This window comes from Coregonus lavaretus (genome assembly GCF_964263955.1).
Source record: "Coregonus lavaretus genome assembly, chromosome: 29".
NCBI classification, from domain to species: Eukaryota; Metazoa; Chordata; class Actinopteri; order Salmoniformes; family Salmonidae; genus Coregonus; species Coregonus lavaretus.
In genome coordinates this window covers 29,996,826-30,068,914 of record NC_140016.1, presented here as the reverse complement: position 1 = coordinate 30,068,914, position 72,089 = coordinate 29,996,826, and the positions used below count along the sequence as shown (strand labels likewise).

At 42.9% G+C, this 72,089-nt stretch overlaps 3 protein-coding genes across 3 annotated transcripts in view; 2 read left to right on the top strand and 1 right to left on the bottom strand.

Annotated features, from left to right (window-relative positions):
* Nucleotides 1-8,998, top strand: part of LOC311104750 (leucine-rich repeat, immunoglobulin-like domain and transmembrane domain-containing protein 3) — a gene marked incomplete at both ends in the record, with an annotated part of 16,095 nt that extends 7,097 nt beyond the window's left edge. The window contains 2 exons of the mRNA XM_084146647.1: nt 7,447-7,752; nt 7,950-8,998. Of these exons, the coding sequence (XP_084002773.1) occupies nt 7,447-7,752; nt 7,950-8,998 (1,355 nt within the window). The remainder of the gene's footprint in view (nt 1-7,446; nt 7,753-7,949) is intronic.
* A 9,955-nt stretch (nt 8,999-18,953) lies between these two features.
* Nucleotides 18,954-47,889, top strand: egf (epidermal growth factor; the record flags this gene model as incomplete). Its single annotated transcript, XM_084147051.1, has 24 exons — nt 18,954-19,080; nt 21,910-22,109; nt 22,644-22,825; nt 23,678-23,905; nt 24,395-24,597; nt 24,704-24,817; nt 25,017-25,139; nt 40,153-40,275; nt 40,491-40,616; nt 40,959-41,095; nt 41,361-41,509; nt 41,753-41,857; nt 41,963-42,186; nt 42,296-42,463; nt 42,569-42,709; nt 42,805-42,966; nt 43,111-43,227; nt 43,542-43,667; nt 43,765-43,887; nt 44,069-44,258; nt 44,729-44,893; nt 47,165-47,267; nt 47,447-47,543; nt 47,708-47,889. 24 exons carry the CDS (start codon nt 18,954-18,956, stop codon nt 47,887-47,889), a joined length of 3,615 nt encoding a protein of 1,204 aa, XP_084003177.1.
* A 15,452-nt stretch (nt 47,890-63,341) lies between these two features.
* Nucleotides 63,342-72,089, bottom strand: part of LOC311104794 (very long chain fatty acid elongase 6-like) — a 17,674-nt gene continuing 8,926 nt past the window's right edge. Inside the window, exons 2-4 of the mRNA XM_084146712.1 lie at nt 67,789-67,920; nt 66,805-66,956; nt 63,342-65,165 (exon numbers count right to left, since the gene is read on the bottom strand). Coding sequence (XP_084002838.1) covers nt 64,702-65,165; nt 66,805-66,956; nt 67,789-67,920 — 748 coding nt within the window. The 3' untranslated portion in view covers nt 63,342-64,701. The remainder of the gene's footprint in view (nt 65,166-66,804; nt 66,957-67,788; nt 67,921-72,089) is intronic.

The window sequence follows — 72,089 nt, the reverse complement described above, 5'->3', positions numbered from 1 at the left end:
ACATACAAGACCACTGATAATCTCCCTCGATCTGGGGCTCCACGCAAGATCTCACCCCGTGGGGTCAAAATGATCACAAGAACGGTGAGCAAAAATCCCAGAACCACACGGGGGGACCTAGTGAATGACCTGCAGAGAGCTGGGACCAAAGTAACAAAGCCTACCATCAGTAACACACTACGCCGCCAGGGACTCAAATCCTGCAGTGCCAGACGTGTCCCCCTGCTTAAGCCAGTACATGTCCAGGCCCGTCTGAAGTTTGCTAGAGTGCATTTGGATGATCCAGAAGAGGATTGGGAGAATGTCATATGGTCAGATGAAACCAAAATAGAACTTTTTGGTAAAAACTCAACTCGTCGTGTTTGGAGGACAAAGAATGCTGAGTTGCATCCAAAGAACACCATACCTACAGTGAAGCATGGGGGTGGAAATATCATGCTTTGGGGCTGTTTTTCTGCAAAGGGACCAGGACGACTGATCCATGTAAAGGAAAGAATGAATGGGGCCATGTATCGTGAGATTTTGAGTGAAAACCTCCTTCCATCAGCAAGGGCATTGAAGATGAAACGTGGCTGGGTCTTTCAGCATGACAATGATCCCAAACACACAGCCCGGGCAACGAAGGAGTGGCTTCGTAAGAAGCATTTCAAGGTCCTGGAGTGGCCTAGCCAGTCTCCAGATCTCAACCCCATAGAAAATCTTTGGAGGGAGTTGTAAGTCCGTGTTGCCCAGCTACAGCCCCAAAACATCACTGCTCTAGAGGAGATCTGCATGGATGAATGGGCCAAAATACCAGCAACAGTGTGTGAAAACCTTGTGAAGACTTACAGAAAACGTTTGACCTGTGTCATTGCCAACAAAGGGTATATAACAAAGTATTGAGAAACTTTTGTTATTGACCAAATACTTATTTTCCACCATCATTTGCAAATAAATTCATTAAAAATCCTACAATGTGATTTTCTGGATTTTTTTTCTTCTCATTTTGTCTGTCATAGTTGACGTGTACCTATGATGAAAATTACAGGTGTTTGGAATCATTGTCATGCTGAAAGACCCAGCCACGTTTCATCTTCAATGCCCTTGCTGATGGAAGGAGGTTTTCACTCAAAATCTCATGATACATGGCCCCATTCATTCTTTCCTTTACATGGATCAGTCGTCCTGGTCCCTTTGCAGAAAAACAGCCCCAAAGCATGATATTTCCACCCCCATGCTTCACTGTAGGTATGGTGTTCTTTGGATGCAACTCAGCATTCTTTGTCCTCCAAACACGACGAGTTGAGTTTTTACCAAAAAGTTATATTTTGGTTTCATCTGACCATATGACATTCTCCCAATCCTCTTCTGGATCATCCAAATGCACTCTAGCAAACTTCAGACGGGCCTGGACATGCACTGGCTTAAGCAGGGGGACACGTCTGGCACTGCAGGATTTAAGTCCCTGGCGGCGTAGTGTGTTACTGATGGTAGGCTTTGTTACTTTGGTCCCAGCTCTCTGCAGGTCATTCACTAGGTCCCCCCGTGTGGTTCTGGGATTTTTGCTCACCGTTCTTGTGATCATTTTGACCCCACGGGGTGAGATCTTGCGTGGAGCCCCAGATCGAGGGAGATTATCAGTGGTCTTGTATGTCTTCCATTTCCTAATAATTGCTCCCACAGTTGATTTCTTCAAACCAAGCTGCTTACCTATTGCAGATTCAGTCTTCCCAGCCTGGTGCAGGTCTACAATTTTGTTTCTGGTGTCCTTTGACAGCTCTTTGGTCTTGGCCATAGTTGAGTTTGGAGTGTGACTGTTTGAGGTTGTGGACAGGTGTCTTTTATACTGATAACAAGTTCAAACAGGTGCCATTAATACAGGTAACGAGTGGAGGACAGAGGAGCCTCTTAAAGAAGAAGTTACAGGTCTGTGAGAGCCAGAAATCTTGCTTGTTTGTAGATGACCAAATACTTATTTTCCACCATAATTTGCAAATAAATTCATTAAAAATCCTACAGTGTGATTTTCTGGATTTTTTTTTCTCAATTTGTCTGTCATAGTTGACGTGTACCTATGATGAAAATTACAGGCTTCTCTCATCTTTTTAAGTGGGAGAACTTGCACAATTGGTGGCTGACTAAATACTTTTTTCCCCACTGTATGTAAATAAGCTATTGTTTTAGATATATTTTTAGTTTGCGCTTTGTCATTAAGGGGTATTGTGTGTAGATTGATGAGGAACAACATTTATTTAATCCATTTTAGAATAAGGCAAAATTTAGAAAAAGTCAAGGGGTCTGAAATAAATCATGTTAATTAATTGTGAAATTCTGAAAAATATTAATAACAATCCACCCATGAGGCCACGAGAGGGAGATTTGATAATTTGACTGCAGGAAAAGCTACGGGGTCTCTGCAACACACATGCACTTCCACATGCATGTGTGTGTGTGTGTGTGTGTGTGTGTGTGTGTGTGAATGTGCGTGTGTGTGTGAACGTGCGTGTGAGAGGGAGAGAGAGAGAGAAAGAGAGAGAGTGTCACACCCTGATCGGTTTCACCTGTCTTGTGCTTGTCTCCAACCCCCACCAGGTGTCTCCAATTTGTCCACATTATCCCTTGTGTATTTATACCAGTGTTATCTGTTTGTCTGTTGCCAGTTCGTCTTGTCTCGTCAAGCTTACCAGCGTTTTGCCGTTACCAGCGTTTTCTCTAGTCCCTGTTTTCCTGTTTTTCTCGGTTTTTACCATTCTGTCTGCCCTGAACCTTAGCCTGCCTGCCATTCTGTACCTTGTGACACAGTTATTGATTACCGACCTCTGCCTGCCCCGACCCTGTGCCTGCCTGCCGTTGCTGTGCCTTTCGGACTCTGCTCTGGATTACTGACCTCTGCCTGCCCTTGACCTGTCGTTTGCCTGCCCCCTGTTTTTCTAAATAAACTTTTGCTATTTCGAACTGTCTGCATCTGGGTCTTATCCTGAGCCTTGATAGTACAAACTGGCCATGATGGACCCAGCGGACTCGGACCAGCTCCGCAACGCCGTCTCCTCCCAAGGAGCCACCATTGGGAGGCACGAGGGGTTGCTTCGTGGTCTTATGGAGGGTTTCCAGACCTTGGCCGAATGCCATGACCGCACATTGAATACATTGCTGGAGAAATTCCATTGGTTATCTGTTAGGCAACCTACTACAACGGTAACCTCCCAGCCCCTCAGTAACCCAGCTGTCAACAGCGCGTCTCTCCCGGCCACCCCGGCTTCCCGAGAACCCTGCTTACCTCCACCGGAACGCTTCGCTGGAGAGTCGGGACCCTGTCATGCGTTTCTCGCTCAGTGTTCCCTCATCTTTGAGCTGCAGCCCTCCTCCTTCCCCTCGGACTGCTGGACGATAGCATACATCATTACGCTGATGTCCGGGAGGGCTCTCGCCTGGGCTACGGCAGTGTGGGAACAACAGTCTGCCGTGTGCTTCAGTCTGGAGGAGTTTGTGGATGAGGTGAAGAACGTTTTCGATTCTCCATTGTCTGGGAAAGAGGCTGCCTGGAAGTTGTTTTGGCAAGACTCCTGCAGTGTGGCAGACTATGCAGTGGATTTCCGCACATTGGCGGCTGAGAGTGCATGGAACCCGGAATCGCTGTTCGACACGTTCCTGCACGGATTATCGGAAGAAGTTAAGGATGAGCTAGCAGCCCGGGAACTACCTACGGATCTCGACTCACTTATCACCTTGACTATCCAGATCGATGGGCGGCTGTGGGAACGTAGGAAGGAGAGGAGGTCCGATTCCACGGGAACCTGAGGGGACTTAATAAGCAGGAATTGGATAGCCTTTCTGTGGTTCCCTGACACTTGTAGATTGATGGGAGTGGTATTGTGGGTGACCCTGCACTTGTTGGCTGCTTTTCCTTCACTCTACGGTCCGACTCATCCCAAACCATCTCAATTGGGTTGAGGTCGGGGGATTGTGGAGACCAGGTCATCTGATGCAGCACTCCATCACTCTCCTTCTTGGTAAAATAGCCCTTACGCAGCCTGGAGGTTTGTTGGGTCATTCTCCTATTGAAAAACAAATGAAAGTCCCACTAAGCCCAAAACAGATGGGATGGCATATCACTGCAGAATACTGTGGTAGATATGCTGGTTAAGTGTGCCTTGAAATCTAAATAAACCACAGACAGTGTCACCAGCAAAGCATCCCCACACCATAACACCTCCTCCTCCATGCTTTATGGTGGGAAATACACATGCGGAGATCATCCGTTCACCAACACCGGGTCTCACAAAGCCACGGCGGTTGTAACCAAAAATCTCAAATTTGGAGACCAGGCCAAAGCACACATTTCCACCAGTCTAATGTCCATTGCTTGTGTTTCTTGGCCCAAGGAAGTCTCTCTTCTTATTGGTGTCCTTTAGTAGTGGTTTCTTTGCAGTAATTCGACCATGAAGGCCTGATTCACATAGTCTTCTCTGAACAGTTGATGTTGAGATGTGTCTGTCACTTGAACTCTGTGAATCACTTATTTGGGCTGCAATTCTGAGGCTTGTAACTCTAATGAACTTATCCTCTGCAGCAGAGGTAACTCTGGGTCTTCCATTCCTGTGGCAGTCCTCAAGAAGCCAGTTTCATCATAGCGCTTGATGGTTTTTGCGACTGCACTTGAAGAAACTTTGAAAGTTCTTGAAATGTTCCGTATTGACTGACCTTCATGTCTTAAAGTAATGATGGACTGTAGTTTCTCTTTGCTTATTTGATCTGTTCTTGCCATAATATGGACTTGGTCTTTTACCAAATAGGGCTATCTTCTGTATACCCTCACTACCTTGTCACAACAAAACTGATTGGCTCAAACGCATTAAGAAGGATAGAAATTCCACAAATTAACTTTTAACAAGGCACACCTGTTAATTAAAATGCATTCCTGGTGACTATCTCATGAAGCTGGATGAGATAATGCCAAGAGTGTGCAAAGCTGTCATCAAGGCAAATGGTGGCTATTTGAAGAATCTCAAATATAAAATATATTTTGATTTGTTTAACACTTTTTTGGTTACTACATGATTCCATATGTGTTATGTCATAGTTTTGATGTCTTCACTATTATTCTACAATGTAAAAACTTGTAGAAATAAAGAAAAACACCAGAATGAGTAGGTGTGTTCAAACTTTTTATTGGTTGTGTATGTCTAATAGTCCTTTGTCTCCTGTTTCCAGGCCCACCCCTCTCCCCCGTCTCATCTACGGCCAACCGGCGTACACGGTGGGGCGCCTCCTGAACGTTCGACCTCGGGGCAGGGGATTCCAGTACCTGGTTGACTGGGAGGGTAATGGCCCGGAGGAGAGGTGCTGGGTCCCTGCTAGGGGCATCCTGGACCCAGGCCTCATCGCTGAGTTCCACCGCCGGCACCCCGGTCAACCAGGTATGCGCCCAGGTAGGACGCCAGTTGGTGTCCCTAGAGGGGGTGGGGGTACTGCAACACCCTGATCGGTTTCACCTGTCTTGTGCTTTTCTCCACCCCCCCACCAGGTGACTCCCATTTGTCCCCATTATCCCCTGTGAATTTATACCAGTGTTTTCTGTTTGTCTGTTGCCAGTTCGTCTTGTCTCGTCAAGCTTACCAGTGTTTTTCCCATACTCCTGTTTTCCAATGTTTTTTGGACTCTGCTCTGGTTACTGACCTCTGCTTGCCCTTGACCTGTCATTTCCTGCCCCCTGTTTTTCTAAATAAACTTTTGCTATTTCGAACTGTCTGCATCTGGGTCTTATCCTGAGCCTTGATAGAGAGAGTGTTTGTGCATGTGTGTTCATGTGTGTTTGAGTATGTGTATCTACACTGTAAAAAAATATTCTGGGGTGAATTGAAATTGTCAAAAAATGTCATTTCAAATATTAGTTAATTTAATTTTACACAAAAATGTAAAGGTAGACTCAATGATATGACGTAGATGCAGATAGTAAACAGCAGAGTGGGTACATTTCTGCCACAACTAAGAGCGCTGAAGCATGAGGCTCATCTTCTCCGCTGTTTTGGTGCCCTGGCTACTACACTGTACACAATGTGAGGCAAACCTGTGCACATGCACAGATGCTGTGTGTGACTGTGTGAGAGCAAAGTGTTGCATCTCGCTCTTCTCAACATCTCCAGTGCTGCTCGTGGCAATGTCATTTTGCTGAGTCTACTTTTAAGAACAAATCAAAGTTCATATGTTGCTAAAATGTTAAGTTTCTTTATGAGGGTAACCAAAGAGAGAGAACATTGAGTGATTTAATTTACTCCATTTTAATAATATTTCTCGAAACTTAATAATTTTAAGTTCTTGCAACAATGTGCCACGGGGCTCCGCTTTTAGAGGATTGTGGGTAATTCAAAATGTTTAGACTTTCTGATTATTTTACATAATGTTTTATGTATGTTTGAAGAAAGAAAATTATATTTATATTTTAGAATTAAGCAGCTTGTTGTGTCATGAGGTGTAACTGATCATGATGAATGGATAACAAAACTGTCAGGCAAATTGACGTTCAATGATGAGACCACCCATTCCCACCATCACCACTCTTCATGACAGAGGCAAATGCAACACTGCAGTTTTACCTCCAATTACTGCTGGTGGATTGAGCACTGTGCTCAACAATGCCTGACAAAGTGGGTTAAAATGGCAAATGATAGAATACATGAAACAATTTTAAACATTGTGTTTGTGAAACACTAACATTTTGGGTTCACTACTCAATAATATTTTGTGTAATTGTGTTGCCTTGAAGGGACAGTGCAGTCAAAAACGTGATTTTCCAGTAGTTTTTAATGATATTTCCACACTATAAGGTCGAAATAACCCTGAAATTGTGAAAATGATGATAATGCCCTAGAATTTCAGCATGTTCTGGTGGAATTGAGTTTTTTGGTCCACAGCATGACATCACAATCTGATCTGATTTCTGACCAATGACCAGTCATCTTTTATTTGTATCTGTATCCTCCTACTTTGAAGGGGTAAGCGAACTGGTAAATCTGATCATTAGGGTAATGCAGAAGGATGACTCAGTTGTGACGCTACTGTATGCATACCTAGAATGAGAACACTAAGTTACACATTCTAGCTGTACAGAAAATAAATGATGTATAGTTTTGTTTCTATAATTTGGGTGGGAATTTTTATGAACATGGAAATCATAGCATATTATGCAGTCAATGTTTTTGTTGAACTTAGATATGTACAAGATGTACAGAGAATAGAACATATCAGAGGTATACTTCAACTAAAATACAAAATGTGTATAATTTGTGTATGAGCTAGGAGAGACTGCAATTTACATTCATAGCCACATTAGCATTAGCACTAATCACAGCATTGTTAGCATGTTCTTAATCTCGCATCCACTGCCATGTTCCTAACCTTTTCACAAACATAAATGTAAGTTGAATTTAACATTACAATCACAAATATTTCAATTTTTGTCCCCTGCAGGTCTTCAGGACAACCCGTGGGTCTGCGACTGCAGGATCTCCAAGCTGATTGAGCTCTCCAAAATGTCTGACATGTCAGTGGTACTAATGGACCAGTTCCTGTCCTGCAGCGGGCCTGAGAATCTGGCTGGCGTTATGTTCCAAAGGGCGGAGCTGGACCAATGTCTCAAGCCATCCATCATGATGTCAGCCACCAAGATCACAGCCTCGTTGGGCAGCAACGTGCTCCTGCGCTGTGATGCCACGGGTTACCCCACGCCTACCCTCATCTGGACTACTTCAGATGGCTCACCTGTCAACAACACAGGTATCAACAGTGAAACAATTTATTATAAGAAAATGCATACAGTGTGTTATTCAACATGTTTATCAAAAATAGTTTTAGAGAAATTTTTTTTTTGTTAAGATTTACTTATGTTCTACAGTTGATCTTTGTGATTCATTAAAATAAAGTCTACATCTTGGCAATGATTAAGTCTTTGCATTTTCATGATCTACCTATAGTTGTCCAGGAGTCTCCGGGAGAGGGTGTCCAATGGTCCATCATCAGCCTGAATGGGATCTCGTACAAAGACAACGGGGAGTACAGCTGCAAGGCTAAGAACTTTGCTGGCAATGCAGAGGCTGCCATCACCCTGTCTGTGGCAGGTTATGACGCTGCAACCATGCCCCCAGAGAGGCCCAACGTAGAAGCTGGAGGGAATAACCCATCCACAACGTCCTCTGCACCGGCAACTGGCTTCCCCAACTCCCCTAGTGCCCCGTCTACCACCACCGCCCCACCCACGACCACGCATCCAGCCGTCTTGCCACCCGTCCTCACCAAGAAGAAACCCACGCCCAGCAGCGTGCAGCAGATAGCCCCACCCAAACCATCCAAGATCCAGAACGACAGCGACAGGAAGCTAGCGGCGGATCAGAGCAAAAATAAAGATGCTTCCAAGTCTGTCCAAAATCTCGAGATCGTGGAAGAAACACCGAATAGCGCGGTTCTACTCTGGACGACCGACGGTTTGCAGAGCAATGCACCTCTCACCATTGTTTACTCCACTTATGATGAGGACGACGACTCCAAAAGGACAGTGGATACCGATGCCGGGAGTGGCAAAGTCCTACTCGAAGGCTTGACTTCTGGAATGAGGTACCAGGTTTGTCTGGTTGCCAAGGGAAGTGCCGCGGGGAAAGACCCCTGTATCAACTTCTTCACCCTGGACCTTGTTGAGGACGATGCTGCGAACAAGCTGCTGATGATCATCAGCGGCTTTGCCTGCGCCGTGGCTTTACCTGTCATCGGTTTGCTGGTCTACAAGATCCTCTTACTCCACTGCAAGAGCAGAGTGCCAGGTTCGGACGACGAGCTATCTAAAGACACGTATGTCAAGTTTGAGACGATATCGATGAAGCAGAGGACCTTGAACGCTAATCCCACTGAATTGTGGACCTACAGGCAGACCAAAGAGTCCCAAGAGAAGATGCTCCTCTGCTCCAGGTCCAGCATTGACTCACAAATGACATACAAGAGTGACAGTTCCAGATCAGAATTTTTGTGCTAGCATTAGATTAAGACTCTACATGACTCGAAAGTTATGACAAACTCTGGAGATCTTTTTGAGGAAAACTACAAGGTTTTGCGTGTTCAAAGCTTTATGTCAATGATTGCCAGATGAATCACTGATTGTTACAGCCTTAATTTCTTTGTAAGAAAAACAAAAAACTTTGAGATACAGTGAGCTCAAAAAGTTTTGGGACAGTGACAACTGTTTTGTTGTTTTGGCTCTGTACTACAGCACTTTGGATTTGAAATGATACATTCACTATGAGGTTAAAGTGCAGACTGTCGTGAAAGGTTTAGAAATTACAGCACTTTTTGTACATAGTCCCCCCATTTTAGGAGACCAAAAGTATTGGGACAAATTCACATTTATGTGTATTAAAGTAGTCAAAAGTGTATTATATGGTCCCACATTCCTAGCACACAATGATTACATCAAGCTTGTGACTCTACAAAATTGTTGGATGCATTTGCTGGTTGTTTTGCAGATTATTTTGTGCCCAATAGATATGAATGGTAAATAATGTATTGTGTCATTTTGGAATCACTTTTATTGTAAATAAGAATAGAATATGTTTCTAAATACTTCTACGTTAATGTGGATGCTACCATGATTACGGATAGTCCTGAAACAATTGTGAATAATGATGAGTGAGAAAGTTACAGACACACAAGTATCATAGCCACAAGATATGCTAACCTCTGACCATTACAATAACAGGAGAGGTTAGCATATTTATGCCTCTGTAACTTTCTCACTCATCATTATTCACTATTCATTAAGGATGATCCGTAATCATGGTAGCATACACATTAATGTAGAAGTGTTTAGAAACATATTCTATTCTTAGTTACAATAAAAGTGACTCCAAAATGACACAATACCTTATTTACCATTAATTTCTGTTGGGAACAAAATAATCTGAAAACACAACCAAATATAAAACAGCAAATGCATCCAACAAATGTGTAGACTCAAAGGCTTGATGTAGTCATTGCGTGCTATGAATATGGGACCAAATACTTAACTTTTTACTATTTTAATAGTGCCACCGATAATGGCGCCTGAGGGGATGGCTGCTGTTTTACTGGCTCCAAACCAACTGTGCTATTTTGTGTTTTTTTCACATTGTTTGTAACTTATTTTGTATATAATGTTGCTGCTACCATCTCTTATGACCAAAAATAGCTTCTGGATATCAGAACAGCAATTACTCACCTCGAACTGGACAAATATTTTTTATTTAATGAGTACGACGCAAACGATATGCTGCTTCTCGGAGACCAGGCCCAAATCCCTGTCATTCGCGTGAAGAAAAGACGGAAATAAAGGGGGCGGATTTTCGGGATGCCTTGTGAGAATTAGTCGGCGAGTGGGTAACCCGCCTCTACCATCCGTTCTATTGGCCAACGTGCAATCACTGGAGAATAAACTGGATGAGACTATCCTAACAACGAGACATTAAAAACTGTAAGATCTTATGTTTCACTCAGTTGTGGCTGAACGACAACATAGATAATATACAGTTGCCTGGGTTTTCCGTGCACCGGCAGGACAGAACAGCTACGTCTGGTAAGACGAGGGGAGGGGGTGTGTATCTATTTGTCCTGAGGTAGAGTCTCGAGGTATTGCTCGCCTGAGGTAGAGTACCTCATGATACGCTGTAGACCACACTATCTACCAAGATAATTTTCATCTATATTTTTCATAGCCGTCTATTTACCACCACAATCCGATGCTGGCACAAAGACCGCACTCAACGCGCTGTATAAGGCCATAAGCAAACAAGAAAATGCTCCTCCAGAAGTGGCGCTCCTAGTGGCCGGGGACTTTAATGCAGGCAAACTGAAATCTGTTTTACCTCATTTCTACCAGCATGTCACATGTGGAACCAGAGGGGGGAAAAAAATCTGTAGAGCACCTTTACTCAACACACAGAGAGGCATACAAAGCTCTCCCTCACCCTCCATTTGGCAAATCTGACCATGATTCTATCCTCCTGATTCCTGCTTACAAGCAACAACTAAAGCAGGAAGTACCAGTGACTCGCTCAATACGGATGTGGTCAGATGACGTGGATGCTACGCTACAGGACTGTTTTGCTAGCACAGACTGGAATGTGTTCCGGGATTCATCCAATGGCATTGAGGAGTATACCACCTCAGTCACCGGTTTCATCATTAAGTGCATCGACAACGACGTCCCCACAGTGACCATACGTACATATCCCAACCAGAAGCCATGGATTACAGGCAACATCCGTACCGAGCTAAAGGCTAGAGCTGCCGCTTTCAAGGGTTTGGGTTAGGGTTGTGGCAGGGCTTGCAAACTATTACGGACTACAAAGGGAAACCCAGCCGCGAGCTGCCCAGTGACACGAGCCTACCAGACGAGCTAAATGCCTTTTATGCTCGCTTCGAGGCAAGCAACACTGAAGCATGCATGAGAGCACTAGCTGTTCCGGTCGACAGTGTGGTCACGCTCTCCGTAGCCGATGTGAGCAAGACTTTTAAACAGGTCAACATTCACAAGGCCACATCACCAACAAACTATCATGAAAAGATTTGGCATGGGTCCCCATATCCTCAAAAAGTTATACAGCTGCACCATAGAGAACATCCTGACCGGTTGAATCACCGCCTAGTATGGCAACTGCTCGGCATCCGATCGTAAGGTGCTACAGAGGGTAGTGCATATGGCCCAGTACATCACTGGGGCCAAGTTTCCTGCCATCCAGGACCTATGTATCTGGTCAGAGGAAGGCCCAAAAATTGTCAAAGACTCCAGTCACCCAAGTCATAGACTATTCTCTCTGCTACTGCAAGGCAAGCGTTACCGGAGCCCCAAGTCTACGTCCAAAAGGCTCCTTAACAGTTTCTACCCCCAAGCCATAAGACAGCAGAACAATTAATCAAATGGACACCCGGACTATTTACATTGACCCGCCCAATGCTTTACACTGCTGTTACCCGCTGTTTATTATAATAATAATATGCCATTTAGCAGACGCTTTTATCCAAAGCGACTTACAGTCATAGTACCAGGAGAGGTCCTGTTCAGTAGTACCAGGAGAGGTTATCTATGCATAGTCACTTTATGTCACGCCCTGGCTCTGGGGACACTTGTATGTTGAGCCAGGGTGTGAGTTTCCTTTGGGTATTCTAGTTTTTGTATATCTATGTTGGCCAGGGTGGCTCCCAATCAGAGACGGCTGTAGCTCGTTGTCTCTGATTGGGAGTCATACTTAGGTAGCCGTTAGGCATTCATTGGGTGTGGTTTCTTGTTCCGTGTTGGTTCGTGTATGTAACCAGGGACGTCACGTTTTCGTTTTGTTGTTTTGTTCGTGTGTTCATTCAAATTAAATTAAATGTTCGCATTCCACGCTGCGCCTTGGTCCTCCTCTCTCACCGACGATCGTGACAGAAGAAACCACCAAGACTGGACCAAGCAGCGTGTCCAGGAGCCATCGCCAGGGAGATCTCTAGCAGATCTCCTTCGCCTCCTCGACTGGGTCAAGCCGGGTGAGGAAGAGAAGGGCTTGACATGGAAGCAGAAGGGCGAAAGGCTGGCGAGGGACATGGAGACCTGGTCCACAGGTAGGAGAGACGCCCAGAAATTTTTTAGGGGGGGGCTAACGCCGTGGACGACGGGCCAGCAGGAGACCGCGGCAGAGCGGCCCAGCGGGTTGGCAGAGGAGGCCGCCAGGTTACGGGGGCCACTGGTCGAAGAGGGGAGGGAAGGTGTAGAGGCACGGCGAGAGGTACTGGGGTGTGTTACCAGTCCGGTCCGGCCCATTCCAGATCCCTGTGTAGGACCAGTGGTGTGTGTCCCCAGTACGGTCCGGCCTGTTCCTGCTCCCCGTACCAGGCCAATGGTGTGCGTCGTCAGCCCGGCTCGGCCCGTTCCTGCTCCCCGCACCAAGTCAGTGGTGCACTTCGTCAGCCCGGCTCGGCCCGTTCCTGCTCCCCGCACCAAGTCAGTGGTGCGCTTCGTCAGCCCGGCTCGGCCTGTTCCTGCTCCCCGCACCAAGTCAGTGATGCGCTTCGTCAGCCCGGCTCGGCCCGTTCCTGCTCCCCGCACCAAGTCAGTGGTGCGCTTCGTCAGCCCGGCTCGGCTCGTTCCTGCTCCCTGCACCAAGTCAGTGGTGCGCTTCGTCAGCCCGGTCCGGGCCGCTCCTGCTCCCCGCACCAAGTCAGTGGTGCGCTTCGTCAGCCCGGCTCGGCCCGTTCCTGCTCCCCGCACCAAGTCAGTGGTGCGCTTCGTCAGCCCGGTCCGGCCCGCTCCTGCTCCCCGCACCAAGTCAGGGGTGCGTTTCGTCAGCCCGGCTCGGCCCGTTCCTGCTCCCCACACCAAGCCAGTGGTGTCCGGCACAGCCCGTGCCTGTTCCACTGGTGCCTGGTTCAGCACCGGTCAGCTGCTTCACGCCGGACCAGGGGTACTTTAGGGGTTTGGAGAGGGAGTGGGGATCAGGCCCGGAGCCGGATCCGCCGCTAAGGTGGAGTGCCCACCCGGTCCCTCCCCTGTGGTGTTTGGTTGGCGCCGCCGGAGTCCGCGCCTTTAGGGGGGGGTACTGTCACGCCCTGGCTCTGGGGACACTTGTATGTTGAGCCAGGGTGTGAGTTTCCTTTGGGTATTCTAGTTTTTGTATATCTATGTTGGCCAGGGTGGCTCCCAATCAGAGACGGCTGTAGCTCGTTGTCTCTGATTGGGAGTCATACTTAGGTAGCCGTTAGGCATTCATTGGGTGTGGTTTCTTGTTCCGTTTTGGTTCGTGTATGTAACCAGGGACGTCACGTTTTCGTTTTGTTGTTTTGTTCGTGTGTTCATTCAAATTAAATTAAATGTTCGCATTCCACGCTGCGCCTTGGTCCTCCTCTCTCACCGACGATCGTGACACTTTACCCATACCTACATGTACAAATTACCTCGACTAACTGTACCCCCGCACATTGACTCAGTACCGGTACCCCCTGTATATGTATGAAAATGTATGCACTCACTAACTGTAAGTCGCTCTGGATAAGAAAGTTTGCTAAATGACTAAAATGTAAAATGTAATGTAAATGTATATAGCCTATTTATTGTTATTTTATTGTGTTACTTTTTATTACTTTTTTTTCTTCAGTTTATTTAGTAAATATTTTCTGAACTCTATTTCTTGAACTGCATTATCGGTTAAGGGTGCGTGTGACAAATCAAATTTGATTTGATTTGATATAAGTTAATTTGTCCCAATACTTTTGGTCCCCTAAAATGGGGGGACTACAGTGAGGGAAAAAAGTATTTGATCCCCTGCTGACTTTGTACGTTTGCCCAATGACAAAGAAATGATCAGTCTATAATTTTAATGGTACGTTTATTTGAACAGTGAGAGACAGAATAACAACAAAAAAATCCAGAAAAACGCATGTAAAAATAATTATAAATTGATTTGCATTTTAATGAGGGAAATAAGTATTTGACCCCCTCTCAATCAGAGAGATTACTGGCTCCCAGGTGTCTTTTATACAGGTAACGAGCTGAGATTAGGAGCACACTCTTAAAGGGAGTGCTCCTAATCTCAGCTTGTTACCTGTATAAAAGACACCTGTCCACAGAAGCAATCAATCAATCAGATTCCAAACTCTCCACCATGGCCAAGACCAAAGAGCTCTCCGAGGATGTCAGGGACAAGATTGTAGACCTACACAAGGCTGGAATGGGCTACAAGACCATCGCCAAGCAGCTTGGTGAGAAGGTGACAACAGTTGGTGCGATTATTCGCAAATGGAAGAAACACAAAATAACTGTCAATCTCCCTCGGCCTGGGGCTCCATGCAAGATCTCACCTCGTGGAGTTGCAATGATCATGAGAACGGTGAGGAATCAGCCCAGAACTACACGGGAGGATCTTGTCAATGATCTCAAGGCAGCTGGGACCATAGTCACTGAGAAAACAATTGGTAACACACTACGCCGTGAAGGACTGAAATCCTGCAGCGCCCGCAAGGTCCCCCTGCTCAAGAAAGTACATTAACATGCCCGTATGAAGTTTGCCAATGAACATCTGAATTATTCAGAGGAGAACTGGGTGAAAGTGTTGTGGTCAGATGAGACCAAAATCGAGCTCTTTGGCATCAACTCAACTCGCCGTGTTTGGAGGATGTGGAATGCTGCCTATGACCCCAAGAACACCATCCCCACTGTCAAACATGGAGGTGGAAACATTATGCTTTGGAGGTGTTTTTCTGCTAAGGGGACAGGACAACTTCAACACATCAAAGGGACGATGGACGGGGCCATGTACCATCAAATCTTGGGTGAGAACCTCCTTCCCTCAGCCAGGGCATTGAAAATGGGTTGTGGATGGATATTCCATCATGACAATGACCCAAAACACATGGCCAAGGCAACATAGGAGTGCCTCAAGAAAAGGCACATGAAGGTCCTGGAGTGGCCTAGCCAGTCTCCAGACCTTAATCCCATAGAAAATCTGTGGTGGGAGCTGAAGGTACGAGTTGCCAAATGTCAGCCTCGAAACCTTAATGACTTGGAGAAGATCTGCAAAGAGGAGTGGGACAAAATCCCTCCTGAGATGTGTGCAAACCTGGTGGCCAACTACAAGAAACGTCTGACCTCTGTGATTGCCAACAAGGGTTTTGGCGCCAAGTACTAAGTCATGTTTTGCAGAGGGGTCAAATACTTATTTCCCTCATTAAAATGCAAATCAATTCATAACATTTTTGACATGCGTTTTTTTCTGGATTTTTTTGTTGTTATTCTGTCTCTCACTGTTCAAATAAACCTACCATTAAAATTATAGACTGATAATTTCTTTGTCAATGGGCAAACGTACAAAATCAGCAGGGGATCAAATACTTTTCTCCCTCACTGTATGTACAAAATGTGCTGTTATTCCTAAACGGTTGACCCGTTATGGATGACAATACCCTCAAATTAAAGCTGACAGTCTGCACTTTAACCTCATAGTCATTGTATCATTTCAAATCCAAAGTGATGGAGTACAGAGCCAAAACAACAAAATGTGTCACTGTCACAATTATTTTGGAGCTCACTGTAGGTTTGTCACAATACCAGTACCGCGATATTCAGAAGTATCGTGGCAAGTTAACAAACCATGTTTCAATTTCTTGAGGAAAACAGCCCTAATATTGGAAACAAACAGCATTATATTGTCATAGTATCATCGTAGTCCACTGGGCACAGATGTCAATTCAACGTCTATTCTAGGTTGGTTAAAATTACGTGAAAACAATGTTGATTCAACCAGTGTGTGCCCAGTGGGATCATGATACTGGTATCGTAACAACTCGATTTTGAGATTGCTGTCTTTGCAGCTCAGCACTTCAATTAAACTCAGTTGAATGCAATTTTCCATAATACTGTAATCAAATAATATGTCTCAGTGTTCATTATGGCCTACTTCTTTGTCACTATACACCACACTGTACCAGGTTTAAACAGATAAGACATTCATTGATCTCAATATGGTATCAATAGACATACCGGCAATCCTATTCCATGTAAGTCCAACAACACATTGATTTATACTGCTAGCAATGATGACAAGAATGATTCACTCAAAGTCAAACCTTCAAGCTAATCGTTGCCTTACTTTACTAAAAAGTTTTCTCGAACCCTAGTATATTCAAATATTTGACCTGCCCAACAAACAATGCCACAGCTACTGTGTAACATATTGCATATATTTGTACATAAAATTGTATTGTTTTCTTATTTTTAATAAAACAAATCTTTATGTATTCAATGTCTTCATATTTCATATAAGCATGTGGGTATATATGGCAGTGTCGGTCAGTGTGATGCACCACTTACAGTGCTGTCATAGGCTCTCTGTACAACAACTCCACTATTGTCTATTAGGTGTGATATTTCCCAATGTGATAATCTTTTTTTTTTTTGTCCATGATTAATGGGATTCTGTGCCCTTTCCTCACTTGAGCAACAGGTGCATAGATTTCTCAATGTTACAACCCTTCCTCTGTCCTCTCTGTCGATCCCACAATGAGCTCCACTTCCACTGTCTCACAGATGTTAGATATTGAGTATGTGGATGTCTGTACATACACCAACCATGTGTGTGACTTTGTATATGAGCATGTAAATGTCAAAATATATCCGCTATCACCCATGTGTGTTCCTTTCCTATCCTACTGGCTGGCGAGCACAGTGAGAAAGCGGGACCATAATCAATGAGTCACGGCCTTCTGGGTGCCTGAACAGGCGTGGCCGTAAATCCCGATAACATGGGTGGAGCCGGAAAGCCATTCCCATGGATACCCTGGCCTATGCCACCAGCTGCATGCGTCTGGGTGCTGCCCATCATGCCAGCTGTTCTGTCAACATGACAACGGCCAAGGTGTTTGACAAACAGATGGGATGGTGTGGTGATAGGATTGGTTAGTGGGCCAGCAACCTGCTAGTCCTGAGCACACCCCTTTGCCTCTTTGGTAACACTTTATTGTGTTCTTACTATTGTGTAGTTATTCTTCGGTGTAACATACAATCATTATAGTAGCTAACACAGTAATAAGACCACTATTTCTTATGTTACCATGTCCCTCATACATACAACAAAAGTGTTAAGAGTGGCACAGTATTCCAAGGTGCATTCCATGACATTACCAAATACATCATAGTGTTCAGATGACAATGAGAGTCCACTATGTACAGAATTTGATCTAGAGTGATATACGTCTTTCAAATGTTGTCAACAGGGGTGAAATCACGGGACACAAGCCATTGAGAAGGCACGTTTCCAACTCAACTATAGCTGGAGACACTGAGCTCTTTCCAGCCTCGTTAGCCCTCCTACAGCTACGTCCACGGCCACTTGTGACACTGCTAACAATATGCTAGTCATCCTGAGTATGAATAGGGTCTGACGATTGCTCTCCTGAGTAAACAGAAAACAAGCAGGCCACTGACAAGTCTCTTCCACTCCTCCGAGTTCCCCTGCTTACTCATCCAACCTGATTCACTCAGGGAGACGGAGACGGTCATACAGGAGAGACAGATACACACAAGCAGGGTACACGTTCTAATCTGAATACACACAATAGCTGTACAATCTGTACAACAGTGTACAATTGAGCACAGAGAGTCTTCCTGACATGACTGTCCCTGGTGAAGAAATGGGGGAAGGGGATAACAGTTGTGTGTGTGTGGTGCATGTCAATAAGTGTGTTTGACAGTTCATGTCTGTTACCCTTTGTGTGTGTAGATGTGTGTGGAAGGTTAAGGGTGTCAGAGGTCACCTTAATTCTCTTCTGAAAAGAATCCACAAAAGAGGCTGATATCTACGCTAATGACACACACGCACACGCACACACACACACACACACACGCGCGCACACGCACACACACGCGCACACAAACGCGCGCACACACACACACACACACACACACACACACACACACAAAGAGGAAGGGGGTGGGGTGAGGACTAGGAGCTGCTGTTGTTTTCTAGGACTTTGCTGCAGCCCCTGTCTCATTACTTGAATATTCGGCATTCTGCTTCAGACACCGACTCCTGTTCGAGGAAAATCCGGGCCCGGGATGTGTAAAATTTACCACGGGGGTGTCCGGAATTTCATACTTTGCTTCCAAAACAGCTAAGCAACCTGGGAGCCAGAGTGAGGAGCCCAAAAGATCCCACACAGCCTGGTTTGGGGCAGAGGATCCACTGGCTAACTCACTGACCCTCCTTTTTGTGTCCAGTCTCCCACCTCGTTTTCCACCTCTTTTGGGGATGTGAAACTGGCTTCTCCTTTCTCTCTTCACGCCGGGGCCTTGGAGAAGGATGCCCAACGGCCATCAGCGACCGTCGCAGAGTTTTGGTGGAATTCTCGCGCGCCCGGTCTGACCAAGACAAGGAATGCCTGGCTGGTGTGAGTAAAGTGCGGCTCCCCGGATTGAGACGGAGCGCAGGATTATGTTGGTTGTGACGGTCGCGACAGTGCTGGTCTATTTCGCAGTGCAAAACGACGGAGCCTCGGCGCCCCCTGGGAAGGCATGTTGGCTCGGAAACCCGTCAGGTGTGGGTAATGGGAGCTGTGTGGGTGAGTTGGGTTCACATCTGTACTTTAGTGTGCACTGGTTAATACAGTAACATTTTTGTTCACTCTAGAACAGGGACAAACTGGTTATATGGACTAAGGAGCATAGTGTTATGTTTATTTACTTTATATTTTTATATTTTGTGAAAAATCTAAGATTAGCAAATTGGACCTGAATAAATGTAACTTGATCCTAAAGTCTTACACTTTGACACATGTAAACGATAACCATTACCAGTGCATAAAAGATATTGAGCTCCATTATCAAGCATTGACTTTCTGTCTAATATTCACACATTACAAGATACATTGTATTGGTAGTACTCTCCTTTAAATTAGCCTTACATTATTATCAGTCAGTCTCCACACCACTATTCCGTTTTTGGCTGTGGCAAGTTGGTAAATAGTGACCCTTACACAAGGGTTACCTTCATCCCTGAGGGAAAACAGTGAGTGGGAGGGTAACAGACGGACTCCTCATGCGTCACAGCGAGCTGGCTGGGCAGAGTGTGTGATCAGGGCAGGGCAGGTCTTAGCTGGCCGAAAACAGTACTGGTCTCTGGTCAGTTGGCCGAGCGCCTGCCTTTAGTGGTGTCAGTGGAGGCTTAAGTCAGGGTTATCCCCTCACACCCGGAGAGGTTATCCCCTATGACCGGGTCATGCCATTCGCATCGTCATCATGACAAGTGTAGTGGACATGAAGGTCTTAGTTCTAGACCGACTACATTACAACATTGCAGTCGCCTGCAAGATCTTTTATAGGTGTTCAAGATATATGCTTATCACATCATAAAACATATCAATCTGATGCCCGACTGTGCAGTCGATGATGTGGCACACAACCATTGGTCAGTCTGAAACTCCATCTTTAGCTCTCATGGCACAAACTGGCTTACAGGTTACGCAGTGGAGACTTGTGGAATACATTCTCCATGGTCGAGAGGTTATCCCCTAGACTGGATCACTTCCATGGCAGGTGTACTAGATTATAGGGGGAAATTCCAGTTTGGTGTCAACATATGTCACTTAACCAAATATCTCCCATTTACATCAATGCATGATTTACACAAAATTACCATCATTGTTTAAGGGGATTTATTTTGCTCAGACACGAAGATGGCCACCCAAGGATGGCCCTGCATGGTCTACATTGTGTATCCTAGCAACTTAGCAATGACCTGTTTTTAAAGTTCACCAACGGGCATCATTGACCTCATGATCCACCACACAGACGATTCATTGTTTGTCTGCCCCTGGCCAATGGAGATTCATTGTTGTCTTCATTCCTCAACACCAGTGACTGGTGTCCATGGATGCACATGATAATGATGCTTCACCCATGTGTTGACATGGGCATGTTAGACTAGATTAGCATGTTGTTTTGGGTCAAGGTCAAGGGAAGAGCTATCGAACACAACACAGCTAGCATGAATGTTTTTAACCTTTTCACCGTGTCGCAAGACAATGTTTGTCTCAGCTGATCTGTTTCCACTTAACAATAAGATATTGGATTCAATCAGTTAACAGCTTCTCTTCCAAACAGCATGAAATAATTATATTTGAGTGAAATATAACATTATTTGGTATGTTACACGCTAATATTATTTTCTACTTCCAATGACTGGAATGTCCAAGACAGTCTTCACTGACATAGGAGGATGTTCACCATGTGAAAGGAGAGTGTGAAAGCACATGTTGCTAAGAGACAACTGTTTTATTGGGAAGCAGCCAGAGCTGCCTTGAACTCCGCCCCATTAAAAGCCATCAATATGATTTTAGACAGCAACATTGATTCAACACATTCAACAAAGGTATCAGCACAGAACAGCACACATTGAAAAGGGACTGCCAGTAAAGTTGCAAATTCTATAGCAATCGTGACTTGTGCAGCCCTGGACATCTTTCCGTCAGGAAACTATGTGACAGTAAGGAGCAAATGGACAGCTATGGATTACAAACTGCCACTATGCACTGTGTACTCACCTTGAATTTCTCTAGAAAATGTAAGGGTATAACCTGAGGTGTAGTGAAATTGTTTTAGATGTCATCATTTCTCAATCAATGTTTGTACTGACAGATGTAGCCTATTGAATATTATTATAGAATATGCATAAAATGCATCCTCCAATTGCAATGTCTGCCTATGCCAAACATATTGTCTCCAGAAACGTTTTTTATACCCTCAAACACCAAGTTAGACACACCTAATTTCAAAATAGGCCAGAATAGATCATTCTTCACGTTTTACCGGTGAAATGTCCAAACTGCGTCTGCATAACACTCATTTGATCTCAAGCAGTTTAATGGGAATATGCATTTAGATCTTCTTCAACTACTGTATCAATGCATATATTCTGCCTAGTAACACGGGCTGTTGAGTTTTGGCCGTATGAGACAAGAAATGCGACTATTCAGCTTCGGCTCCTAAAATCTCACTAGAAATGAGGATGTATTTGAGGTGTAACAGTAATATTATAGGCTTACTATGCTATGGTATTATATTATAGTCATTCATCATTATGTAATCTTGCAGGACATTGATTCAGCTTCAGAAAATTTTTCCAGAAATATTTTTAGCAGCTCCGTGTATTCTCAAATTGAAAGCACTCTGGCTGCACTACATTCCTGAGTTTAGCTCAGTTGGTCCCCTCTACTACATGATTTCAAGTCTTAGGTTACTTCCGGTCCATGATGGGGTCCGGTACGTGTCACTTCTGGAATCCCTAACATCACAGTCCTCCAGGTTTATATTTGTGTTGTCTGATGGGATAATGACCATTATCATACACTATCTACCATCTATGATTGAAAATCTATGTTCCTTTTGGAAAGCTCCAGAGCCCTATCTGATCTTCGGCCATGGTAAGGCTATATACCGGATGGACCTTGATGGAGGGAACCGAAAAAGGGTTGTGACCGGTGTTGGAAAGTCTATTCTACTGGACTTCCACTACACAGAGGGGAGAGTTTACTGGGTCGATAAAAAGACAGGGGTCATCTACAAAGCAGCAATGGATGGAACACAGAGACAGGTGCATCCACATACTACTAGTTCACCTTAAAAAATGAAACAGATTGTCCATATAAGGACAGCCTCAGAGTCACAAGAGTCACAGAGTCACCAACCTCTTCAAAGAGTATATTGATTAACGACACAACACCCCGCCTCCCCCTCCTTCCCCGCTGCAAAAAAAAAAAAAAAGTTTAACACTTGGACTTTTCTTACTATCACTGCATTTGCTGATAGCTACTTATTGAGGAAGATTTATGTGCTTACTATGACGGTGATTTGCAGTTGTCTCTCTTAGCTACCTTAAGATGAATGCACTGTAAGTCGCTCTGGATAAGAGCGTCAGCTAAATGACTAAAATGTTAAATGTAATGTCAAATGCTGTCCTAATTTGGACACTGTGACTCTGAAGCTTTCCTAATATGGCCACCGTATCCCATGGACACAGTATTACCTCCTATTTGTCAGTGGTCAATATGCTAATCTCAATTGTATGCGAGGTTGAGTCACTGACATGAATGGTTATAGATCCACAACTGTACTGCATCCTTTTCAGAAGCTGTACTCGTCTGAGAAAGGGATCTCAGGGCTTGCGGTCGACTGGGTTCACAATTTTGTCATCTGGACCAGCGGAGAAATGGGAACTATCAAAAGAGTGGATACAGATGGGAAAAACGAGAGGACTCTTCTAAGACATTTATCTCAGCCAATCTCCATAGCAGTCGCCCCAAATGACAGGTTACACCATATATTATCTCAACATGTATCTCTGTTTGTTTTCAAGTAACTATGAGTAAGATTAGCGCACTGATGACAAACATTCCAATGCAGTTCCTTAGAGTTACCCACCATCTTGTTTGTGGGTTACTATAATGCTGGGCCTTTAAAGGGTCCTTGCCTCTTTTAACACTGCTGGCACATAGGTGTAATCTGGCAGATTGCCTCTCACTTACCTCCACTCTCTGGTCAGAGAAAAAGGGAGCCATTTTGACCCTCAGAGACGATTGCTTCATGCCAGACAAGTATAAGTGAAGTACACCGAAACACAGATACATATACATGAACATGAAATGTTCTCCTGTTCACTAATGTGTTCCACACTGAATGTTCCTAATATTAAGTTGCTCCCCCTTTTGCCCTCAGAACAGCCTCAATTCGTTGGGGCATACCATACCCCGTTCAAAGGCACATAAATATTTTCACCCTCTGAATGGCACACATACACAATCCATGTCTCAAATGTCTCAAAGCTTTGAAATCCTTCTTAAACCTGTCTCCTGCCCTTCATCTACACTGACTGAAGTGGATTTAACAAGTGACATCAATAAGGGATCATAGCTTCCACCTGGATTCACCTGGTCAGTCTATGTCATGGAAAGAGCAGGCGTTCCTAATGTTTTGTACACTCAGTGTTGTGTACATTCAATCTAACCTTGTATTTATATGGATGGATACATTTGGTGTAATCACCAATACCCAGACATTTCATGTGTACTTGGTTAGGCATGTCTGGGCATGTCCTCTTACCTGATTTAAACTCTTCAATGTGGGCCACTTCCTTATCCCTAAAACCACTATGCCTTTCCTCAGATTTATATTCTGGCTGTCCGACGGGATCACACCCAGTATTCAGAGGTCGGATGTAGCAGGAGAGATGATCACTACAGTGCTGAAGATTCCGGAGAGACTGGGAGTGCTGACGGTCGACCGGACGGACAAGAGACTGTTCTGGGTCCAGTTCAGTCTGGAGGGAGAAAGTGCCATTGGGTCGTGTGACTACAACGGGAATGTTATCAATGTCATTGACCAGCCACTACGGTAAGCAGAATATGTCATTATAGTTATTATGCCACTAATTTGTCAGCACAGGTGACATATACATTTGAAGTCGCACGTTTACATACACTTAAGTTGGAGTCATTAAAACTTGTTTTTCAACAACTCCACAAATGTGTTGTTAACAAACTATAGTTTTGGCAAGTCGGTTAGGACATCTACTTTGCGCATGACACAAATCATTTTTCCAACAATTGTTTACAGACAGATTATTTCACTTATAATTCACTGTATCACAAGAAGATTGTGAAAAACTGAGTTTAAATGTATTTGACTAAGGTGTATGTAAACTTCCGACTTCAACTGTAACTACAGTGGTTAAATGTCACTATTTTGACATATTCTAAGGAGACCATGTTGCAATAGGGCAGCTATCTGTATCTGGAACTAGAGCAGTATACTGTATAATTAGATATATCACTTGTAGATCTGTTTATATTATTGCTAACTTCTGAACATTCTTCCCACCAGGTCTCAGTCTTTGGGAATGTCTGTGTTCCTGGAGCACGTCTACTACACTGATATGACATCACGGACCATATGGCAAGTCAATAAGTACTCAGGGGGTGAGGCAGAGAATATCAACCTAAAGCGAATGACACACCCCCCTACTGCTGTCAAGGTGGTACATCCCCTCAACCAGCCAATTGAAGACTCCATGCCTGTCTTTCCAGGTTAGAGTTCAATGTATTTTAGCTGTTTCTTCAATAAGTTTGGCCCTACTCTATTCCAAAACCTTGAACTCTGTTCTAAACTTATTCTATAACCTTTTTAATGCAGCGTGTGATGGTCGTACAGGAGTGTGTGTGAATGTGTGCTCCAACCCAGCTGAGCAGGGGATCTGCCAGTGCACTAAAGGCTTTGCCCTTAGCAAACATGGGAACTACTGTGAAGGTATGGTATCCATTAATTTAGCACCAATGCTTTTTATGTTATGCTTTGCTATGCTATGATATGCTATGCCATGTGATGTTATGTTATGAAATTGCAGTATTAGCAATTTATTGTATTAATTATTGAGTGTGGAATGGATGATTACCTACAAGGATTACTAAGAAATAATTAGACTAAACATACAATAATTCCATCCTAGATGTTAATGAGTGTGGCCTGTGGGACCACGGCTGTTCCCTGGGCTGTGAGAACATTCCAGGCTCCTACTTCTGCACCTGCCCCAAGGGTTACGCTCTGCTTACTGATAGGAAAACCTGCCAAGGTAAGACAGAGCTTCTGCAAGAAAGCAAATCTCCTTTAATGTCTTTGCTGGTCCTAGACCAATGGTGGTATTGTCTTGTTGATTTGGAAAGTATGGTTATTTACTTCCTAATGTATCTCTTGACAATAATAACATAAGAGAACAGCGCTTTGTTGTACATATTGTGTGTTTGGACTTTGTGATTGTGTGCAATGCCAGTTAATATTGTGTTCAGTATTGAACACTAGTTACAACAACAAAAAAATATGTTTCATTTATTTTTGGATCCCCATTAGCCGACGCCAATGGCGACAGCTAGTCTTAATGGGGTCTGACAAAATATAACGAAAAATACATTACAGACAAAACACTTTACAATTGACATACATTTAAAAACATTAACGTATAGTGTGTGTGTGTGTGTGTGTGTGTGTGCATATATCAGTTACTGTGATGGGTGATTTGAAGGAGTCAGGCGCAAAAGGGTAAATCACAGAATACAGAGTTTATTCCGGATAGCGTCAAACAGTCCAGTGCGCAAAACAGACGCAATGGAACAAAACAGGCACACAGGGAAAATATACCCCGGCAATACAAAACACACGGAGCTCAACCGAGCTACTCTCTCCTCACATTAAACAATCACCCACAAGGACAAGGGGGCAGAGGGAACACTTATACACATACTAATGAAGGGATATGAACCAGGTGTGTGTAATAGACAAGACAAAACAAATTGAATGATGAGATGTGATGCCGCAGTGGCTAGAAGGCCGGTGACGACGAACGCCGAAGCCTGCCCGAACAAGGAGAGGAGGCAGCTTCGGAGGAAGTCATGACAGTTACACATACATGTCAGTAAATACACACAACAAGTAGGTCGTTGTGCCGTGAGGTGTTGCTTTATTAGTTTTTTTAAACCAGATTTGCTGTTCAATTGCGCTATATAAGATGGAAAGGAGTTCCATGCACTCATGGCTCTGTATAATACTGTACATTTCCTTGAATTTGTTCTGGACCTGGGGACTGTGAAAAGACCCGAGTGTGTAAGTTGACTATACAAACAATTAGACATTTCCAACACATTAATGTGTCTTATAAAAACAACAAGTGAGGCAGTCAGTCTTTCCTCAACTCTTAGCTAAGAGAGACTGGAATGCATAGTATTAATATTAGTCCTCTGATTACATTGAAGAGCAAGACGTGCCGCTCTGTTCAGGATCAGCTGCAGCTTAACTAGGTGTTTCTTTGCAGCACTTGACCATATGACTGGACAATAATCAAGATAAGATACAACAAGAGCCTGCAGGACTTGCTTTGTGGAATGTGGTGTCAAAAAAGCAGAGCATCTCTTTACTACGGACAGACCTCTCCCCATCTTTACAACCATTGAATCTATATGTTTTGACCATGACAGTTTACAATCTAAGGTAACACCAAGTAATTGAGTCTCCTCAACTTGTTCAACAGCCACACCATTCATTACCAGCATCAGCTGAGGTCTAGAATTTAGGGAATTATTTGTACCAAATACAATGCTCTTAGTTTTAAAGATGTTCAGGACCAGTTTATTACTGGCCTCCCATTTCAAAACAGACTGCAACTCTTTGTTAAGGGTTTCAGTGATTTCATTAGCTGTGGTTGCTGATGCTTATATGGTTGAATCATCAGCATACATGGACACAAATGCTTTGTTTAATGCCAGTGCAGGGTAGAGGGCCTAGAGAGCTGCCCTGCGGTACACCACACTTTACATTAGAGAAGCCTCCATTAAAGAAAACCCTCTGGTTTATATTAGATAGATAGCTCTGAATCAACGATATGGCAGATGTTGAAAAGCCATAACACATGTTTTCTCAACAACAGGTTATGGTCAATAATATCAAAGGATGCACTGAAATATAACAGTACAGCTCCCACAATCTTATTATTATCAATTTCTTTCAACCAATCATCAGTAATTTGTGTCAGTGCAGTACATGTTCAGTGCCCTTCTCTATAAGCATGCTGAAAGTCTGTTGTTAATTTGTTTACAGAGAAGTAACATTGTATTTGGTCAAACTCCATTTTTTCCAACAGTTTGCTAAGAGCTGGCAGCAAGCTGATGTATCTGCTGTTAGAACCAGTAAAGGCCACTTTACCACTCTTGGGTAGCGGAATGACTTTGGAATCCCTCCAGGCCTGAGGACAAAGACTTTCCTCTAGGCTTAGATTAAAGATATGACAGATAGGAGAGCTATAGAGTCAGCCACCATCCTCAGTAGATTTCCATCTAAGTTGTCAATGCCAGGAGATTTGTCATTAATGATCGATAACAATTCATTTTCTTCATTTTCTTTTTTATACGAGTACAATGGCTCACTGTTCGTTGTTGTCATTTCCTGTCTAAGTTTGCCCACTTTACCAATAAAGTAATCATTAAAATAATTGGCAACATCAAATGGTTTTGTGATGAATAAGCCATCTGATTTGACGAAAATAATTTGACTTTCTGCCAGTAATTTCATTTAAAGTACTCCAAAGCTTCCATCATTCTTTTTATCATTGATCTTGGCTTCATAATACATTTTCTTCTTCTTTTTGTTGAGTTTAGTCACATAATTTCTCAATTTGCAGAAAGTCAGTTAGTCAGAGGTGCAGCCAGACTTCTTAGCCACTTCTTTTGCCCCATCTCTTTCAGCCATACCGTTTTTCAATTCCTTTCAATTCCTCATCATGAAGCCTTATCAGTTTTAACAGTAAGTTTCTTAACATGTGCATGTTTATCAATAATTGGAAGAAGTAATGTAATAAATTCATCAAGTGCAGCATCTGGATGCTCCTTATTAATTACATCAGACCAACAAATATTTTTAACATCATCCACATGAGTCACAGCTACATCTTTTGTATGATCTCTTATACACTATTTTAGGCCCATCTTTTGGAACTTTGGCGTTCCTGGATATAGCCACTATATTGTGATCACTGCATCCAATGGGTACGGATACAGCTTTAGAACAAAGTTCTACAGTATTAGTAAAAATGTGATCAATACATGTGGATAATCTTGTTCCTGTAGTGTTTGTAAACACACTGGTAGGTTGATTAATACCTGAACCAGATTACAGGCACTGGTTACAGTGAGAAGCTTCCTCTTGAGCGGACAACTTGATGAAAACCAGTCAATATTCAGGTCCCCAAGAAAGTAGACCTCTCTGTTTAAATCACGTACACTATCAAGCATTTCACACATATTATTTAGATACTGACTGTTAGCACTTGGTGGCCTATCGCAACACCCCAAAAGAACCACAACACTTCAATAACACTTGACATATGATCTTCTCTAAGCATTACAGGCATATGGTTCTGAATATATACAGCAACACCTCCCCCATAAGCATTCCTGTCTCTTCAATAGATGTTAGATCCTTGTATTGCTACTGCTGTATCATCAAATTAATTATCTAAGTGAGTCTCAGAAATGGCTAATATATGAATGTTATCTGATGTTTGCAAGTTATTGATTTCATGAACCTTATTTCTAAGGCAACATACATTAATATTGGCTGTTTTCAGCCCTTTCCTGGGTATCTTATCAGAGATATACATAATATGGAAAAGAGCAAACAAAGCAAGAAAAAAAATACATTCAGCAGTCCATTAATCAGTTGGTATGTGTAAGTGTATGTGTGTGCTGCGGTGTTAAAGCTACAAACCCATATTCTTGGCTCTCTAAATCCCTTCCTGGCTTTTGGGAGGGAGGGTGGACAATGAGCCTGTAATAGCGGATGTAAGCAACGTCCCCACGTGCTCTGGCAGCTTTCATGGCTGGAATAAGTTATTTCCTCTTCTGGCGCACAGCTTCAGGATAGTCCTTGTTGAGGAAGATATACATTCCTCTCAAGTTCTTGGCTCTTTCCAGAACAGCTACCTTGTCCTTGAACCTCAGGAACTTGACCACTATCGGCCTGGGCCTGTCACCTGGGCCGGTGGTGGGTTTTCCAGTCCTGTGGGCGCGCTCCACCTCAATCTTCCTGTGGTCCATCTTCAGTTTCTCAGAGATCATTTCCATCACTTTGTCCTTGGACTCCGTCCAGGTCTTAGGTGGAGATTCTGCAATTCCGTCCACAGCCATGTTGTTCCGCCTTGATTGTCCCTCGAGATATTCTGATTTCTCCGTCATTGTTATCATGGATTCACATACAGAACTGATGTCCTCTCTCAATGACTTACAGCTTGCTGTCATCTTGCCGTTCTCCTATTTAAACCCATCGAGCTGACCATGGGAGAACTGCAAACTGTTCTTAAGGTCCTATTACTTGACTCCACCAGTATTTGGACAAAACACTTGAAGCTATTTTCTTGTTGTTGTAACAACTGCTTGTAGAACTAGTTTTGTTTGTTTAAAAGATAATTTACCTGTGATAGAGAGACACCACGGTCCTCAACGGTACTCCCGCCGGCATTGGTCTTTGTCATGGTAACAACAGTAGGTTACGATGTTACTCCTCGCAGTTCCAGACAGGGCAGGTCGCAGGGAAGATGGAAAACAACAACAACAAACAGCAGGGATCTAGACAGCCACAAGCCCGAGACAATCCGCGGTCCCAGCCAAAGTGGCTAACTGCGTCGCGGGCTGCGTTCAAGCCCACTAGCTTGATAGGCAGCTAGCTAGCAGCAAGGATAGCTGCTGAGCCAAACAGCTCCTCAGACCCAGCAGAATCATTGGACAGATAGTAGTGGTCTCAGCAACTGATGCCAATCGCGTTGTGGGATCCAAACTCAAAAGGTAGCTAGCTAGTAACCCAACTTTTTAACCCAATAATTTCAAAACTTTCTGAAACAACAAACTTTCCAAAACAACAAACCGAGCTCTCCCTCAATCTGAGTTCAACAGGAAGCGTTACATCATATGCTGTGGTATTTGTACACATTCGTCCTTAAACCGCCTTTTGTGGTATTTGGGTCCCCTTTGCGACAGGTATCAAAGGCCCTGTCTTGGTCGCCTAGACTTCACGTTGACCCTTGAAGTCTTATAAATGAGTGGGTCAAGCAGATCACATACTGAGGCTAGGTGCCAACTCTCATCCAGGTTATATAGGTCAAACCACAGACTCTTAGTGGTGGGGACTTAGTCCTGTGACTGGCTTTATGTTATAGTCTGGGAGAGGGTCACAGGAGAGTAAGATATGTAAGGTAGACAGAGAAAATGAAATCTTATTGTGTAGTAGATGTGTGTAGTAGACTGAGTGTACAAAACATTAGGAACACCTTCCTAATATTGAGTTGCACCCCGTTTTGCCCTCAGAACAGCCTCAATTTGTCGGGGCATGGACTCTAAAAGGTGTTGAAAGCATTCCACAGGGATGCTGGCCCATATTGCCTCCAATACTTCCCACAGTTGTGTCAAGTTGGCTGGATGTCCTTTGGGTGGTGGACCATTCTTGATACTCATGGGAAACTTTTGAGCGTGAAAAACCCAGTAGCGTTGCAGTTCTTGACACACTCAAACCGGTGCGTATGGCACCTACTACCATACCCCGTTCAAAGGCATTTAATATTTTGTCTCTGAATGTCACACATACACAATCAATGCCTCAATTATCTCAAAAATCATTCTTTAATCTGTCTCTTCCCCTTCATCTACACTGATTTACATATATTTACAGGTGACATCAATAAGGGATCATAGCTTTCACCTGGATTCACCTGGTCAGTCTATGTCTTGGAAAGGACAGGTGTTCCTAATGTTTTCTACACTCAGTGTACAGTATATGGTAGCCTAATAGCCTTTAAAAGCTAGTGTATGTAGGCACTCTCGGTCAATGGCTTGGCAATGCTCAAACTTTCAGTGGTGCATTCAATTACTCATGAGAAAAATGTAATGAATTAATAGATTATACAAACAAATACAAGTTAATTGGTTTAACCCACATGCTAGAATTATGACACAAGATTACATACAGAGGTATAAGTACTGCATAAGTACTGTAGTGAGAGTTTGTTTGCACTCAACTGCAAGCAGTTCATTTTCCTGATAATTGTGACAACCTGCATAGTGGTTACAGTGTTTATCTTTAAGGGTCTTAAAGTAACATTCAACCCAAGGCCCTATTTTTGATTCCAGGTCCAGAGCAAAGAATGGGATAATAAAATGTGAAAGTAACAATTTTCAAGATGGTTTCAGTAGAATATGTCACAATAGTGAAATTTAACCATGAAGCAATAAAGCACAAGAGAACACCTTCCTAATATTGAGTTGCGCGCGAAGGTGTTCCCAATGTTTGGTATACTCAGTGTATGTGGAGGGCAGATATACAAGATGGCGTATTGAATATACAGCGGTACAAATCACCTCAAGATAAAAACATAATATTAAAAATCAGGAAGTTAGACTAAATATTAGCACTTCATATATTCGAGGGTAATAACATTCAATCTGGATAATAACACAAAACAAATTATAAGGCTAGAGAAATGTATCGACAAATATTACAACAACACGCAACACCCAAACATTGCGGAAGATAAACAAGGAGAATCAATCTCCAAGAGAAAACGTGACTCAACTGATACAGATGATTTATGCTTTTCACAACTGGGACTGGTAAATGTGGAAAGCGACCTGTTATAATAATAATAACAATATGCCATTTAGCAGACGCTTTTATCGAAAGCGACTTACAGTCATACGTGCATACATTTATTTGAAGTCGATAAATGACAAACTGGGCATACTAGAGTTGGTCAGTATGTAAAAGATGTAAAAGAGTTGAAGGCAAGTCTTGAAATTAGTGACGGAAAAGCTGCGATAATGGAGAGTGATACAAAAAAACTAAAAGGGACAGTCACTAGAATGGAAACGGACGTTAAGGAACTTAAAAAGGATAACAACTTTCTGAGAGAAGCCTTACTAGACATACAAACTAGATCGATGAGAGAAAATCTAGTACTTACGGGTATCAAGGAAAAAGAGGGAGACATTACAGAAAAATTGTGAAGGACTTCTTTCTTACAGCACTTCAAATCCCACTCGCGGCTGTCGACAAAATCCAACTCGAACGTGTACACCGTTTCGGACAAAGAGGACAGAGATATGAACGTCCAATTGTTGTCAAATTTGCTTTTTTTAAGGATAAAGTAATGGTTAAAAGCTTAGGTAAAAGACTTGCTGGCACGAAAATAGGCATGAATGAACAGGTCCCGAGGGAGATTGTAGAACGGCGCAAAATTCTGTACCCAATCTTCAAGGAATATAGATTAAAAGGGAAGCGTGTTGCTCTCGTTGTCGATAAACTGTATATTGACAACCAAATGTTCCACGACCCAAAGACTACTCCATGGCTATTCTGAAAGTTCTAATAGAGTAGTCGAATAATGGAACACCCAATACTAGCCATGGTAGGGATTGTAATAATAAAGCACATTTATACTAGGTATAGTATTTTATAAAGGGATAAGACGGTATTACAAGAAAAGATAACAAGCAAAATAATACATCTTCAAATATAACTAAATTAGAACTCAAGTACTCAATCAACATAGTGGAGATAAAAACATAGCAAACAGAAGACATAGAAGGCACAGTATGTGGGTATGTGTGGATGAATTGTGATGGAAAGTGTGGTGTGCGTTTTTGTGTTTGAAAAAGTGTGGCATTAAGTGAGTGAGAAAGGAAATTGTTTCATATCCCAGAACCAATGTGTGTCTGTGAGCAGGGGTTGTGAGAGAGAGAGCTTTTAATTTTGTACAGATGAGGGATATACATTTTAAAATATAGTATACATCTAATAATTGTTTTATTGTCCTATCATGATTTAACGATCCCCAACCCTATATCCAAGACACCCACCTGAGCGGCCCATACACCAAAGAGAAGTCCCCATCGGTTTTATGGACCTGCTGTGAGTTGCCTATATGCAGCCAAAACAGAAAAATAAATACAGTCAGAGACAATGGTCTGATGGTGATGTGGATATACTCGGAATACATATCCCAAATGAAATAAATGATCTCACTCCAATAAATTTTTATAGAAAGTTAGCAAAAGAAGATAAGATCTTGTTACCATGGAAAGGTAAATACCTGTCTATTTGTGGAAAAATCACCCTGATGAACTTTTTAGTCATATCCCAGTTTACCTATTTGCTTATGGTCTTGCCAACACCTAGCGACATGTTTTTGAAATTATATGAGCAAAAAATATTCCATTTTATTTGGAACGGCAAGCCAGACAAAATTAAATGGGCCTATTTATATATTGAATATGAATTTGGAGTACAGAAATTATCAAATATTAAAGCATTAGACCTATCACTAAAAGCTTCAGTCATACAAAAGTTATACTTAAATCCGAACTGGTTCTCCGGCAAATTAATATGATTGTCTCACCCAATGTTCAAGAATGGCCTTTTTCCCTTTATTCAGATTACAACCTCTCACTTTCAGTTATTTGAAAAGGAAATCATCTCCCAAATATCACTTTCTAAAACAAGCCATTGAAAGTTGGTTGCAATTTCAATTTAATCCTCCAGAAATGACAGAACAAATAATGCAACAAGTATTGTGGTTAAACTCAAATATACTAAAAGGTATAATCTCCATAAATCATATCATCGGTAGGACTGGTGGAGTTATGTCGCACATGCAGCTAACAAAAACATATGGAAATGTCTGCTCTACCCAAAATTACAACCAAATAATTGCAGCAGTACCGCAAAGATGGAAGAGGAAAGTGGAAGGGGGAAAAAGTAAGGAACTTGTCTGTCGGCCTTGCATTAAAGAACATAATTGGTTAAATAAAAAAGTATACCAGTTTCATTTAACGACGAAAAGATTGACAGCCATCCCATATAGATTGCAAAATAGTTGGGAAGAGGTTTTTGACGTACCGATCCCATGGCATAGTGTTTATGAACTGATTTGCAAAACGACACTGGATTCAAAAACGTATAATTTTTCAATTAAATTATTATATAAAATTTGTGCTACCAATAGAATGTTATTTATATGGGGGATACAATCTTCCCAGCTCTGCTGATTTACTGCGAAGAGACAGAATCATTAGATCATTTGTTTTGGTACTGTCCATTTGTAGATGTGGTCCTCTGTAGCTCAGCTGTTAGAGCACTGCGCTTGTAACGCCAAGGTAGTGGGTTCGATCCCCGGGACCACCCATACACAAAAAAAAAAAAATGTATGCACGCATGACTGTAAGTCGCTTTGGATAAAAGCGTCTGCTAAATGGCATATTATTATTAGATTGTTTTTGGACACAGGTCCAGGAATGGCTAAAGGATTGCAATATTTACCTGGAGCTAACCCTGCAGATCGCATAGTCAATCGATCAATAATATAATAATACTTTTAGCAACAAAAAAAAAATATTCATTTTACAATCTGTAGAAAAAATGAGAATAGAAAGGTTCAGAACTTTTGTAAAAGATCACAGAACAGTTGAAAAATATATGGCAAATAGAAATCCAATATGGATGGTGTTAAGCGATAGATGGGTGGTGTTGAATGGAGTTGAAGGATGGGACTAATAACAACTAATAACAACAAGATAACTAATAATGTAAGTGTACCGTGTCCATAATAAGTATATAGGTTGAGAGCTTTTGTGAAAGAGCACAGTTAGAAAGATATGGCATATAGAAGCAAACCAGATGGACATCATGAAAATGATCGAAGAGGTTGAGGGTAGAGGAAGTTCAGGAGTAAAAACAAACAAAATAGAATTATTGTAAAATTGACTGTGTCCAAAAAATTTATATAGTTTGTATAAGCTGGAAGTAGAGGCCTAAGCATTGTTGTTCACTAGTTTACTCCAATTAGGGAAGGGTTGGTGAGGTTGGAAAGTAATTAAGGGTAAAAAATTTAAAAAATAAATAAAGCAAAAGAGGCAGTGCTATATAATGAATACAGTCACATACAGTATAATGGTGTTATTCAGCTCGACGCTAAGCCTGCATTATTGCTTTAATAAAATGGTTACCAACATGTTAAAATCACAACGAATTATATATTTTCATTAAAACCGTTATTTTCATAAGTAACTTCAGAAAATGTATGTATTTTATCAGAAGATATAGTCTGGTCAAAAATCTGGTCGTTAGTTGTTTTGTTCATGTTGCTACAGACGCGACCAATCATGGATTATTTTGGCATAGTTGCATTTGTGGCACATCATTGTACAGATATTAGCATTTTTCACGCATCATGTTCAAATCATCTATACTGTAAGTGACATTGTTGAGCTTCACAATCAATTTGAGATACTTTCGGATCAATTGGACATGATGCACTTAAAATGCTAATATCAGTACCATGACATGAATGGGATTTATGCCACAAATGCTAAAATGTTATCATTTGGAAACCGTACCAGGGAAAACAAAACGCATGTAATGCTGTCATATATTGTCCATCGACTGCTTAATGTGTAAGGAGACCAATGTGTCATTTTGTAATTTGGGTGAACTATCCAGTTATAGCATATTAGCTCACCTTTTCTAATTACAGCTAGACCACCATTAGGCAAGTCTCCTTTAGCATGGATAAACCAGACTGAATGCTGCATTCACCATTGTTTCACAATGGTGAAATGTAGGAGTATACCAGCATAAGCCCCTTACTTTGATTGGTTCTCATTGATGACTTCACCTGAACCAATGTAATCCAGATGGATTTGAACTTTTTAATAAGTGATTCCAAACAAAATACAGTTATGTCAGTATATTTCAAGAGATAGGCAGAAAGATTCAATTTTGTCTCCACTTCAGCATCACAAGTAATTGTGGTACATCACAAACGTTCGTTGACTGTGGGCCTTGGACTTGGAAAGCATTCTCATTACACTTTCACCTTTTTGGATGGGATTAGGTCTGACTTCATAAAAGGATTTGACTGAGGTGCGTAGAGGTTGTGACGTCACGAGAGGCTACACAGCTTTCAGCGGGATTGCTCAAGTAGTGCAAGGAGACAAGGTTCAAACAAAACAAGGATTTTATTAAAGGTCTTGGGAAATTAACGAAAATATAACCAAATTCTGTTCTCTTGTGGCTCTTTAAGGGTTAACAGTTCAGGGATGTCTCTTCCACATCCAAAATCATAGTTCTCACTCGCTCAGATAACTTTTCCCCAGCCTTACTGTAGTCCACGTTGCAGCTAGTGGCCAACCCAGCAAAAAGTCCTTCCCAATGTCTCTCCCGTAGTTCCACAGGCGAATATATCCAAAGGTGAGTATTTCCCAAAGGTAAGTATCTCCAAATCCTTATATTCCTCATGGAAGTGGACGTGCAGCACTCTTGTCCTCCAGAGAGCCCAGGTTGGAGACTGTGTTACTTCACAACCCACACACTCCCTCTCAGTGTGTCTCTTCCCTTCAAAACCTCCAGCTCATCAGCTCCTGATCTGTTTCAGCTGCGTGGGAAGATTGGCCATAGAGGGGTGGAGTTCCCGACCATACCAGCAGATGGAGCCATAGCTGTCTGGGTTTGCAGCCATCTCAGGGGGATGTAACGTCCCTCCAGGACACAGCCTCTCGTGACATCACACATCCCCCTCCTCGGGACCGACGTCCTCGTCGGGGTAAAGGCAGCGAAGAAGGCATCACGCCGGGAGAGGGCGTCCGCATTGCCGTGGTGCTTGCCAGCCCTGTGGACAACAGAAAAGTTAAACGGTTGCAAGCTCAAAAACCATCTGGTTACTCTACTGTTTGATTCCTTGTTCTTGGCCATCCACTGCAGAGGGGCGTGATCAGATACCACCATGAAACGTCGGCCCAGGAGATAGAACCGAAGGGACTCCAGGGCCCAGACTACAGCCAGACATTCTTTCTCCACCGTTGAATAGTTCTTCTCTCTGGGAAGTAACTTTCTGCTTAGGTAGAGAATGGGATGTTCTTCACCGTCATGTGCCTGGGTGAGGACAGCACCCAGACCCACCTCCGAAGCATCCGCTTGGACAATGAATTCCTTCTTGAAGTCTGGTGCCACCAGGATCGGACTGGAGCAGAGTGCTCGCTTCAGGTTGAGGAAAGCCGCCTCCGCCGCAGGGTTCCACTTCACCATTCGTGAGTGGCGTTTGGTCGTCAGCTCCGTCAACGGTGCAGCTATGGTAGCAAAATCTGCAATAAAGCGTCTATAGTAGCCAGCGAGGCCCAAAAATGACCTTACTTGCTTCTTGGTGATGGGCTGCGGCCAGTCCTGTATGGCCCGCAGTTTGGCTTCCTGTGGTTTGACCAACCCCCGCCCAATGGTGTACCCCAGGTAGTTTGTCTCACTGAAGGCCAGCTTGCACTTCTTCGGGTTTTTTTCGGGAAGCATTCAGCATCTCCGCTGTGGCCTGGTACTTTTCCACAGCTTCCACGGTCAGATCAGCCGTGGTCAAGGCCTGTTGACTGATGAACCGTTTTGCCTCATAAGGCAGGGCGCGTAGGTAACGATCCACCACAACGGCCTCCACCACCGCTGCTGCTGTATTCCTCTGCGGATCCAGCCATTTCCTTGCGATTCGGACAAGTTCATGCATCTGCGCCCGAGGAGGTTGGTCTGGTTGGAAGGTCCAGCTGTGAAAGCGCTGGGCCATACCAAACTTTGTGAGTCCATATCTGCTGAGGATCTCAGACTTCAGGGCATCATAGTCAGTAACCTGGTCAGGGCCCAGGTCCCGGACAGCATTCAGCGATTCCCCGGTTAGGAAGGGGGCTAACAGACCAACCCACTGTTGCTTGGGCCAGGCTTCCCTAGTGGCCGTGGCCTCAAATGCATGCAGGTATGCCTCAATGTCATCGGTAGCTCCCATCTTAGATATAAAGTCACTTGCCTTTATTGGGCGGGTATTTTGGACAACCCTCTGTCTCTGCAACTGCAATTCCTCTGCCTTCAGAAGGTTGGCTTTCTTTTGCTCCTCCAAGAGAGCCACGTTTGCTTGCATCTGGGCTTGCTGGCCAGCAACAAGGGCTTTCAATATGTCCTCCATTTCAGTCGGCGGGGAGCCTACGGCCAACTTGGAAAACTGGGTGATCAAACCTTCGGTATCCTCCTCTGACATGCACTATTAACGCTTGAGCTGCCTGTATTCTCCACCATCTGTGACGTCACGAGAGGCTACACAGCTTTCAGCGGGATTGCTCAAGTAGTGCAAGGAGACAAGGTTCAAACAAAACAAGGATTTTATTAAAGGTCTTGGGAAATTAACGAAAATATAACCAAATTCTGTTCTCTTGTGGCTCTTTAAGGGTTAACAGTTCAGGGATGTCTCTTCCACATCCAAAATCATAGTTCTCACTCACTCAGATAACTTTTCCCCAGCCTTACTGTAGTCCACGTTGCAGCTAGTGGCCAACCCAGCAAAAAGTCCTTCCCAATGTCTCTCCCGTAGTTCCACAGGCGAATATATCCAAAGGTGAGTATTTCCCAAAGGTAAGTATCTCCAAATCCTTATATTCCTCATGGAAGTGGACGTGCAGCACTCTTGTCCTCCAGAGAGCCCAGGTTGGAGACTGTGTTACTTCACAACCCACACACTCCCTCTCAGTGTGTCTCTTCCCTTCAAAACCTCCAGCTCATCAGCTCCTGATCTGTTTCAGCTGCGTGGGAAGATTGGCCATAGAGGGGTGGAGTTCCCGACCATACCAGCAGATGGAGCCATAGCTGTCTGGGTTTGCAGCCATCTCAGGGGGATGTAACGTCCCTCCAGGACACAGCCTCTCGTGACATCACAAGGTTAAGAGGCTTTCCCCCCTAACCATCTGGCATTGTGCAGCGAAGACTGTGTTGTTGCCAAAAATAGGCAAGAGAGTAACGTTGTCATGCACACTACTTATTTAGGCCCATTGCTCCTCAGGGAGCATTGGCCATTGACAAATCCACTCCACTTTTCTGGTCCTCTCCAACTCACTACACCACTTCAGGTTTTCTTAGTGTCTGCTTCAAGCTCCTGCCTCTATGCACATCAAATGATAGGCCTACAATTGCGATCTACCTTGGATTTAAATGTTGTCACTATTAGTGTTATATTAGGTGATGTTAGGAGCATTACAGGCTTTTTTGTTTTCATCAGCAGTGTAATGTACTTAAGTAAAAATACTTTAAAGTACTACTTAAGTAGTTATTTTAGGTATCTGTACTTTACTTTACTATTTATATTTTGGACTACTTTTACTTCACTACATTCCTAAAGAAAATAATGTACTTTTTACTCCATACATTTTCCCTGACACCCAAAAGTACTCGTTACATGTTCAATGCTTAGCAGGACAGAAAAGTGGTCCAATTCACTCACTTATCAAGAGAACATCCTTGGTCATCCGTACTGCCTCTGATCTGGAGGACTCACTAAACACAAATACTTAGTTTGTAAATTATGTCTGCGTGTTGTAGTGTGCCCCTGGCTACCTGTAAAAAAATAAAATAATAATAATAATAATTGTGCCGTCTGATTTTCTTATTATAAGCAATTTGAAAGAATTTGTACTTTTACTTTTACTTTTAATACTTCAGTATATTTTTGCAATTACTTTTACTTTTGACACCTAAGTATATTTAAAACCAAATACTTTTAGACTTTTACTCAAGTAGTATTTTTCTGGGTGACTTTCAATTTTACTCAAGTATGACAATTGGGTACTTTTTCCACCACTGGTTTGCATTGCTCACAACCCTTCATACATAGCCCTTAATCATTTGTGATTGTTGATTCTGTAGTGTGTTCACTGATGTTGTAGCATGACAGTGAGGATACTAGTGCCTGAGCATCGGAAATGGCCCAAGGTTTAAGTTCAAAGCACAACATGCAATGCATTGCGAGTGGCGCAACTGATAAGGTCAGCTCAGACAAAAAAATTCAAATCAGTTAAAGTAACTGGACATCTGATTCTGGAATAACATGTTTATTGGATTATTACCACTTCAACTGCGATAGCGCTGCTTTGCAACATTATATTATCATGAATTTCGAATAAAGTAATTTGTATGTCCGCCAAACTGCAATACGCCATTGGGTTCTGTGTATCTTTGTTAATTATCTGCCCTTGCATCAACAGAGACCTCACCATGTCTGGCCAATATGACCCAGTGTGATCATGGATGTCTTGCTACTGATGAGGGGACCATCTGTGTGTGTACAGAGGGGTCCATACTACAGCCGGATGGACAGTCCTGTAGAGGTAATGCTACACTAAATGTTTACCTAAAGCCACTGGAGATGTGTTACAGAGTGGAGGTTTTATCAGTGTTACAGAGTGGAGGTTTTATCAGTGTTACAAGACGGAGGTTTTATTGCTCAGAGTTTCTGAGTGGAGGCTGTGTCACTGAATCTCTCACCATTTGTGTGTGTGCGTGTGTGTGCGCGCGCGTGCGTGTGTGTGTGTGGTTCACCCAGGCTGCTCCTCTTCAGACCGAGGGGGCTGTAGTCAGCAATGTTCCCCCATCACTCCTGGTAGGTGGGAGTGTGACTGTCTGCCCGGGTACAAGCTCCACCAAGACGGTAAACGCTGCACAGCCACTGGTGAGTCCTCACTGATACACACTCACACACACACTCACATACGCTGCCACGCATACAAGTATGGGGCGGCAGGTAGCTTAGTGGTTAAGAGCGTTGTGCCAGAAACCGAAAGGTCGCTGGTTCTAATCCCCGAGCCGACTAGGTGAAAAATCTGTCGATGTGCCCTTGAGCAAGACACTTAACCCTAATTGCTCCTGTAAATTGCTCTGGATAAGAGCGTCTGCTAAATGACCAATTTAAAAGTACATGTACACACACACAATAAATAAACACACATGCAAAAAGAGGTATGTTTTCCCTCTTGTTTTCTATTCATCATCACTTCATATCATTATGTTCCAGGACCACCACCTTATCTGCTGTTTGCCAACATAGTAAACATCAGACGTGTTAATCTGGATGGGACTGGTGACCACAGCCTTGTGGAGGAACCGAGTGGAACAGTGATAGCTCTGGACTATGATCCTGTACAAAACAAAGTAAGGAAATTTTTTGGGTTTTCAAAGGTAGAAGTGGTCTACAGTGAAGTCAGTTATACAACTTCAAAACTTATTCTACTGTTCTGAATTTACTATGGAGCACTTTGGGTCAGCTGTATTCAGATCTGCTACCATCTATTGGTCATTACTGGTTACTGCATGACTCTCAATGATGAGGAAGTGAAACTGTTTGGTCCATGTCAGGCAATTATGCTTACGAGGCATATTGATAACAAAAAATAATAGAAGGTGTGTGTTTTCCTAGGTGTTCTTTGCCAATACCGTACTGAAGCAGATTGAGCGGGCTGATTTGGACGGCGGGTCCCGTGAGGTTTTGCTCACTGAGGGGTTGGACTTACCAGAGGGCCTGGCTGTGGACTGGGTCAACCGCAAGCTCTACTGGACTGACCGAGGGTGGGTGGTGTACCCCAGGGTGCAGAGCTGGGGCCAATGCTATTGCCAGAACCTCATTTAAATTTAGAACACACACCTACATTGACATTGGCATTCACACTGAACTTTCTGAAGTTCAAACAATGAATTATATTATGCGTGGTTTGTTTATATTCTATTCCTTCTCCTCAAATTATATCTACTATTTTTTAATGTATTTTTTAGCTTAAGCCTTGGACATTACTTTTGAATTCTGTTTTTCAGCCTCTCATCTATTGACCGCAGCACCTTGGATGGTTTCGACAGAGAGACCATTATTAGCAAAGGCATACAGAAACCAAAGGGAATTGCAGTTCATCCTTTAGCCAAGTACGATATTTTAAATATATTTATTTATCAGAATTTCTGCTACACATTGTCCTCTGCCATTTAATTGCAGATGGGTGAGTTATCATTTCTGTTCTGTTTCTTGAGGAAGTTGTTCTGGACCGATATGGGTACCAGGCCTGTGTTGGAGAGTGCGTCTTTGGAAGGAAGTGACCGTGCGGTCATCGCGAGCACTGACTTGGTGTCCCCTAGCGGTCTAACCATTGACTTCACTGAAGACCAGCTGTACTGGTGTGACAGCAAGAGGGGCGTACTGGAGACGGCATCCCTGGATGGCTCCAACCGACGAGTCCTGACAGAGAACGAAGTAGGTGAGGCTTCTGTGGAACACACACACACAGTCAAAAGGTTATAGCCTATATTAACTAAATATGATAAATATTCTTATTGTAATTCCATTGTCTCTTCTGATTGGTCCAGGTCGACCTTTTGACCTGGTAGTGTTTGAGGACAGGTTGTGGATCACGGACTGGGAGCAGCAGCTGCTTCTGAGTGTTGACAAGCGGACGGGGATGAACCCAGAGCGTCTCCATGTCAACATGGTCCAACCGGCATCCATAGTTGTGGTTCACCCCCTCGCCAAGCCAGGTAGCAAGAAAGAGTGAGAGAGAGAGACTCCATAATATGATTGTTAAATACCTATGTTTGCTTTATCGCAGTCTTTTACCTAATTTATTTCATTGTCATCCTCAGGAGCAAATATGTGTCTCTATCGAAATGGGGGCTGTGCTCAGGTGTGTGAGAGCAGGCTAGGATTCGCCCACTGCTCCTGTCACTCACACATTGCCCAATCATCTGATGGCAAAGGCTGCTTGCCATCCTACGGATCAACAGGTGATATGAGCCCCAGTTTACACATTTCATAAAGATTCTGGTTGAGTTTGATTTTGAAAGATGCAACTTTGGTCTGCTCATGCTTTTTCCTACAGATTCTGAAGATGGCGAGTCTGCAGACTCGTTCTCTCTGAAAAACACAACTTTGAACGATGAGAGCTTGCTGCTCCCTGTGCCTGGTCTCTCTACTGACGGGGAGGAGGACAACATGGACGAAGGGAGTGAGCCCACACTCTTCATTGAGAAGATGGTGTCAGGTAAAAGCCACACTGCTATAACAACAATACCATAGATTTCATACGGGCACAAAATGGCTGCCACTCTGATTTTGTCCACATATGCAGTTTATACAGTGAAACTGGTCTTTTGAAACGTTTTTGGCAACATCCTTGCACTTCCAGACCAGGATGACTGTTTCTCTCTCCGTTGTGATGTGAATGCACAATGTCTACTGGATGGAGGCAACCCCACCTGCCACTGCCTGGAAGGTTTCACTGGGGATGGAGAGTTGTGTGTGGGTGAGTGCGTGTGTGCATACGTGTGTACCTGTGAACTTTTTTTTTATTTCCAATTAAATTCCTATTTAGGAGAACTGGGTGGCAGGTAGCCTAGCGGTTAAGAGCATTGGGCCAGTAACCCAAAGGTTGCTGGTTTGAATCCTCGAGCCGACTAGATGAAAAATCTGATGATGTGCCCTTGAGCAAGGCACTTAACCCTATTTGCTCTGGATAAGAGGATCTGCTAAAGGGATTAAAATGTCATTCCTGAAATCAGATAGGGAAAAAGGTGTGTGTCAGGTTATGTATCTTGCTGTGTGATGTTGTGTTTCTAGACCGTGATGAGTGCATGTTGGGGATGGCCCTGTGTAGTAGCCAGAGCTCAGTGTGTGTCAACACTGCCGGTGGATATTACTGCCAATGTCGCCCTGGCTTCAGTGGAGAGGGACACCACTGTACCGGTGAACAATCACTCATGAACTTTGATGATTTAACATTCCATTTTCGTATAATTTACATGTTCACAATCGTTTTCATGTTGTTTTCTTTCCCATTTAGATATTGACGAGTGTAAAATGGGAACACACAAATGTGATGAGCGAGCGGAATGCGTCAATACTATAGGGAAGTACCGCTGCATGTGTCAAGCTGGCTACAGTGGGAATGGACAGACATGCCAAGGTGCAGCGCTAAATACAGTATCATAATAAACATTACTACTGCAACAATCTCTATAAAGACAATTATGCTCAACTTCTGCTTAAAGTTTTTTACGACATCACCATAATCCCCTTTGTCTCTCCTGTTTTTTCTTTGTGTGTCTCTCTCTCTCTCCACCCTCCTTCTCTCTGCGTGTTTGCAGAGTTGTCAACTATGTCCTCGTGGGTGACCACCAGTAGGCCTATGGACGTCACCAGCCAATGGGTGAACACTAACACAGTGGAGAGCTGCCCCTCATCTCATGAAACTTACTGTCTCTACGAGGGAGTCTGCTTTTACTTCCCAGAGATGGAGTCCTATGCCTGCAAGCAAGTACCCCTATCTACCTCCTTGTACATGGGTCAACACCATTATTTACTGACTTGTCAACAACATTAGGGGGGCAAAAATACTGTTTTTATTACTCTTATCCAATCCTTTCAGATACAGTGGCTGGGAGTTGGGGGTTAAAATTGTTTCTTTATAGGGATTTTCACTCTAGTAAGTCAGTTCAGACAACGGCAGTAGGTGGCACTATTGTTCCATATATACAGCCTTTCCTTAGCTATGGTAACAAAGTGAGATAAAGGATTGTATCTACAGTGGGATAAAGGATATAGAATAAACAGTAAGATATAGGATTCTAAAGTTTGCCTCTGCATCGGTCTGCAAAATACACAGAAATGTTCTCAATAAGCATTCAGTAGACTTGTCTCATAAATCAGCCAACACCTGTTTTGAGCTTGTTGTTTTTCAGAAGTTGTGGTGTCATATTGTATGTGTGTGTTATATTAACAGTGAGTATTGCATGTGGTCTTCCCAGCTGTATCGCGGGCTACATGGGCGAGCGCTGTCAGTTCAGTGATCTGGAGTGGTGGGAGTTGCAGCAGGCCGAACAGGAGAAGAGAAGGAACGTGGCCATCGCCCTGGGCATGGTGGTCCTCATCACACTGCTCTCCATCGCTGCCTGCGTCACCTACTGCTACGGGTGAGAGGAGAAATTGGGGTGGCGGGGGGAGGGGGATTGTTGATTGGGTGGGTCTTATACCACAGTAACCCTCAGTGTAATAATAAATAATGTACTTAACCTGTAACAGGCTGCCCGAGTCCTTACCACGTTTGCTAGCTTTCTTTCTGTATCTTCATCAAAAACAGATTTAGCTGTGGTACGCAATACACATAGTGTTACAGCCTGTTCTTATACATTAAGTCCAAGATAATTACATAAGCTATTCCCTTTTGGAACCATAGAATAAAGGGTATTATAAGCTGGGTGGGTCGAGCCTTGAATGCTGATTGGCCGTATACCACGGGTATGACAAAACATGTATTTTTACTGCTCTACTTACTTTGGTAACCAATTTATATTAGCAATAAGGTACCTCGGGGGTTTGTGATATATGGCCAATATACCACGGCTAAAGGCTGTGTCCAGGCACTCTGCGTTGCATAGCGCATAAGAACAGCCCTTAGCTGTGGTATATTGACCATATATCACACCCCCTCGGGCCTTATTGCTTAATTAAATACCCCAGGCATAAATAGGCTTTGTTCAATTTTGCCTGTTCAAAATTAATGGTCCAAATTGTTGTCAATCTGGGTCCATTTGCTGTATGTTTACTGTACATGTGATGTAGGTGTGTGTGTGTGTGTTCGTGTAAACGTGCTGCGTAAAATATTGTATTATGCAGAGGCATCGGGAGCATAGGCCCCAACAGATTAAAGACGTGGGCCCTCCGTGGGGCTAACACCACGACAAGTATCCAATCCCCTTTGTAGAAACATAAAGAGGTGCCTATCAAACGCAGGGTGGCATGGCCCGTGTAATATAGGTGAAGGCACAACAGCAGGGGAGAAAATACAAATAAACTAATCACATAGAACGAATGGCGGCATGTGGCCCCGCTTTTGCTGAGGTGCCATGAGCATACGTAAACTCTATATTCCCATTCTTTTGATTCTACACACACACACACACACACACTCCCTTATCTGAGTTAAGTGGCTGATTCTCTTGACGGATGTTTTGGTGGCTTAGAGAGACACAACGGTGTCTCTGCGGCTCTTTAGACTCACAAATCAGGGCATTTTTCTCTTCCAGGGTCTCTTCCTTTGGCTTCCTGCTGGAAGAGGCATGCTTTCAATTACATGCTTGGTTTAGCTTGTTCTACAGCAATTGCACATCAAAATAGGTCATTTCTCTGCCCCAAGATGGACCCACTGAGCTATATCCCGGTTCAAACGCTACACTGGTGACAATAGGCAATAGTTCTTTCCCAAAATTGCCTTTCGCACTTGGCTGCAGGTGCAGATGCACCCTTGTGCAGTTTAGTTTTTCTAGCTGATGCACCCAACACACTTGCGGGGACATACAATGCACACAATGCACACTCACACTCTCTCGCTCTCTCTCTCTCTCTCTCTCTCTCTCTCTCTCTCTCTCTCTCTCTGCTGAAAATGTAGTTCACGTCCAAATACATACACACACACACATATTCTCCAGGTGAAAGGACAGGTCACAGAGATCAAACATACACCATTGTAATAAAGTAATAAAGCCACTTACTCTATTCGACTACAGTGGACTGTAAAATTGATGTTTCGCCATCCTTTCCTTCATGACTCATGGCTCTTTGCATGTGATATTATCTAGAGGCTGTGGGGACATGCTTTACTGTGGAACTGAAACGGTCTGTCAAAATGATACCACCAGTCAGGATTCCAAGGTCACCATTTACATAGATATGAGCATCCATATTTACTTGTCGGTATTGACACAGCTTACGCTCTATCAGTGTATTTTATATCCATGGTGACACTGGCATTGGAGTTGTCATGTATTGAAGAGAACTGAACATAACACAATTCCCTCTAGATCTGTGATACCATATGGTTGCCATTACAATATGAAGGGGTGTGTCTTCTATCATACAATGCTTGCTAATAACAGCTCATGGTTGCTAACAACAGCCTGTATAAATGCATGTACACTTTAATAATGCATTATTGATAGATGCATCGCATTTTACTGTATTCTTTGTCTACCAGAATGATTCGACATTTTACATTTTTGTAATTTAGCAGACACTCTTATTCCGAGCGACTTACAGTAGTGAGTGCATACATTTTCATACTGGTCACCCGTGGGAATCGAACACACAACCCTGGTGTTGCAAGTGCCATGCTCTACCAAGTGAGCCACATGGGACTATATGTTGACATATGACATATGACACAATGATATACCATGTGATTGCAGGTCCAGGAGATCCGTTCGGAAACACCCCTCTGTGGATGACATGAGCGAGACAAGCACCAGTGATGACACCATGTCAGAGACCACCGTCCCCAAGACGCCACGGGTAAGTCTGAACCCAGTTAATGGTGACTACCATACACAAACAATGACCAATCACAAAAGGCCTTGTGGGTCACAGGCAGACAGTTTAGAGAATATTGTTTGAGCGGTGTCCCAGAACTACTAGTAGGCTACTGTATGTTACCTTACTGTATTCCCCAACGGTTATCCCTTCTGTTTTAGTTCTATGTTGTTTTGGAACATGGTGGCGATGGAAAGGACATTCACATCATGGGCTGTCCAAGAAGAGCTGTTTGTCCCTCTTGCTCCTCTGAAACAGGTGCCATCACACATGCTTGTTTTAATGAATCCCAATCAAACAAAACATGTTATTTATAGGTCATTACTATGTCATTTCTGTATAGTGAAATAAAGCACAACCACATTGACTGCTATGGTATTATTGGGCCTTGGATTGAGACGAGCTTTGCTTTGATTGGACAGGTGAAAGCTTTGTGTCAGAGGAGGCATTGACTCTTCCCAGACACAACAGAGGGTACGAGTGCTCCTTTGGATTGGCTACCATGGAGACCAACAAGACAAGCGCCAACCACCTCAAGTCCATCGACAACCTCATCTTCCTGGACGAACCTCAGCCTGTCTCCGCTGTCCCTCAGCTCACCTGAGGCCATGCCCACTCATATAGCCCCACCCTCATTAACCCACCCCCAAACAAGAAACCAAAAACACACACTGGAACCTGGAGATTGCTAGCCTGGAATCCACACTGAATATCGTCCTAGTAGACGGTCCAACTGCCCTTCTATTGGAGGTTCTCCAGACTGAATCAGTGAAACAATAGTGAAACGGAGTGATATTCAGCTTCGATTCCAGGCTTCAGATTCTGACATTGCTTGATGTTTATAGCCCTGTATTCTCTAGGGAGTGGCTGCATTACCGGATTCTCTGGACGCCTCTTCCCGATAGCTAAACAGCAGCACCTTCTGCTCATGTGAGACACACGCAGAACAACTACACGCGCAGAAAATTGGGCTGCCCAGAGGTGGAAGGCTATTTCAATGATGTGCTGTCTATCAAATCGTGCAGTATTGCATGATCACTGAGAAGCGAAATAACAGTTGTATCTTATTTATGGTTAAAACGCAGATGTTTTGCCCCAATGCAACGTGAAGACAGGGCTAGGCTACATGTTACATGTCATGTTGTCATGCAGGCAAAATGCGTTTGGTTTCGCCCCACGTTTAGGATAAGGATATTGTGTGCGTCCTGCTTATGTTTACAAAATGCTTAGTTAGAACAGACAGAGAAGGTTGTAGGCACACGTCGATCACCTCAACAAATGTTTTTGTGTGTGTGGGGGGGGGTGGGGAAGGGGGATGGGGGGGGGTTGTTCAAATCACCACAGGGTTTTTATTTCAGCTGTTCAGAACTAGAAGTAAAGTAACACATGCACAAAAGGTAATACGGTTGTTTAGCTCTGGGGAAGAGGCGTCCTGGGGAAGAGACGTCCTGGGAAAGATGCATCCTGGGGAAGAGGCGTCCTAGAGGGCGAGACTGGGGCTGAATGGGCAGTCCAATCTAGTCACACAACTGCTGCCTATTCTATATTTAGGTAGACTTACACTACCGGTCAAACGTTTGGACACACCTACTCATTCAATGTTTTTATGTTATTTTTTTACTATTTTCTACATTGTATAATAATAGTGAAGACATCTAAACTATGAAATAACACAAAAATGTGTTAAACAAATCAAAATATATGTTATATTTGAGATTCTTCAAATAGCCACCCTTTGCCTTGATGACAGCTTTACACACTCTTGGCATTCTCTCAACCAGCTTCACCTGGAATGCTTTTCCAACAGTCTTGAAGGAGTTCCCACATATGCTGAGCACTTGTTGGCTGCTTTTCCTTCACTCTGCGGTCCTACTCATCCCAAACCATCTCAATTTGGTTGAGGTTGGGGGATTGTGGAGGCCAGGTCATATGATGCAGCACTCCATCACTCTCCTTCTTGGTATAAATCTCCCTTACACAGCCTGGAGGTGTGTTGGGTCATTGTACTGTTGAAAAACAAATGATAGTCCCTCTAAGCCCAAACCAGATGGGATGGTGTATCACTGCAGAATGCTGTGGTAGCCATGCTGGTTAAGTGTGAATTCAAAATAAATCACAGACAGTGTCATCAACAAAGCACCCCCACACCATAACATCTCCTTCTCCAGGCTTTACGGTGGGAAATATACATGCAGAGATCATCCGTTCACCCACACCGCGTCTCACAAAGACACAGTGGTTGGAACCAAAAATCTAAAATTTGGACTCCAGACTAAAGGACACATATCCACCGGTCTAATGTCCATTGCTCGTGTTTCTTGGCCCAAGCAAGTCTCTTCTTATTATTGGTGTCCTTTCATAGTGGTTTCTTTGCAGCAATTCGACCATCAAGGCCTGATTCACGCAGTCTCCTCTGAACAGTTGATGGTGAGAAGTGTCTGTTACTTGAACTCTGTGAAGCATTTATTTGGGCTGCAATTTCTGAGGCTGGTAACTCTAATGAACTTATCCTATGCAGCAGAGGTAACTCTGGGTCTTCCATTCCTGAGGCGGTCCTCATGAGAGCCAGTTTCATCATAGCGCTTGATGGTTTTTGCGACTGCACTCGAAATAACTTTCAAAGTTCTTGACATTTACCGTATTGACTGGCCTTCATGTCTTAAAGTAATGATGGACTGTCGTTTCTCTTTGCTTACTTGAGCTGTTGTTGCCATAATATGGACTTGGTCTTTTACCAAATAGGGCTATCTTCTCTATACCCCCCTAGCTTGTTACAACACAACTGATTTTCTCAAAAGCATTAAGAAGGAAAGAAATTCCACAAATTAACTTTTAAGAAGGCACACCTGTTAATTGAAAAAAACAATCCAGGTGACTAACTCATGAATCTGGTTGAGAGAATGCCAAGAGTTTGCAAAGCTGTCATCAAGGCAAAGTGTGGCTATTTGTATATATACAGTGAGGGAAAAAAGTATTTGATCCCCTGCTGATTATGTACGTTTGCCCACTGACAAAGACATGAACAGTGAGAGACAGAATAACAACAAAAAAATCCAGAAAAACGCATGTCAAAAATGTTATAAATTGATTTGCATTTTAATGAGGGAAATAAGTATTTGACCCCCTCTCGATCAGAAAGATTTCTGGCTCCCAGGTGTCTTTTATACAGGTAACGAGCTGAGATTAGGAGCACACTCTTAAAGGGAGCGCTCCTAATGTCAGCTTGTTACCTTTATATAAAAGACACCTGTCCACAGAAGCAATCAATCAATCAGATTCCAAACTCTCCACCATGGCCAAGACCAAAGAGCTCTCCAAGGATATCAGGGACAAGATTGTAGACCTACACAAGGCTGGAATGGGCTGCAAGACCATCGGCAAGTAGCTTGGTGAGAAGGTGACAACAGTTGGTGCGATTATTCGCAAATGGAAGAAACACAAAATAACTGTCAATCTCCCTCGGCCTGGGGCTCCATGCAAGATCTCACCTCGTGGAGTTGCAATGATCATGAGAACGGTGAGGAATCAGCCCAGAACTACACGGGAGGATCTTGTAAATTATCTCAAGGCAGCTGGGACCATAGTCACCAAGAAAACAATTGGTAACACACTACGCCGTGAAGGACTGAAATCCTGCAGCGCCCGCAAGGTCCCCCTGCTCAAGAAAGCACATATACATGCCCGTCTGAAGTTTGCCAATGAACATCTGAATGATTGGGTGTCAACTGAGTGAAAGTGTTGTGGTCAGATGAGACCAAAATGGAGCTATTTGGAATCAACTCAACTCGCCGTGATTGGAGGAGGAGGAATGCTGCCTATGACCCCAAGAACACCATCCCCACCGTCAAACATGGAGGTGGAAACATTATGCTTTGGGGATGTTTTTCTGCTAAGGGGACAGGACAACTTCGCCGCATGAAAGGGACGATGGACGGGGCCATGTAGCATCAAATCTTGGGTGAGAACCTCCTTCCCTCAGCCAGGGCATTGAAAATGGGTTGTGGATGGGTATTCCAGCATGACAATGACCCAAAACACGGCCAAGGCAACAAAGGAGTGGCTCAAGAAGAAGCACATTAAGGTCCTGGAGTGGCCTAGCCAGTCTCCAGACCTTAATCCCATAGAAAATCTGTGGCGGGAGCTGAAGGTACGAGTTGCCAAATGTCAGCCTCGAAACCTTAATGACCTGGAGAAGATCTGCAAAGAGGAGTGGGACAAAATCCCTCCTGAGATGTGTGCAAACCTGGTGGCCAACTACAAGAAACGTCTGACCTCTGTGATTGCCAACAAGGGTTTTGCCACCAAGTATTAAGTCATGTTATTTCCCTCATTAAAATGCAATCTCTCTGTCTCTCACTGTTCAAATAAACCTAAAATGATAGACTGATCATTTCTTTGTCAGTGGGCAAACGTACAAAATCAGCAGGGGATCAAATACTTTTTTTAAAAAGTCTTCACTGTTATTCTACAATGTAGAAAGTAGTATAAGCAAAGAAAAACCCTTGAATGAGTAGGTGTTCTAAAACTTTTGACCGGTAGTGTATGTTGGGGAAAAAACAAATCTCTATCCGTAGAGATAGAGATTTGCCTATCCTTCATTCTTCTGGTGTTCCAACTAGGATATTTGTTTATAGTCACCTTTCCTTGTTAGCTGCTGTATAAGAGATGTGTTAATGTTTTTATCAGACAAAATGTGCCATGCTACAGTGGGGGAAAAAAGTATTTAGTCAGCCACCAATTGTGCAAGTTCTCCCACTTAAAAAGATGAGAGAGGCCTGTAATTTTCATCATAGGTACACGTCAACTATGACAGACAAATTGAGGAAAAAAAATCCATAAAATAACATTGTAGGATTTTTAATGAATTTATTTGCAAATTATGGTGGAAAATAAGTATTTGGTCACCTACAAACAAGCAAGATTTCTGGCTCTCACAGACCTGTAACTTCTTCTTTAAGAGGCTCCTCTGTCCTCCACTCGTTACCTGTATTAATGGCACCTGTTTGAACTTGTTATCAGCATAAAAGACACCTGTCCACAACCTCAAACAGTCACACTCCAAACTCCACTATGGCCAAGACCAAAGAGCTGTCAAAGGACACCAGAAACATTTTACATTTACATTTTAGTCATTTAGCAGACACCCTTATCCAGAGCGACTTACAGTTAGTGAATATTTTTTTTTTTTTTTTTTTATACTGGCCCCCCGTGGGAATCGAACCCACAACCCTGGCGTTGCAAACGCCATGCTCTATCAACTGAGCTACATCCCTGCCGGCCATTCCCTCCCCTACCCTGGACGACGCTGGGCCAATTGTGCGCCGCCCATGAGTCTCCCGGTCGCGGCCGGCTGCGACAGAGCCTGGAAACAGAAACAAAATTGTAGACCTGCACCAGGCTCGGAAGACTGAATCTGCAATAGGTAAGCAGCTTGGTTTGAAGAAATCAACTGTGGGAGCAATTATTAGGAAATGGAAGACATACAAGACCACTGATAATCTCCCTCGATCTGGGGCTCCACGCAAGATCTCACCCTGTGGGGTCAAAATGATCACAAGAACGGTGAGCAAAAATCCCAGAACCACACGGGGGGACCTAGTGAATGACCTGCAGAGAGCTGGGACCAAAGTAACAAAGCCTTCCATCAGTAACACACTACGCCGCCAGGGACTCAATTCCTGCAGTGCTTAAGCCAGTACATGTCCAGGCCCGTCTGAAGTTTGCTAGAGTGCATTTGGATGATCCAGAAGAGGATTGGGAGAATGTCATATGGTCATATGAAACCAAAATATAACTTTTTGGTAAAAACTCAACTCGTCGTGTTTGGAGGACAAAGAATGCTGAGTTGCATCCAAAGAACACCATACCTACTGTGAGGCATGGGAGTGGAAACATCATGCTTTGGGGCTGTTTTTCTGCAAAGGGACCAGGACGACTGATCCGTGTAAAGGAAAGAATGAATGGGGCCATGTATCGTGAGATTTTGAGTGAAAACCTCCTTCCATCAGCAAGGGCCTTGACGATGAAACGTGGCTGGGTCTTTCAGCATGACAAACACACCGCCCGGGCAACGAAGGAGTGGCTTCGTAAGAAGCATTTCAAGGTCCTGGAGTGGCCTAGCCAGTCACCAGATCTCAACGCCATAGAAAATATTTGGAGGGAGTTGAAAGTCTGTGTTGCCCAGCTACAGACCCAAAACATCACTGCTCTAGAGGAGATCTGCATGGAGGAATGGGCCAAAATACCAGCAACAGTGTGTGAAAACCTTGTGAAGACTTACAGAAAACGTTTGACCTGTGTCATTGTTATTGACCAAATAATTATTTTCCACCATAATTTGCAAATAAATTCATAAAAAATCCTACAATGTGATTTTCTGGAAAAAAACATCTCAATTTGTCTGTCATAGTTGACGTGTACCTATGACGAAAATTACAGGCCTCTCTCATCTTTTTAAGTGGGAGAACTTGCACAATTGGTGGCTGACTAAATACTTTTTTCCCCCACTGTATATCACATTTAAAATGTATGTATTGAATCAAGGCTTGCTTTAATGGCAACACAGTGAAATAGAGGGAAATAGAACACAGTGAAAGAACATACCAAAAATGGACTGATCAGGAGAAGCACCTGTGTAAACGCTTGGAGGAGGAGAGTGGAGGATATTATTATCAACGTCAATGAACAAATGTATAGCTATGTCAATTCTATGAATAACTCCAGCAAATCTTTTGCTAGTATATTAGTGCATTGTTTAGCCATCCTGGCATTTGTCAGCATGTAGGTTGTGTGACTTTGATGCTATATTTATTTTTAAACAGACAAAGACCGTTTGATCCTAGACCTCAAATTTTCTGATATAGACTAACTTTTTTTATTGATGCTGGTTTTAAACTACACTGTTTTGTCTGGAAAAGGGAAGGTTCCATTGGTGATGCTGGGGTGTCTGAATAAAAAAAGAGAGAGAGAGACATGGGATGCATAGTGTACTGCTATGTGTGCATCCCAAATGGCACCCTATCCCCTACATAATGCACTACTTTTGACCAGAGCCCTATAGGTCCTGTTCAAAAGTAGTGGACTACATAGGGAATAGGGTGCCATTTGGGACGCTACCATACCGATACACTATCTATGAATACTAGTGCAGAACACATAAAGACTACTAATAGTAGAGAAGGAAAATGGAGGCTTGTTATGCTACTGATTTCTGTTTTTTCATATGACCTTGTCTATACTGTACCTGCTCAAGTTCTTGACAACGACTGTGATGTTCTTCAAGAACTTCATAACAACTGGTTTCCTTTTCTATTTAGTTTTGCTCTATTTGTTGTTCAGCATACACCTTCTTCAGTTAACTGGATTGATCAGTTAAAGCTTACATTTGAGTCAATGCTTGTATATCTTTGCTGGTAATAAAATCCTTATATTCACAAAAAAACTGTCTGGTGGAAATACAGATATCTTTTCAACAGTACTGGAAAACACCAAGTGGGATATGGGTTTGTCTCAGTAGCAACAAAGTCAATATTAAATAATCAATGGCGACAACCATACCACCTGGCCTTAATTCTCTAAAAAGGGAAAGCATGTACCACCATCATTTCAAGATCACACCACAAAAGCACTCCAAATATGATTAAGTGTAAGACAACTGTGAAAGAACAATAGGTCAAAAGCCTTGGGGGGATATTATTATTATTGTCTTGGTCTGTCACACCAGCCTTCGCTTTGGCTTCCCCTCCTGTCCAGCTCAGGCGTTCGGCGTCGCCGGCTTTCTAGCTGCTGCCGAACCTGCTGCTGGCAAACGCCCTTCACTCATCAACCCCAGACTTGTCTCGTCATCATTACACACACCTGGTTCCAATCCCCACTCCATCACTGTATATATACTCCCTCTGTCATTTGTCTATGTCGGTCATTGTATATGTTCCTTGTTTTCCTGAGAGGAATCTCTCCTACTATTTCCTGAGTACTTTATATTTTGCACTGTGGGTTTCGTCCCGCTTTAAGCTATGGTGCTTTAATAAATTCAGTAGTTCTAAACCTGCGACTGCCTCCTGCCTACTCCTCTCTACACTTGTGACATGGTCCTCTCAATGCAGCCTACTGCCTCAAGCCATAAGAAGAGCTAACAATGAGGAGAGTCACTCAATGGCAGTGACTTCTTTGAGTAGTCATTATGAAACTTCTAAATATTCAAGGGAGGCTATTATTTCATGGAATCCCTCATGGACGAAATTCTCTTCCTCTGGATGGAATTCAATAATTGCAGATTCTGTCTGTCTGTCCTTCTTTCTTTCTCTCTTTCTCTCTTACTCACACGCTCTTGCTGCATCTCTCACTTCCTCTTTCGCCCTATTTCTCTGCCTCTCACCTTGCCTAGGGAAAGACTACTGTTTCCTTCCAGCTGCGATGCATTCCCGTTCAGGGACCAAATGGTTCTATTTGTAACGCTCTGGCAACGTTGGTGCCCAATGCGCCCGCCGCTCTCTCAAGCCTCACTGATGACAGTTAATGGAGGGCCGCTGTCGTTTCTTTGTTTCAAGCTGATGGGGGGAAAACAAAGCGATTTCCTTCAAAAACCATCATTGGCCACATCGATATTGATTTCCTGGCAAGGGAACACTTATCTATATATTGCCCTCATTTATATAGCCATTGCCCTCTACTCTAAACAGTGGTTGATAGGCCCTGAAATAAAGATGCAATTGGACCTGTGTCAATGTTTTTTTGTAATACTCCTCAATGGGGGCAATAGAGTCAATCGTAAGTAAAAAGCATTTTCTTTCAAAATATTAACCTTTCTCATATAGTCAGCCTCTAAACTTTTAGGAATTGTATTTGTTTGACCATGTGGTGATAGTTTTTAGTTGGATAATGTGATGTTGAGTTCACAGTTGAACAGGGATATATATTCAGTCAAATGAATAAATGACCCGTGTTGAGCTACTACTACTACTACTACTACAAAAACTACTGCATTCAGTGTGTATGATACAGTATGCACAGTAGGACTACGTTTTCAATAGCTGTGTTGCATGGCCAACCACACTAAAACCACACTAATTTGCAAGACGCCTCAAAGCCAGAGTGAGTGGAGGCAAATGAATATGTCTTACACTTCCATCATTACCATCTGTGCACCTCAAGATGTACAGGATGTATAAGCTACCCAACCCCTCCTCTTTCCTCTGACGGACTGCAAAAAGTGGAGCATTTGGGTTTTGAGCTGTGTGTGAGTGTGTGTGTGTCTCTCTCTCACTCTGTGTGTGTGTGTGTGTGTGTGTGTGTGTGTGTGTGTGTGTGTGTGTGTGTGTGTGTGTGTGTGTGTGTGTGTGTGTGTGTGTGTGTGTGTGTGTGTGTGTGTGTGTGTGTGTGTGTGTGTGTGTGTGTGTGTGTGCCACAGTCCGGTCCCATTTTTGCTTCAGCTGTTGGGAATTAAAAAGGAGGGATCAAGGGATGAGGGAGGTAATCCACCTGAAAGGGATAGAGCGAGAGAACGAGAGAGGGAGAGGAAAAAAAGAGAGAGCTAGAGAGAGGAAGAGCTAAAGAGAGAGAGGGAGAGGGCAGAAAGAGGAGAGAAAGTGGAGAGCGAAAAGGGGAGAGAGAGAGAAAAAGCGAGAGAAAGACAGGCAATGAAAGATAGACAGAGAGAGAGAGGCAAAGAGACAACGCCAATGCACACGCCTTGCCTTCCCAGAAAAAAGTTTACTGTATCTCATTATTTCCCCCTTCATTTCCCAGTCAGATGGTCGATGGGAGCCGTTGGCCCAAGATGGCCGTTGTTTCTTCACTCTGGTAGGTCCACAGATGAGGGCGGCTAAACAGAGTATTAGCTGCCCACTCAAAGGCTTTACCCTTATCCTTCAGGTTGCTATTTCATCCCCCTGGCATCTGACCTGGGCCCTTCAGGCCTGTTTTTCAAGGCTTTGGGGCAGATTTAGAAAGAATTGGAGATAATGTGTCTTTAGTGTATTTAGGCTTGAACACATGTGCCCAAAAGCTGGTGGTCTATCAAACAGTGAGTGAGTGAGTGAGTGAGTGAGTGAGAGCCCTTATGTCTTGGTGCTCCCTTGATAGAGTTGTCGAGGTGATACAGGGGGTCAGAGGGATTGACGAGAGAATGAGGTGTAGTGTGTTTACCCGTTTCGAGGGCTAAGCCGGGCAAGCTGGCACGCCGGTCATCTAGATCTGTGCCTGCAGCGGTGTGTCTTCAAGTGGCGATTATGTAATGCAAAGAAGCACACATATTCACAGAATATCAAGCAACTTGATCTATCCAAGAAAACCAAACTGACACATTGTACGATAAAATATATATTTATGTTTAAATGTTTACATTTGTGAAAATATGTACATAAACACACATAAATTAACGCTAAACAGATGCAGAATCAGAGTAGGAGATTGATCATTGAATTTGATAGCGATGGTGTAATAGAGATTGAAATGTCATTGAAGTATGCAGTTCTCAAGGCCAGTGCAGCAGATTGTCACTTGAATCTGGGTCATTGGTGTCTTTTGTCCAGAAGATGGCGATAGTGGACTACATAAACCTTTACAATAGTTCACAGTGTCTCACAGTCCTTGCTCTGAGTCAATTCCATACTCTATTCTAGTGGTTCCCAACCTTTTCCGTTACTGTACCACCAACTGAGTTTTGCTCTGCCCGGAGTACCCCTGAAGTACCCCCTCATGTGCATTTTACCAGTAAGCCTATGGTCTCATGAGTCTTCTCAAGTACCCCCGGTGGATAGGCCAAGTACCACTGCTCTATTCCACCACTAAAGACAATCGACTGCTTGGGTCACATATTCACATTAACAGCCTATCTCTAAAACCCATTGGTGTTCCTTTGCCCAATCTTTTAGGCCAGTGGCTGTGGCTGAGAATAAATCAGACTCTTATATTCAAATATCCATCTGCCTAGGTCCCCCTTTCTCAACTCCAGACAGACCAGGGGGTCCCCACCTCTGATGATTTTCATTCTTACCTGGGGGATTCAGATCAAGGATTCAGATTGGGACCATCAAGTAGGTAGAATCTCTGGCCAATCAGTGGTGTAGGATTACTTTATGAGAGCTATTCATTTTCTAAGACTCATTCATGTATTTCTAAAATCTGTGGAATCAGGTTTTTGAAATATTGATGCTAATTGATTATTTACCTACTGGCTAATTTGCGTAGGCCTTTCCACTCACAGCCCCTGTCATCCCGTATATGGGTTGAAAATAGCAGATTTTGTAATTGATAAGCGCGTAAATTGGAACACAGTGGGTGTAGAATAACATGCTATACATGACATCAGAGGTCAGGTTCTCTGCTTCACAGCGCTGTATGGGTTTTGACTGATATCAGTAATGAACATGAACACTGCTCGGGACTAGAAGATGCCCCCATCCCTCCCGCTAATTGGCTACTTTTACACATTTGTTGTTGTCTGAGAGAGGGAAATGCTGTAAATCCGCAATGCTGTAAATCCCCAAGGAGTCGATGTCTTCTGAAAGATGAGCTGTTGAGGATTATAATAAATATCGCAAATCATCCAAGCAAACCACACACCTGTCCAAACATACACAATTTACAGTTTCAAGGGCTATTTTTGATCCACAGTTACAAGGATGACATGCATTTAAACCCTGGGTTGTCCTGAACAGAATGAGCCTACAGTATGTTTGTGGTATAGTGAATAAAATTAGACAGGGAACACACACTTGAATGCACTCCTGACTCCATTCTATGCGCACCAAAATTACAATATTTGTCTGAAGTGCCTTTTGAAAGCCTAACACTGTAAGATCGTATTTTATAACTTAGCTAGCCATGTTGCAATAGAATACATTTTCAAGTTATGCCCATCTGACCCAGATTGCGATTTATAATGGAAATGTTTTGGACTGCAAAAACAACAGTAATTGTGTGATAGTGGTGATGCAGGGCTGTGTTTCAAACAAAAACTACAAGTGTGCCTGCCTCAGTTCCTCAATGGCAAAGCTAGGAGACCTCAAAAAAGGCTCTGTCCTTGAGTCATAAATGTGCATTGAAAATACTTGAACTATGCACAGTTTGGAGAGATGTGTGGCCACTTGAAGACACCAGTTAGACCTCACTCAAGCCCTTTTTAAATCGTTTTTTCTTGCAACTACTCCCAAATTTAAATGATGATGATTATTATTATTATTATGTTACTGAATGTATCCAGAGTATTTTCAGATTTCGTTATCAACAAATGCTGTGACAAGTACAGTAAATGTAGAATGCACATACAATCAACTGTGTAATGTTTGGATTCAGTCTTGTGTCAGGTGAACTGTTGTCCTCACCTTTGGTCTGATAATTTCCCAATAATCTCCAAACTGTTCTCTTTCGATCGCTACCATGGTCATGCATATGTTTTGCTATAGTTATTCTTGTTAGAAACATTTCTATTTGGCCCTATCCATATAGGCCAATTTCCACAAGTGTAAGGGGTTAATACTGATTGGCCAGATGTTGTTACCTCTTGAAGAGCTGATGCTTGGCTGTAAATGTGGCATTCAAAAATCTGCATAAGAGTAATCTGTCTCCATCCAGTTTTTGTCCACACAGAAATTCACCCATATACCTTATAAAGAACTCTAAAACTACAGTGGCATCAATCAATATATTTCCTCTTCAAGGGAGGAAAGAAAACCATCAGCACAGCCTCAATGCTTGGATTTCTGGACCCCTGGCCTAGTTCACATGAAAACATACTATAGTGTATGATGGTATAAATAGTATTTACTGTAGTATACTGTAGTATTTACAGTTAATTATAGTATAAATCCTGTATTAAAATAAAACTGTGGCATATACTGTAGTAATTAATGTAGTGTTTTTGTGGTTTGTAGTATCCTTTAGTATTTACTGTGAGGATTTTTGCAGACATTACTGTAGTATTTACTATAGTGTTTCTGCTTTATTGTCTTTGACATAGAAGTTGAGGCTTTCTACTTCAGGAAACCTACCGGAAAAATACTAAAAGAGCACATTTTCCATGTCCTTTAATGAATCATGCCTGGGGTCTTAACAAATAGCTCAGAGCTTCTACTCTTTTTAATAACCTGTACAGAACACAATATGGTCTATACTTGGCATGTAGGCTTCTCACTTATGGGTGGCACAAATTGTGATACGGGGGAGGGGAATGGGCAGGGTATATGCAAATGAATACTATAGCATTTACTATTGTTAAAAAAGTGTAGTGCTTTTGCGGACTGTAGTGTTTTTGCGGACATTACTGTAGTAATTTCGACAGTGTTTTTTTTGTGCGTATAATAGTGTTGTTCTTACAGTATACTACAACATTCTATAGTAAGTACTACACATTATCAAGGGATACTACAGTGTGTAGTATAGTATTCTACAGTATACTACAGTTTACTATAGGATTCTATTGTAAGTACTGTAGTATTCTATAGTAAACTGTGGGAGGCCACATTGAAGCTCTCAGTCTTCCCTGTTGCTCACAGTAATTATCAGTCCATTTCTACTGTATCTCAGATCAAATGGTGAATTAATTGTAACTCAGTTCATACCTTTGTCAACTGCCACTTCTTTCTGTCTCCCATGCTGGTCTTTTAGCCTAAATCTTCTCTTTTAGATTTCCTAACTTAACTGGAATTCAAATACTATTGTACCCAATGGTGTAGATCGCTAGCCTTATGTAGTGCCAGTAGGATGGTAACATGTTAGACAAGTACTCACTATTTCACATAAATTCCATTTTATTTAATTCATAGTCTTCACATCTTGTATATTTGTAGATAGTCCTACATATTTCAGTACTATGTTGGTACATATATTACTGCCATGTTGAAGGAAATAGTTCATTTGAACCCTAAGGGGTAAGAGACCCAGTAGTAAATATGCAAACACCCCACATATTGTAGGCTTCTCTCTACATATGGTGGGTGCCGTGAGCGACAGCTACAAGCCAGCATCTCCCCCTTTGAATATGCATTTCCCATTATATGCTTGGATGGTCTTAAAACAGATTGATTCATCTCAGAGAGATGTTTAAGCAGAGGCACACGTTTGTGGATGCAAATTCATGGTGAGTCTTCCTTTGATTATGCAAAGCGGGAGCCACCATAAGCATATATTCGGGGAGGTGTTATACCAATGCAAATATGAAGCCCTGTTGCATTACTTGGTAATTAAGAGTCGGTGTTATCAGGCCACTTGGTTATCTCCACTAGTTAATTAGCTTCGGAGCTTCATTGTGAATATTTAATGAGGGTATTGTGAAAGGGCTAAAATTGGTTCTTGGTACACCATTGCTATCCCTTTATGAGAAACAGTAATGTGAACCGTCACCATTTATATTGTCGAATAGGTGATGTTATTGGTGATGTGTCTGTTTGTCTTTGTGTCTCCTTCCTGCTTTTGGGTATTATGAAAGTTCAAGGTAAGAAGTGAAGATGTTTAAAAGGTAAGGTATAAATAACATCATTCAGCATTGTCATAATTGGACGAATATATTTTAGAATATAAAACCCAAGTGTCAGTGGTGACATTTCTATTCAATTCTACTTAGTATATTTACAGCTGTGTAAGATGCTCTACTCTATCTCCTTTGCAGGTAATAAGCCAAATGCAATCTTTTTGTCATCCAGTATCAATTCATTTGCGTTCATAATGGTGCAATATGCATATTGCGGACAGATTGCATTTTGCTTAGTTTAAATCATCTTCATGATGCGTATGAGCTTGAATCATTTGACATTGTGGGGAACATGCATTGGTGCAACGTTTAACCATTTGTTAGACCAGCGTATGTATACATTTAAAAGACTCAGGCTGAACATAGATTGAACATCCACTGACTTCATTGAATTTGTATGGCTTCATATTCCTCACCTTACTTGATCCTTCTCCCCAATAAAATGAAGCCAATGTGAAGTAGGCTTACGCATAGTTGGTCTATATGTGAAAAGGCTGTACTGTATGATACTGTAGCAGTGCCAGAAATGAATTCCTTGGCACTGTAAGCATACAAACACACACAAACACACACACACACGCAATCAGACACAAATACACACACCCTAATTTCAACTTTGACCAACTCTCTAAAATGGAGTGTTTATGATAACGAAAATACGGTGGAATAGAAAGGATTTAGAGTTTATCTGACAATAATCTGTTTATCTTTTTTGAAGCACCTTCAAGAAGATAGCCATAGAGTAATCTCTATGATGATAGTAGCCATAAGTATTGCATGATCGCTTATCACCCACCTAGACTATAAGATACTCATGTGCTCTGACAAAGTTGACAATGTTATGGCACCTATTGTATACAGTACCTGATTGTTAGGTTTGTGACACCTGTACAGACAGATATGCTTGTTGCCATCGATTGCAAGGGTGTTCATTCTCTTTAGTTGTAATGAGCAATTAAATGTTCTCATGTAGGAGATAGTTATAGTTGTACTTTTTACCAATATGTTAGAATAATTAATGTTTTGAATTATTTTCATTGTCATTTGTGAGATGCAGTTACTTCTGCAAGTGGTTTACAAAATGTCCCCAACCTCAGGTCATTTAGTTCAGTCTGAACTTTAAACGACCTAATTTGCGTTGTACCTATGAGGCATGTTTCAATTTATGTTCTCTATGTAGTGTAGCTGTGTTTGAAGCTGTTTTCAGTACCCAAAAGACACTAGAGACATAACCTATTATGATGTTGTTGTGGCTTTGGTTTCTCAGCCCAAACTAGCAGGTGAATCTCTGCTATCTTTTGGTCAGATCATGCTCCAGGTATGCAACTTAACCAGTTTAGCTCTTGGTTAAGAAAAAGAACAATATACAGAAATAGATGAGGTGCAAAAGGTCTCGTTCTCACACACTCTCACACACATGTGCAAGCTGCTTAGGGCTGTGGTAATACAAGCTGCTTAGGGCTGTGGCATGATTTCCCCTTGATGTGTACTCTTTCCCTTCACTGACATACAACTAAACCACTAATGACTAATGCCAAGACAGTCGTTGCTGAGAATAAAATAAGCCGACATGACACCGTAGGCAGAATAATACTTTGTTTGCACTCTTGGTTCATACATTAATATCCACTTCAGCAACAAGGCTTTACATTGATACAGTGCGAACGAACAATAGCATGAAAGACACCATTAAAATATACAGGTTACTTAAAGTTATAACAGTGAATTTTGACAATTGCATGTTTTTTTCTTCAACAAAAATATGTTTTAAATTCAACTCACTTCGAAGTCCAACGGTCTCGAGGCCTTTTTCCGAGACCCTTTCTTTCGTTAAAGTCTTTGGAAATGTATGGTGTCTCACTTTCCAATGTGGTCGGTGACTTTGTGAGGTCAGTATATGCAGTTGAACGGATCACGTTCAGACTCCGTTTCCCATCATGCCACACACATACATTGTGGTCACATTACTTATTTTCTCCAATGGGCCTTCAGATCAGATGTTTGTATCTAATTAAGCAGCCTTCCCCTTTGATGTCTTTTGGCATCTTTAAGCCCATATCTGTTCTTTATCAATATCTTTATCAAGATTATATGCATATTTTAGGCTAAAATAGAGAGAAACCTAAGACCTGAGAAGATATTGTGTTGCAACGATGGATACAGAAGTTACAGTGTCGTTCGCTCCATCGGTACAAGTCATCCACCGAACATACGTTAGCCGTCATACAAAAGTCTACCTCTCACACACTCCCAGTGTCTAAAACAATTTGACATAGCAAAACAGAAAAACAAAGAATGATGAAGAAAAGACATTGACAAAAAACACGTAGATGGTTTCAATCGTAAATTGAAGCCACCTCATTCTTCATAAGTACCAATACACTTCCTATTTATCAAGTAACATCTTTCAAGTAGATGTACTTCCTTTATCTGGTATAAATGTAACTGTCCCTTCGATATTATTTTATATTTTTGCCATAAATATGGAGAATCAAGTGGGAGCCAAAGAAACATCAGGTGAAGGACACACTGACTGTTCGTTGCCTTGGTAGGTAGTGCTTCCTTCCACAGTGCAGCTCTTTAGAGATGGCACCTCCATCAAAGCGAATGATTTGACATCTGCACGTTAGTAGTATGCTAAAGCACAAACAGACATCAGCCCGCCTTTTGTTCCTGCGTGTTCCACACACCCCCAGCCTACCCTCCCTCTTTCATTCCTCCACCCATCCATCCATCCATCCATCACCCATACATCTCTCCATCCCTCCATCCATTCCTAGATAATTCTCCCCATCTCCTCTGTCATTGGTTCCTGCGTCTCTTGTCCATCCTTTTCTTTCTTTCTTTCTTTCTTTCTTTCTTTCTTTCTTTCTTTCTTTCTTTCTTTCTTTCTTTCTTTCTTTCTTTCTTTCTTTCTTTCTTTCTTTCTTTTCCTCCCAAATGCATCTATTGGGTCTTCCTGGTGGCTGCGGCGGCAGCTTCTGCTTTAGCTGCGGCTGCCTTCTTGGTCTTGTCAATGTAGGCCTCGTGGAAGAACTGACAGAAGAGCACAAAGTAGCTGAGGTACATGAGCGAGGACCACACAATGTTCTGCACGTGTGACGGGCACTCCTGACCCTGCTGCATCCACGAGTACACCAGGTAGTTCACCACGCAGCCCACCAGCATCTGGGTGATCTGCGTGAGCGTGATGAACATGGCGAATTTCCTTGAGACCTTGAAGCCGGCCGCCCTCAGGGCGTAGTAAGAGTACATGACGGCGTGGACCAGGTAGTTCATGGTCATGAACCAGCCGCCGCCAGCCACCATGTCCTTGTAAGAATACCAGGAGTACAGCAGAACAGTCATGTGATGGTACCAGTGGAGGAAGATGAGCTTCTGCTTCCGCAGCACGATGAACAGGGTGTCACCTGCATGGTGGGTGTGGCGAGAGAGAGAGATGGAAAGACAGATGGAAGGACAGAGAAAGTAAATGAAAAGAGAGAGACAGAGACATTGAGAGAAAGAAAGCGTTAGAAAAGGGGGAGGAAATTGACATTTCAAAGTTACAAATTGAAAAGAACAAAAGTTCAGACATTCACATAGCAAGTCATACATTTCAGGTAACACTTATTACTTGCATTGAGTGCTATTTCAGTGTTATCTACTAATACCCTGTTCTTGGCAAATCAATGTTGTAAGCGATAAGACAAAGTGAGGATCCAAATAAATCTTTACAGTGCTCTACAACTTGGCTTTATAAGTGGATTCTGCATCCCTGCTCATGTTTAATACATCTAGGTCCGAATTTAATCACAGATGAAATGCACTGTGGGTTCACTCAGAATCTTTATGCTGTAGGTGTCCTTTCACGTCAATATATAATAACAATGTCTGCGAGCAGAGCAGTCTCCAAGGTGTATCTTTTTAAAGGTTTGGCGAAAGAAAAATCAGCTTTGCTCTGTGAAACGGAGCCCACCATACCTGACTAATTGGTGAACCCACTGCTTGAAAGTGGAAAACTACCAGAGGGTTCAGAGTTAGCTCCGTGCCCCTGTCTGTCTGTCTGTGTGTGTGTGTGTGTGTGTGTGTGTGTGTGTGTGTGTGTGTGTGTGTGTGTGTGTGTCTGTGAGAGAGCGTGTGTTTGTACAGCATCAGTGTGTGTGTCTCTCTCTCTCTCTCTCTCTGCCTCCCATATGCCTCTGTGACAGCGAGCAGTGCTGCGGCTAAGTGGCTGCAATGTTCCATTTGCAGGCCTCAATGTGTTGGTCACGGGCCAGCAGGTTTGGCTCCACCCAACCAAAGAGCCAGAGCCAGAGCCAGGTTAGGGGTAGGGGCTTCTATCCCCCTCCCTGTGCCCCTGAGAGGGGGCTCCTGCTCTGGGCTCGTACTCGGAGCTGACAGGGTGTGGAGCCCCAGTGACCGCAGGACTGGGCAAATACAAAAGGGCTACACAGGAAGAAAGTGTATTCCCAGACACAGACTTTGGGGACGAGCGAAAGGTCATCCAAACTTGCACCCGATGGGGTGAGAGGGCACGCCTGTCGCTGAGGTCATTGAGGACAGAAAAGATAATCGAAGACGTAATTTGTTTCTTGTGCTACTGTGTGTGAAATGTCTGACATGGCAGCATCTTCATGCCTACAGATCCGTGTGCCGCTCCTCGGGTGGGTAATTTCAGCCACCACATAATTTAAGCTGGAAGTAGAGGACTAAGCATTGTTGTTCACTAGTTTACTCCAAGGGTGGCGGGGTTGGAAAGTAATAAAGGGGAATATATATATTTTTAAAGGATATGTATGTGTATGTATGTATGTGTATGTTTGATGTACCCCCCCCAAAAAAATATGTATATTATGAACATATTTTCATATATCCAATACCACAAAGTGTGATAAACCTTCTAACCACAATGGACACAAAAAGGCATTCACATGTAAAACAGATAAAGGTAGTAGTAGTAGTAGTAGTAGTAGTAGTAGTAGTAGAAGTAGTAGCAGTAGTAGTAGTAGTAGTAGTAGTAGTAGTAGTAGGAGGAGGAGGAGGAGGAGGAGGAGGAGGTCATCTTACCCAATTCTGGTGCCTTACTGAGCACAAAGGCGTAGGCCCAGAACTTGCTGACCGGCCCGTTGTAGAAGCTCTGATCACACACTGACTGCTTGAGCCCTTTAGTCATCAGAATGTATGTCATGTAGCTCCCAGTGCGGACAGCACCAAATATACTGGACAAGAGAGAGACAGACAGAGAAAACAGTTAGTAGAATACAGTAAGTCAAGCCCAAGGACCCTGGAATACAGTCACTCCTGCCACAGCAAAGTTTGTACAGCATTGTTGTTTACACAACTACTGCCAATGCACACACGTGAAAACTGGCAGCATGATGACTTCTATTCAGTGAGTTCTTCACTCAAAACGATCCGGAATGTACCTTTATAATTGACCTGATAGTTATATATAGCTATTTAATGCTATACAACATGCTTACAGCATGTGCATTGACTCAACAGAAATAGGGAACTAACAAATGGGCCACTGACAACCAGAAAGAAACAGGTGGGGGTTTAAAATGGGTTCTGAAAGGCATCCACGGGGGTGTTTACTGACTTGGTGCTCGCCAAGCCAACTCAAGTAGGGTCTTAAGAAACACTCGCCATGGACGTCCACTAAATTCGCCTGATATCAGACAAACTAAAGGAAAAGGAAACCCACACCAACTTAGGTAAGGGGATGCAAATAAACGTGGAGCAAACCAAACGGGAGAGACAAAAGATAAAAGGCTTTATTTCACAACTTAAAGAGGAAGAGCTAAACGGTGGTGTCGTTCTTCCAACATCTCTCACGCCAACTGGAGCACTCGGCCAGCCACTCTGCAAGCACAGGTGAAACTAACGACTGACTAATGAGGCGACAGGTGCAACACATCCTGACCAACGAGGACAATTCAAATCAGGGCAAGCCACACCCAAACAGAACCAACCTCGAAATTGAAATCGAGCAAAACCCCAAAGCCCATAACAACTGGACCAGTGTTGTAAAAGTCTGCTGCCTCTTACCTGAACACTGCGAGAGTGAGGGACCATAGCACCAGCGGTTTCCTCAGCTCAAACTTCTCCCTTCGTTTCATCACATGGCGGCCACCTAGTATGAAAGCAGCGTAGAGGGCTGAGAAGAGGAATGACTTCTTCCTGTAAAGGGAGGGTGGAGTTTTGTGAACATTACGCAATCGGCACTCACTACTACATGTGGTGGACTGTCAAGTAGTGTAAGAACAGAGGGCGTAAAATATGACCACTTTTGGGGTGGCACAAAAGCATGTGACAAACTTTGATTTTGGAGTGGACTACTCCTTTAATTCCACATGGAGCACTGAACAACAGCTGAAACACCACTTGGACATTTCAGATCTAATAGGCTACATACGGAAGTGCTCAGCATTATCATGAAGCACAGGTGGCCTCACGGAAGACCAGGGTGGATCAAAATAAAGCAACATTTCAAAGCAAGCTGATTTTGTTTGGTCCCAGTGGACTCAGAACGAGACATGCGGTCTAATCAATAACGTTTGGGTCGATGATGATGCAGAGTGAGCGCAAATGTTGCATTCTGGGAGTTAGACATGCTAGTCGGCCTAAGGTTTGAGTTTTGGGTATAATAGCAGATGTTTTTGTCTTGGGTCAATTACAAGGTTGGATTGCTTAAAATAATGACTTGGTTTATCAATTTCATTTAGTGATTCAGCATTGTGACACACCCCTCTGGAGTGGACATCCTTCTGTCTTATAACAACAATTCTATGATGCCCTTTTTGGGACCTTTGGTCATGTCATGTTGATGGACAGTAGTTGATCTAGACTAGAGCTACGTCACTTCTTTACTAATGCAATACATTACATTAAATAACAAAATGATGTTAACTATAAACCAAGAGGAACCCAGACTTTGGGATCCCATATGTTATTACCAAAACCCTAGACCAAGCAAAATGTAAATGGCGAGAACTCCCCTTCTACATTCTGCACACTCAACTTCATATGGTGGCAACAGCACTATTTCTTGCTCTTTTCAGCTGACTAGATGGGTCTACAATAATGTATTTTTCCCTCTGAAAAATGGTTGAAGAGAGAAAAAAGGAGAAAGCTAATTAACATGTAATGACAATCAAAGCTAGATTGAGGAAGAAAATGTGTCTTGTCATTATGCTTGAGTTCGCCTCTCGGCCTAGCTGCCATCCTCCCGGCCAGATTGGAGTTGTTTTTGGAGTTGTCAATTAATTGCAGGAGAGATATGACCTAAAAGACCCACTCGCACCACCTTCTTTGCTCTGCCCATCCTTATAACACAAGTATTCCAGAACCAAAAGAACGGTTCAAACATAAAAAAAAAAAAAATCCTGACCTAAAAAAGGCTCTGCAAACAAAATAAATCGAACGTTATAGAAACGTAATAGATCCTAACTTCCTATATGGACACTCACTAACTAGCCTGTGTTGACCATGTGAATAATGTCATACTGACAGAATTACTGTAACACTTCTGACCAATCTTACACCAAACAATATCCTGCAAGGACATTACTGTTATGCAAAATGCAAAAATTGAAACATCCATCTGTGTTTGCTTACAGGCTTGATAACTGATTGAACAAAGGACAAAGCAGTGCAGTCAAAGTCCAAAGAATCTGGTTTCACACAATGATAGCACGATTCGGAGGGCAGAATGACATCATTGTTTCGATGCAAATAAACAAGGGTGAAGAATGGAGAGACTCACAGTAAGCACCCTACTTAGCGAGGCAGAGCGAATTCTAGATGAGCAACAATCACCACATTCCTCACACACTGTCTTCAGACTAAAAAAGGTTAAAGGTCAATGATAAATGGCCTTCAGTGTGATTCCTCAGAACAGTACGAATCTTCAGAGATGTGGATACTAGGAAGTAGAGGACCAAATACCCTTTTCACACAATCGCACCAAACCCAAACCAAACTGTGCTAGTTTGGTTATTTCCTTTTCACATTGTCCTTTTCAGCACAGTTCCCAGAAACCAGATAACCAGGTCAGCTCAGTCCAGCTTGGTTTGGTTCAGCTCAGTTTGTCTCAGTAGTGTGAAAAGCCCTACAGAGTATGGTCTGAATGAGGTCCAATAACATGAGAGGAGGTATTGCTATTGGGAAAAAAACACAAAGGTCGGAAGAAACCTGAGGCATGGTCAAAGTCGACAAATGCGTTCGAGGGCTGTCTCTCTCCTTGCTTGATCAGGTCAGCTGTGGCCAAGCTATGCCTCCAGGAATGGAAATTCATTTCAGATGTCAGTGTGAATTCACATCATGCCTCCACACCTCGTAGTAGCTGCATGTGGCAAGAGCATTCATGTTGGAGCTTCCATTAGGGCTGAATGTGTCTCTTGCTGCCTCTTTATACCTCGGTCAGAATACATTGAAGATGCCTCTAGATGCTGATCAATGGTCAGTTTAGCATTTTCATCATGGTTAAGGTAGGTTATGATTGGAGGAGCATAAGCTGATCCTAGATCTGTGCCTCTAAGCAACTTCTAACAGAGCAGCTCTGTCAGGGTTATAGTCAGGGATATGCAATCATCTCTGAATGACAATATCAGAGAAGGTGTACTAATCCAAGAGATTTATCTTCACCTGAAACAAGATTTATGCACTTCAAACAATTTCAAAAGATGTGTCTTCCTTGGCACTGGACTAATTTCTTTATGATTGATTTATTTGTTCTCTACTCCTTTCTGACAATATTGAACCACAAAGCGACCTGAGACAGGATATATTTAGACAAAAACTCAGTTTGGACTCAAAAACCCCAGCTGAATGCACTGATTGTAAGTCACTATGGATAAAAGTGTCTGCTTAAATGTAAATGCAATGCTATTTGGAAACCCCAACTTACAGGAAACTTTACACCATGAATGCTGTTCCTGACTAATAGCGATAGCACAACCCACTGGGCAAAAACTGGTTGAATCAACGTTGTTTCCACATAATTTCAACAACAAAAATGTAACGTAATGACGTTGAATCAATGTTAAAAACTGATCCGATTTTTTTTTACTCATCAACGTAAGGGAATTTTGTCTTTTTCACCCAACTTTTAACCTAAATCCAATGACATTATGAAATGTTTTGTTGATTTCACATTGAATTCACGTTAGTTGACAACTCAACCAAATGGAAATCAAAACTAGACGTTGAACTGACGTCTGTGCACAGTTGGAATGTACAAGGGGAATGAATGGTGCAATTGAACCGATGCAGCATAATGGAAAGTGACAAAGTCAGTTGCAAGTAGAGTAGTGGAATCAACATTGATTTCTCACACCTTTCTGTATTCTTCCAGCTGAGATTTGTTCCAAATAGCTGTACAATTAACCTTAGCTTATTTGGCTGTGTATTGCACAGCGTAACACTGATTCAAAACTAATATTCACTGTGAAAATAGTAAATGTCATATACAGCAAAGGTCGCACATTGAGGCTTCAAACAAAACCATTCGTTTTGTTTGTGAATACTAGTCCATTTTAATGTAAGAAAAAAGAAAATGTTTCTATGCTTTAAATGGAGTGGTAGCCATTTTTCTTCATTAATATATTGTACCTCTCACATCCCTGAGAGCTATCCAACAGAGCTCCTCTTTTTGCCAGTCATCGTCAGCATCCATGGAGAGCCAGCCAACTCCCATGCATTCCCTTATCGCTGGGTGAGACTTGCTGGGCGGTAGTCGAGTCTGTGTATCAGAGCCGCTGCTGGAGCTAAGAAAACATTAGGGGCTGATCTAATGCTTTCTGATAGAGCGAGCAAAGCAGTGGCGGGGATCGCATTTCCTCGTATGTCTGCATCATGCATCAGGTCATCCTGTCAAACAGAGCTAGCTAGTGGCTTGAACTATATCTATATTAATAAAACGTTGATGACTTTTAATATGGAGGTCAAATTAGAACTAGTGACTGAACCTGGTTTTAATCATAATGTAGGATCTCACAATACTGGCTCATAATGACAACCACATACTGCAGCTCTGTGCATTTACTTGTGGAAGAATATGTCCACTGGTTTGGGGCTTGTTTGAAAAATCATTGCAATAAGTGTCTTGCTCTGCAAATATTTAAACAGTATAACAGGCCTATTTCAGAGTGCGAGATTAGGGAAAGTAAAAACAGATCTCTAAACAAATCTTAACTGAAGGCATAAATCACACCTGAGCATGATACTGGACAATGGCAGGAACTATTTGGCTCAATTTATGTAATACAAAGGAGTCTTTCAATGTTGCTGGCTAGATCTGCACACACCTTCCAAGCAGTTCACAATAAGTGGCCCTTCCCCTCCCCCTA